Here is a 72,089-nt window from a genome sequence, read left to right on the forward strand (position 1 = left end):
TAGAAATAGATATTCGATTCGAAAAAATGAAATGCAGAAAGAGATAGCAAGTCCTGAATGCACAGCCTAATAGCAGTAGTACTGAACACTAGGAAGATGATGTTAGGATTCGAAAAGAATTCTAACACCTAGCAAAGTGAATAGATCAAGAGCAAGTGATAAGGTCAAACAAATGCTCCTAAGAAATAGATAGCTGTAACAATCAGCAATAGAGTATTTTTGCCCCCTCGGGATCAAAATCGAAATGAGGTAAGAGGAAGTAGAAACTAGCTAGATATGAGAAAATCGAGATATAGCAATGTCTGATATGACATATAAATGATTAGAACCCAAGAATGACTATAAGAAGTTGATAAAATGCCCCAGTTTGACTAGAGTTGACTTTGAAGGATATATCATAAAAATTAGGTCGAAACGAGTAGAAAGGTGATTTTAGACATGAAACAGTGATTGAAGTAGATATGAAGTATGGAAATGATGAAGACATGAAGAAATGAAGATGCCCCAATGATGATTTAGAGATTAGACCTCAAAAGGTTAGCTAACTGCTCAGAAGAAAGTAGAATTTTAAAAGATAATTTTGACCATCAAGATGAACTCAAATTTGGATTTTGATCCAGAAAATGAATCTAGGACATTGAAATTATTTAAGAGGTCAAAAATTTATATAATGTGATGATAAGATAGAAAAGAGATGAAGTGAAAGATTAAGAAGGTGAAAAGACATGAACAAGAAGAAAGTAAAGAAATATATAAAAGGAGTTAGCCGATATTTCTATGAAAAGATGAAGAGAGAGCTCTCCCCATATGCAAGAATGCAAGACTAAGCTAGAAAAGGAACCTAAAATGCAAGCTAATATGCAAAGTGGTTTACCAGCAAGAAGCGCATAACATTTAGACTCTTAATTTCATCATTGAGCATTTATTAGGGACATCATGAGATCATACAACCATCACTAGTATAACTATGAGGATATGAATATGATCGATATCAGATAGGTATGTGGAAATCCAATCTAAGCATTAGAGACATGTAAGTCAAGATAACTACACGATTAGATTCACTAAGTTTAATTTAGCAAGATTACACTTGTATCAAGGCATAAGCACCAAGATAAACCCTGAGTGAGGTCTTGCAAAACAATCAAGGATGATACATTTGTAAGTCAAAATGTTGAATAGGTCAAGCATAAATGCTTACAACACTATAGACAAACAAAGTATACCCACAAGTAGAAATCAAGAAAACATGTCCCATGCCCCGAGTCTTCTAGTCAATGACATCCTTGAAAGACTATTAGGGAGGGAACACATGGCAAAGAAATCATCATAGACAACACACAAAGTAGATAAAGATCAACATAGCTCAGTCATTTAAGTGTTAAAGTGTGTGTGTGCAAGTCACTTGGCCATTTCTTCAAGACTTGATTCTGATAGTGAGAAATATCGCAACATCAGAGACCGTAGGTAAACTATCTATAAAGTGTTAAAAAAAACACTTGATGTCAAAGTGGGAGAAGTGTTGAGAAACACTATTTTGTGAGTTGTCAAAGAAACCCTAATGCACAAGAATACCTCAATAGGCTAAGTAGCTATGCCCTCGAGATGAGGACAAGAAACAATTCCAAGCCAGGAAATGTGTAGCGAAGTGGATGATTGAGATTGATAGACAGAGGTGCAAGGGTCTCAAGTAGCACCTGTTTCCAAATTTTCACCACTTGACAGATTTTTTTAGGACTTTTTTTCAATTTTTTTGTATTTTTGTATTTTTGATTTTTTTGGTGATACATCAAAGAACCTATTGCTAGGTTTTCACTAAGATGATCATTTTTTCAAGACATTTTTTGATTTTTAGAAATTTTCAGCATCATATATGATTTTTTTTCAAATTTTTTAGAAGGTTTTAGATATCACGAGTTCTCAAGCAAGATCACATCATTTTCTCCCAATGTCTAGCAAGGTATAGGATATGATGGAGCAACAAGCCAGTGGATAAGCAAAGATGGATGAAAAAAGAGTATGAAGCAAGTGAAAGTGATCCTCAAGGACTGACTCCTCAAGAGTATCCAAGCTAGGGAAAGAGGTGAAATAGTCATATGAAGCATATTTTGGATAAGCAATGGAAGTAATGAGAAAGATAGCATGTAGGATAAGCAATGAAGCCAACAAGAGAGATAGCACGAAGTGTGTAGTCCAAAAGAGTAGCCATGTCAAGAGACCTATGAGAACCATGTTTCATTTATTATGATCAAGACCAAGGGGTCAAGTAGATAGTATAGCAATGGGATAGAGCAATAAGAATAAAGCTCAAGATAGAGGCTATGAGTGAATGGGAGAGCACAATAGAAAATTTGGTGGATAAGATAGCTAATATTCAAAGATAGCTCAACATTATCAAGATCAAAGAGAGAAGAAGGGATAGATGGATGGTGGAAGAATTATGCATGATGCCTGTTTGCCAAGTTTTCATCATGGTACTTATCTAAGGTGCCACAAGAAGTAGTTTTCACCATAGGATAAATTTATTTCTCTTTACTTTTGCTACCAAGGTGCCACAAGATGTGGTTTTCACTAAGGTACATTTTCATTATTTTTCATTTATTATTATTTATTTTAGAAAGAGCTCAAGCTGTTTGTAGATAGTGCTCCTATAGAAAAGATAAGTCATGATAAGCCGAGACCATAGACTGGTATGCTCAAAGATATTGATAGGGTGATGAAAGAGAAATGGTAGTAGGAAGAGTATATGGAGGATAATAGTTCATGTATAGAAAGTAAGTGTAAGCTTTAGAGGATTTCATGAGGGTAGCTGAAATGTTGGACTAGATCAACATTGACACACACTTTGAAGGGTATTGGAATGATGGAGGAATCATGGATGAAGTAGCTTGAGGTTTAGATGTATGAGGTGGTAGAAGAGATTTGGAAAAAAGTGGAGTGGAAGGCTTTACAATATTTTTAGAAAGATTTTTGGAAGAAGATGGAATGGAAGCCTTTGGAAGCTTGAATGTCAACTTTGAAGTATTTTCAATATTCAAGTCTTCTAAGAGAGACTTGGGAATCCATATAGCTTTAGATTTTCCTTTGGATAATTCAAAACACATTTCTTCTATAATGGGTTTAGGAACCCATATTTTCTTTGATTTAGATCTCTTAATAGTGGACCTTTGCGGTCTCTTTTTTGCATTTTCCTTCTTAGCATTCACATGTCGATTAGATGGGACATAGTGATCTTCATTTTTTAACGGATTCTTATGTTTATTCTCACTTCCAAAGGACTTCGGATTTTTGGATGAATAAGGATGATATGACTGGTTTAGATGTATAGATGGGTGAAAATTCATCAAGGATGAGTGTCTTTGTTGATCTTGAGGTATGATGGGAGAGCTAGGACTAGAAAACGTAGGAGATGAAGGAACATAAGGTCCCAATATGGATGAAAGGTTTGAATGCTTTAGCTTAGATGGATAAGGACCAAGGATAGATTTAGAAGATGCAAAGGGATAGTGGGAAGGCATATCAACATCTTTAGAGTGAGCAACATGGTCAAAGCCATCAATAGACTCAAGAGTACCTTTCATAGGAACAACATTTTTAATAGAAGCACTTGAAGCTTGAGCACAATTTTGAAGTGGATGTGGAGAAGTAGAACATGAGGGGATGCTTTGATCTTGACAAGTAGCTTTGGATAGCATATGAAGAGAAGTTTTCTCATAATTTTCAGTAAGCTCTAGGGAGATAATGGAAGTGGTATCTTCATCATATTTAGGAGGTGGACAAGATTTAGGATATGTAGGAGAAAAATCTTGAAAGAAATGAAAGGGTGCTTGATCTTGATCTTTCTTGAAATTTATAGATTTTTATTTTTCAGAGTCCTCTTGACATGGAACCACTTCTAAGGACAAGTGTGAATGAATATGGAGTGGAGTAGTGCTTTGATTAGGCATAGTAGTGCATGAAGGTTGAGGATGTTTAGGATTAGTAGCATGGAAAAGGTTTGCAGCAAGTGAAAGTTAGCTTGAGTTTCTTTTAGAGGTAGCCCTTGAGGATACATGTAGTCAATGTGGAAAGCATTAGATTCTTTATTTGATGGAGGCATGTTGGAAAGATTTGAAGTGTTGGGAGATGCATGAGTGTTGGAAGAAGTGGAAGATGTAATAGATATGCTACTAGACATAGGTTCATTAATGTAATCTTGCTTAAGAAAAGTACCCTCATCACATGAATCATTAAAGGTATCAATAATTCCATTATCAATAAGATCTTGGATTTTATGTTTTAGCTCAATGCAATCTGAAGTACTATGCTCATTATGTTGATGATAAGCACAATAGATATCCAAGAATGGGTTTCCATATGAGCTAGACTTAGGTAACATGATGATATTATTACCAAGAAGTTTTTGCAAAGTGTCATCATAAGAATCTTCCAAGGGAGCAAAAGTTCTATTAGAAGTATGTCTAGAGTCATTTTGTTGTTTCTCAAGTGAATGGTATGCATCCATGTCTTCATCATTATCTTGGTAAAAGATAGGTCCATCATGAAATTTTAGCATAGGCTCAAAGGAGGTATCACTTGCTTGTTCTCTAAAGAGGTCTTTAGATCTAGAAGATGAAGACATTTGATGTCTTGAAGTAGAGCATGTAGACCTAGAAGAAGAGGATGACCTCAAAGAAGGTGACTCACATGCATGTGAAGACCTTAAAGAAGATTCATGTAATGATACAATCTTCTCCTCTAACCTTTTCTCAAGTTTAGACTTCATTTCTATCATGCGCTTAGAGAGATGAAGGTAAGAAAGATCATTTGTCTCTTCTAGTTCTTTATATTGTGCATATAGATCTTGAAACTCTTTAGTGACATGGAGGATAGCATGATCATCTAGATTTGGTTGAGGTTTGGTAGCACAAGATTTAAATTCCATAGTGATAGATAGATAGTCAAGCATGAAGGAGACTAGAGGAAGCTAATAAGGTGACACAAGATAACTTGATGTCCAAACTAGAGAGGTAGATTATTCACTTGCCAATATAGTAATGATAGAGTAAAGTGACTTGTCAAGAAAGTGTCCAAGTTACTTATGACACTAGTGACTCAAGTCAATAGCTAGGAAAGATGCCCAAATAGCCAAATAGATAGAGCAAGCAAGGTGACAAGTGAACAACTTTTCCAACCCAAGAGTGTAGTCAAGAAATCAAGGTAACCATTTTAGCAAAAGGATAACTAGCAAGCATGCATAGACCATGAAGATAAAAAGACCAAGAGCACTAAGACCAAAGAGCTACTTTAAGCATATTTAAGCACTAGAGACATAGAAAATAAAAATCAAATGATGAGATTCCCCTTAGCAAGCAGCACAAGAAAATGTTTGCATTTGATGTTTTGACTTGGTTGACAAAGTTTGACAATAGTTGATAGCATAGCAAGTTTGATGTTCAAAAGCAATTTATTTCCAAGAAAGATAGTGACACATGGAGTAGTCTTCAAACAATCAAGCAAGGGACAAAGCAACCTTGCATGATATAAGCATATGTGATGTCTTAAAAGAAAGCCATATAACTATCATCATGTTTATGTTTCAAAGATTTCCACAAGTCTAGCACATTCAAGAACACATCAAGCAATATCTACCTAAATGTCATGGTTCATTACTCAACAAATTGGCCCACACTTGATGCTCCTTTTCCGTATACCAAGTGGTTTCCCACAAGAGATATTGGATTTGTCATGGAAGTGCCACAAGCACAACCAAGGAAACACATATGGTGAGTGTAAAATCTTGGGGTGATCCGGGTAGTCCACTAGGATCGATCCTTGCACCAAGAAGTTGAGCGGCTAAAAAAGGTAGTTACTAACTTAGGGTGTTTAGATAGGGCTTCCGTTCATAGTTTTCCTCTTGCTCCCAATTATGGGACACCTCACCTTGCGATGAGTAACCAATCTCGCGACCACAAGAGTACCTTAAGCATTCTTGCCTAGTGATCTCCCTATGGTCGAAATCCCATAAGCGATCACACTAGGAAAAGAAAAACACTACGTCTACCAAAGTTTTGTGTCCTTGATAGCCTTGAGTTTATAGTGGATTGAAAGAGCTGGGTAATCTGCTTGTCCCCACTTGGGTCGTTCCTCTCAGGTTGTCCAAGAGCAGGCCCTCTAAAGGATTCTAACTACACAAAGTGGATCAACTTTTGGAAGTCAAGATTTTTGGTTCACAAAAAGGGTGAAGAGCATACTCTCCTATTCCAATCATTTTCTCCCAAACACGCCAAGAAGATTCAGTTACCCCTTGCTTTTGAAACCAAATGGCAAGTCAAGATTTCTGATTCACCACAAGGGTGAAGAGCATACTCTCCTATTACCAAAAGACTCCAATCACAAGTTTTATGTGCCTATGGAAAATGAAAAATTAGTCAATTCCACACATGAAAACAAAAAAGCAAGAAATTTTAGGTTTTTATGCTTTGGGCAGCCCTGCGAACAATGTTAGTAGCCCTTGCGCATTTGAAGCTTTGACATGTGTTCTTTTTATGCAATGTTTCAATTTTTTTTCATAAGGATGGCAACCTGTAATCACAACTTGTTAGTACCAAAAGTTAGTGTGAAATAACATAAAAATATGAAATAAAAATTGGTGAGTTGCCTCAAAAATCCAATTTATCTTCCAACCAAGTGCATGCAAAGAAAGTGCAAGTTAATCACAAATGCTCTCATTTTTACTTTTTGATTTTGACCTAGTCAACAAGATTGGACTTGTTTGCTATGATTTTGTATCCAAAAATAAAAATGAAAAGAAGAGACTCTTATTAAAAATCAGAGAGCTTTTCAAAAATGCAAGAAATTTTAAAAAATCTCTTCATTTGCACTCTAGAGATCGATTTTGTCAAAACAGGCCAAATTTATCAAATTGAGTTTTTGATCCTTAATACAACTTCAAAATTCAAAACACAAAGAAAGAAACCCCATTATAATTGAAAACCCTTTTTGAAAATATAAGTTTTTCTAAAAAAGATGCTGATGTGCGACTAGAAATAACTTTTTATGAAAAAAAAGAAAATATCATAACTTTCGCAAATCATGTCAAAATTCTCTAAAAATTGGATTGAAACATTTTGGATATATACTAAACCTATAGAAAAAATTTTAGGATCAAAATCCAAGCAGTTTAAAAGATACAATCAAATCTTTAAACCAACTAGATTTTTGGCCTTCAAACCAATCTATTTATGGGTTGGCTTTAAAATCAAAGTGATAATCCTACAAGAGCACTTAATTAGATCCAATATGCTACTATAAAAAATTAGAGATAAAAAATGAAAGGAAATGGAGCTAAAAACTTGAATCAAGCCCCACGGTGGGCGCCAAAAATGTACACTTGATTTGTGTCACACTCTAAACCATTCTATCCAAATGATTCCATGAGTTGGAGTGTTTAGATGCTGGCCTAGAGCTCCCTATCCATGGAGTGCAAGAGAGTGTATTTCAAGTTTAAAGGCTCTCAGATGAGCCTTAGAGATACTCTTCTTGCTAGTAAACCATGCAATGAGAGGTTTCAAAGACAAGATGCAAGAATGCAAATGTCTCAAGGAGTTCCTCAAGAATGCAATGCAAATGAAAATTAAGCTAGAATGAGATGCAAAGTGGAGCTATGCTAAAAAATGTATGAGAGTGTTACAATCCAAATATTAAGTTATGTGAGATAGATTATTGCAAAATAGAAGCTAAACTAACATGCAACATGAATCTAAGCTAAAATGCTATGGTATGAGAGAATGTAGACAAGAAATAGAAGGTCTCCACAAAGCTCCAAAAAAATCTGTTAGAAAACCTGCAGCATAACAATATTCAAAATGAGGATTCATGAGGGGAAAATTTCTCTCCATTTTAAAGATGTATGGATGGTAGAGATCAAGATGAAGATGGTGGATGATCAACGATGGAATTCAAAAAGAGGAGTGATCCATGTGCAGACACAAGTCAACCAATAGAATATAAGTTGACTTTTCATATAAGACAAAAGTCACAAAGCCTTTTCTTTTAATTGCAAAATAGAAAAAGGACTTTATGTGTGCACTTTAAGTGGGTTAGAAGAATGGGGTTTTTTATTTAATTAAAAGGGGACATGTTCTTTTAATCAAATAATGAACTTAGGATAGCATAGTCAAACTATAGGTCATAATCAAATAAATTGATTATTAACAATTTGGCCTAGGTAAATGATTAAATTAATTTAGCCAAAATGCTGAGAAGGGGGCTAATAGTCTAGATGACCATTTTTAGGTGATTACAGAAGTAATATTTTAACAAGTTTCTTAATGACTATTGGAAGAAATGACATTAAGATATATTGGAATCTCCCAAACAAGAGATTAAGTCACCACCGTCGATGCATTTCTTCTCTTTGGGATGAATGACCCAGATGCAATGAGGAAACTCCTACCAAGAAAGTATTAAATCATAGCCATTGATGTAGATCTTCTATTTGAAATGGACAACTAAGATGCAGAGTGGAAATCCTTGAGATATGTCAAATCCAATGACTATCATGCAATTTTGAGCTTCAGATCCTTATAGAGACTTTGTAGAATGAAGAAATACTTGAATAGAAACACACAAAAACATCTCATGTTTTTCCATTTAATACATTGGAAGATGATATTTTAATCTTCTGCATGTATATGTTTGATTGACATAAGCATTAGAGATGGGACTCTCTGCCATGTGAAAGAATTCTAGATTTTGGAGCCTTGAGAAAGCATTGTAGTATGAGGATGCACTAGAATGACAACATGTGGAAGCATCTTGCACTATTCTAGGCTTTGAAGACTCATGGAGACTCCACAGTATGAAGAAATGTGATAATGATGAAATTTGGAAACATCTTGTGCTTTCAAGAAGATGGGAAGATAGCTCACAAAAAAATGAGAGCCATCAGATCTCGTAGCATGAGTCAACCCAATGAAGAACGAACCAAGCCATCTTGGTCAATGAAGAAATCAGGCTGACATGAACTGTTAGCTGCCCCCCTAGTAATGCTAACCCACTACAAAGAACCTAGCCCATAAAATGTTTCTTTGATCAGATATCAGTGATGGGCTAAATGGGGGGGCGGGAATGGCCAACAAGAACATAATAGGAATTTTCTTTACCTGAAAGTTCCACATCATCTACTATCACATTTTATTCAGCCACAACCTCAACATGCTCAACATTAACATTATGCTTGACTCCATGACCATCATGTTCTACATTCTAAAAAAATTGCACATAAAGGTTACACCAATTGCAATTTAGATGTCAAATTTTACTAATAATTACATAATTAACTTTCAATAGAAATTGAATATATAACTCTATCACTATGATGCACATCAAGGCCTTTGCCATGTGTAGGATCTTTCCTAAGAGTAGAAGGGTGCAGTGAAATGTCATGCACATTGTTACCATTGTTCAAAATCAACATCAAATAGATTATTTCTCATGAAGCTATTAATTTGAGTTATTATTCATTAGGCACATTTACCTATGTCTAAACCAAAGCACCAAAACCTTCTAGATTTCTTTGGCCACTGGAATTTGGGTGGTGGTGGGTAACCATTGCTTTATAGCCTTGATTGAAGCCACTTTTTTTGTCCTCTTCTATGGGCACTGGATTGAATTCAAAACCCTACATTTTTGGCATAATATTGTCAATATTAAATGTATTTATTATTTGTAATTTTATATAATAAAATTGATACAAAATTTCATTTACTGCTACTTAAAAGTCATGCATGAAGCTTCATATATCCACTAGATCCAAGATGGTGTTGGCCAACCTTATCTTTTCTAGCTTGTGTATCCTTTGATGTGTCATGTAGCCTATTTATGTAAACTTTGAAATATGTAAGAAATATGTTAGATTATATAAATATAAAGATCACTAATTTGTGCAAAATTGCATTAATACTACCACCTACCTATTTTGGTTGGGTAGTGGTTTAATTCCTATATCTTTTAGTCTTATATCTTTTGCATCTGTAATGATTTCATTCCACTCCATCTTTGGAACCATGGGAAGATGATCATACTTTGGGTTGACCTTTAGAGCCCTTCTATATTGGTCTCTTATGGTCTTTAGATGTTTGTAAGCTTTTTGAAGAATTCTAGCTCTGTTAAAAATATTTTGAACAAAGAGATCCTCTAGAGATTTTATGAGCTGATCTTTTAATTTAGGGCCTTTCTCATTCCACCTTTTAAAGAAAAATAAAATTTTTAAATAAAAAATTAGTTCAAGCTATGTACCCTAAATATATTACAACAAAAGGATGAATAGAAAAATATTCTCCCAATTAAATGAAGTTACACATTTTTTACATAAAGTAGGTCCAAATATCTTCAATGTTAAATCATAAAGAGTTTCATAAAAAAACACCATTTCCTACAAAATCATCATGGGACCATTAGTCAAAAATAAGTTATGAATAAATAAATTTCACTTACACTCTAAATAATTATAATTTTAAAGTACCTGGAAGCTTAGGAAATTTTAAGGGAATCATATCTTACTTGACCATCAATAATGATGCCTCCAATGATCTAGTAGAAGTAACACAGGCTTCTCTAGGAGAGGATGGTAAATTATCACTAGTATCGTTATCTGTTCTATCACAAGAAGGTGCACCTATCACTGCACAAAGTTAATAAATGACATACTATGATCAAAAGAATAATAAAGTACAAAGAAAATCATATTTAACACATAAAAATATAGAAAAACAACAATTGACCAGCTCTAGTTGCAACAGGCATGGATGTTTGCATGCTCCTTGTTGCCAATCCTATAGTCAACAATCTCATAGTGTTGGCCAATCTTGTTGAAGGATGCGTATGTAGATCATCAAGGCCTAAAAAACAATCATATATACAATGTATTTTCTTTTTAAAATATATATTGAAAAAATGTGACAATAATATTATACTTCATGTTTCTTTTAAAACTATCAATAATAGTCATGAAGAAAATAATGGTGCAATTTTGACTATTAATGGACTAAAATAAAGAAGCATGGTATATGGTGATTTTGATGATGTCCTTTTTGATGGTTGAAAATTGAAATCACATATTTATAGGAACTACACTAGTACCCTCATTAGGCCCAACAACTAGGTGAGGTATCAAAAATTTTGTAAGAACACATAAATATTTTGGTTCATGATCCATAAATTAGTGTAAAATATAAATGTTTATTAAACTATTGTACTAGCTAAAGATTCATTGTTGCTTATTTCCAGACAATGTTCTCTTCAACACAATTCATTTCTCATCACTTTTTTCTCTTTGGTTGGATTTGGATCCATCACAAGTGCAAGAATTTGTAGATTGATTCTTTTTAGGATCCTTTTACATATGCTTATTAGGTCAATAGTATATGCAATGTCATAATCAGATAATACTATGGCTTCCATATCAATAATTAATTGCTCTTGTGTAATTCATTCTTTTACCTTTCCCTAAGCAACAAATTGTGACAAAAATATTAGTAAAACAATCAAAACAAGTTCAAAACCTTAAATAAAATAGCATAATAATATTATATTTTGTAAAATTAAAATTACACCAACTTTTATACAAAAGTTTTACCTTCACTAAAGAAGGGGTGGGAGTAACATCCCTGCCTCTGTCATCTAATAGATCAATGCATGCACTTGCAACAAAGAATATGTACAAAAACATTGACATAATGAATGAAATAGTTGACTTAGATAAAAATATATATTAATTAAATAGTATATTATATATTGAAGTTTTAAATTAGACGTAATTAGTTTACATATTATAGATATAGTACTTACAAGTCTCATGATAGTAACTTTCTTTCTATCTATGTGATTCAAATTGTAATCTATTAGTAGTTCTCCCCCTACACTTATTGATTTTATCACACATACAAAAATATGATTTCTCTCATGTGCCTTAAAAATGTAATTGGGTTGCTTATTAGTTGACCCAAGATGCATACTATTTATAAAACCTAGAATGTTCCTCGTTTCTTTTGGCCTTCCATCAATGTACATAATAAGTCTTTTACTTTGATCATTTTCTTTCCATTGTAGATAATTTGCTAATAGTGCATACCTATGTATATTTTTATTATATTGAACTATCCACATCCAATTATTGTAATTGTGACAAGGTCCTACATACTCCATTAATTCAACAAATTTTTTATAATAGACCTTTATGCCATGCATGAAAATAGGCCTAAGCCATCTAATGATGATGGAGCTATGCAATATAACCTCTCGTTAACACAAAAATTAGTGTTAATTGGAGGTAATTCCTTGGGTACCCATTCTTTCTGGAGATGTGTGTACCTTAAGGGAACCTTGGTGTCACCTTTTGTCTCACCTTTTATTGGATTTTATTCTAATCTTTTGACCTCTAGTTCATCCCTATTTCATAGACCTACTACAAGTCTCACTATCCGCTTCTATTCTCACATTCCCTGACTCAAGGAAGAAAAATCTGACAGTTACTTGTTTGGTGGTACTTGTAGCCCATCAAATGAGAGATATAGTTGAAGGAGTGAAATATTTTTCTATAAAATTTTGCTAATATTGATGAACTTGACCTAAAGTTAATGTTTAAGGTAAAGAGAAAGCAAGCATATAATAAACTTATACCTCTTGATCCATGTACTATGTAGGATCCTCATCAAAGGGGTATAGTTTCCTACATATGTAAATTATTTATCTTAAGTTAGTTACAAATTATATGATACTTATGCTTCAAATTATATAGAACATAAAATGAACAATATGCATACATCACAATCATTGTATATATTTTTAATTTGTTATCTCTACAAAAAATATGTTACAAGTAATCAACACCAAGAATTGAGCATCGTAACACATATTTGAGCATCATAATATAGTAATCATAATAACTTATAACAACTTAACAAATTTTCAATGAATATATCAATACCTTGTATATTTTATTGATCATACCTAATACATTTTCATTGATAATGTAATTGATCATCTTGTTCATCCATCTCATCATCATGAACATCATCATTATCACCATCATCACCATGATCATCTCTATGACCATCATCATCATCATGATCATCATTATGACCATCATCACGATCATCATTATGACCATCATTATCATCGCCACCATCATCATCATCATCACCACCACCATCACCCCACCACCACCACCACGACCACTACCACCATCACCACCACCACCATCAACAACATCATCATTATCATCATCATCACCACCACCACCACCACCACCACCATAAATACCATCACCATCATCATGAACATCCTTTCCATCATTATCATCATCGCCTTCTTTATCTCCACCACCATCATCATGTACTTCATCTTTCACTTATTTTGTATCTTATTCCTTAATCACATTATACTATACTAGTCTTCCTCTTGGATCATGTTGAACAAAAAATGACCAACTCAATTTATGTGGAAAGCCAAAGTAAAACACTTGCTCACATTGGCTTGGAAGAAAATAGGGCTTATTTCTAACTAGATCAAATGACCTTGTATTAATAATTGTAAATCCATTATCATCTTCAATAAGATTTCTATCAAGATCATTTTGATTTAGTCACAGCCTATACCATTTGATAATAAATAGAACTAGTTTGAAAGAATTAAAGTCACACTGAATTATATAATCCAAAATGCAATAGTATATATTTTCAAATTGTTGAGGATGCATGTTGTTTCTATATAAAATATTAGTGACCTCAAAGAGTGTAGTTATCCAATAATCACAAGTTTTTTTCGTGTCATCCAAATTTTTTATGAAAAATTTATGACCATTTTAGTATATAGCTTTGTGGTGCTTGACCTATTATTTTTCAAACATGCCAAAATTATTCATCCATCCATGAGTTGATATTAAACCTATGGGTCATGATAAATTAACTTATACACACCTTTCTATCTCTTGAACTATTTGTTAGATCAATTACCATTGGCATAACATTGGAATCTCCATTACAATGAGCTTCTTTAACCAATGAAGCCACACATTCCCATGTTAATGAGTGACCATTTTGTTGAGATTGTTCAATCCATACTATAATCCAATCAAGGTTATTTGCAATATACAAATTAAGTGCATCCCACTCATGAGCAAATGTATAAAATAAATAGACTAGTTAATGATGATAGATAAGAATTAATTAACTATAATTACATCTTATAATTACCTCTCACTTTCCTCAATCTACCTTTACCCATCAAGTACTCCCCTTCTAAATTGTTAATTGAGTTCGGATCCTAAATGCAATTTATATAGATCTTTGCTGCAAATTTGAGAAAATATTTATTAATGTACACCATGGTCTAGAATACTATATATCCCTCCACCATAGAACACTTAGGATGTGCTCTTTGTTGGACCAAACCCTTCAAAAATTCCAAGTGCCTCTCCACCATCTTTATTGACCTATTGGTACATGTCCACATAATTCAATCTCCTCAACTAGATGTATGAGGTACTATTCTAATGCATTGAAAAAAGTTGAAGGTGGACACTTTTGCGTCTCACACAAAAGCTAAGGAATTTTTGTTTTCCAATGTTTTATGTCTTTTTTATCAATTTATTTAGGTGACAACCACCTAGAAGATATTCATCATCCAAAAAAATATTAACAAGACTCTACAAAAAATTATACAAAAAATTATAGAAAAAGAAAAGAAAGACACATAAGTAATATCTATACAACAAATCTAGCAAATAACACTTCCAACCTCATTTCCCAAGATGATATATAACTTGTTTGACACTCATGTTGTCAAAGTTATGTGGAAGAGATAGAGGTAGAACATACTATAACAATAATTAAAAGATCTTTTCAATATATTATAAAATAATACAATGAAAAGTACATGATGTTTTACAAATTTATTGTAAATAGAAAAGAAGATGACTTATCTTGACGAAGGTATGCCAATCATGCATTTTCAACCTTTATGCAAAATTACCTTCTTTGATATGAGACTACTTATGTTTGCAACAAATCCTATGGGAAATTTGGTTTTTTATGGCTTCAAATATGATATCAGCTTTTTGTTACATTAATAACCAAGGAATGACACTTGTATTAATCCATCTTTCATTGCTATTTGATTCAATGCAAAATTTCAATGCATAATTGGATTCATGAATGTCATTACAAATTTTAATTAAATTTTCTTTGTCATGCCTTCCATCCAATATTTTCCATAGTGTGTCTGTTATATTTTTTCCAATAACATAGCATCAAACAAATACACTATTGGGAGATGCTCATAGTACATAAACCTACTAAATTATCTAGGATAGCTTTTTAGTTGTAGTGCCTCCTATGTTTGCATTTTGTACCTTGTTATGTTTTGTTTCAAGACATACTTTGACACTCCTATTTGAGGACATTAGAGATGACCTAATGGTCAGATACTATATTTTGATTTACTAGTATCATAGATGTTAGATGCTATGCTATTCAATTTTATCATATTTTCATGATGATGATTTATTGATGTTGTTGGTTTGATTTTTCACAGTATAGAAAAATTCTAAAAATTTGGGTGAAAAATCATTTAAGTTTTTGAATTAAGCAGATTAGGGTTTTCATTCCTCATATTTTTCAAATTTTAGGTTACCCTAGTCGTGCCTTGTTTCATGTGTTGTCTTTTCCTTTTAAATTCTCAAGGTTTGTCTCTCAGTTCAACCATTAAAATACCCTAAGTGTGAAAAACCCTAGGTCTCTTTTTAAATTTTCAAAAGGATTTGTAGAGCGCTTAAAATTTTCCCTTTACAATCTTACGATGTAGGGTTGAGTGGATGAGTGCAAAGGGTTTGAAAAGGCATTCTCATGCATATGCTTAAGGTGATTTGTGACTAAGCATAAGGGTTTTAAAGGAAGATGTTATATTGCTTTACAAGGATACGAGTAAATAGTTGAACGAAAGGGCAGAGAGGTATTGAGTTATGATTTACGCATATACATTTCAATGGATAGCATAAGGATGTAATACCCTAGCATGGCATAAAGCTTGATCTGAAAGGGTGCATGAAAGGTTTTACGATTCTACGAGTAAAAGGATTCCATAAGAACAAAAGTAAAGTTCAAATATGATTATGTGCATACATTTTTAAGCTCGTAGACAACCGTAAAGCCTTATTTTAGTAGTAAAAGTGTTGAGTGGGACCTGTTGAATTTTCAGATGGGCCCTGGTGCAAGAGAATCAGATGAAGACATGACATCCACATTAGATGGGCCCAAATCACATGACATACAACTTAAGGTATGAATTTTGCATGTGCACAAAATCAATGGCAATGTTATTTTTAATTTTTTGAGATCAAATCTGGGTCGTTTATACTTGAAAAGGGTAGTTTTGTCATTATGGCATTACACTTGCAAGCTAAGTGTGTGAACAAAGAGCCTTTTTATCCTTTCTCTATGGTTACGAGTTGAGTTTTAGCGTATAAGCATAAAAAGGTAGACAAAGGAGATGAAGAGAAGGCTTTACGCTTCTATGAGAAAGGGTAAACATAAGAGTAGGATATCATCTGAGAAGGCTCTTTGAGGTTATGAGGTAAAGGCAACTCGTAAGGGCATAAAGGAGAAATTAAAAGGGCAAAAGGAAAGCCTTAACAAGGGTTTTATGCTCATACGAGGAATAGTTGAATCATGAGATTGAAGGTGTCAGTAAAAAGGCTTTCGATGTTACAGTGTAAAGGGTTGTGTATAGGCATAAAAGGTGAAGAAGGTTAAGATAAGGGTCTTATGCTTGTACGATGAAAGTCTAAATTGTAAAAATATAGTATCAAGTGAAAAGGTTTAAGGTCATACGGGGTAAAGGGCATTGTAATAACGTAAAAGGGATTTTCAATATAGTGCCAAGACATCATTACATTCTTACGATTAGGGTATGCTAAAGCATCTCTGAGTGAATGTAGAGATCCATCAAGGGCTTTTCCAGTGTGACAAAGATTGAAGGTTTGACTCAGCGTAAGAATGGGAGACCATAATTTGAAAGAAAGTAGCTGATGTGTCATGCCAAGTCAGTAGGAAAGACAAAATTTCCATAGCCAAGTAAAATAGAGCTTTGAAAAGTACATCAAAATCAAAGTTTGTGGCTGACATACCTTGATGACAACTTGCATGAATGGTTTTAAAGCTCATGCATGCTAAATTTATTGAAAAAGATGGTAGATGCATGATTAAAACATCAAGGGTTTAATTAACTAACATAATATTTGCCACTTTGAAGAATTCATTTTCTGTTCCATTCTGAAACCTACCAGTTGCAGAGTTTTGTGTATCTTATGTAAAGAGTCACAAGCATACTTATAGAGAAAATGGTAGACAAAGAAGTTGAAGAGATGCATGAAGAAGAACTCAAAGTCAAAGTCAAAGATGAGGGTGACAATGTTGTAGAAGTCACACCTAAAGGAAAAAGGAAAAAATCTATTGCTAAGACTGAGAAGAAGATAAGGATCAGGAAACCAAATAAGCATGCTAAGGATTGGCTGAAAATTCTCCCAGGATCATCGAATGCAATTTTTACAAATGACCATGTTTTTTGAGACCCATATGTTTTTGTTCGAGATGATGAATTCCCTAGAGTGATTGGTTATGATCTTTTTATGTACTTTTATCAAAATAGAAAAGAAAATGTGCCAGTGTGTAACCCATGGAACAGAAACATGGAAAAAATGATATTTCCAGAAGTATTCATTGATGTTGATTTGTTGAAGGCCCTAATGAATTCCTACAATCCAATTACTAGGACATTCCATAGGCATAATGGGAGTGTATTATGCACATTGGACATAACTTCTTTTGTCAAGGCCTTTGGATTAATGGGACAAATGGATGTACCTATTGACATTGTAGATTTGCAGGGAAAGTTTGACAGGAATAAAACCTACTTTTTGAACAATGTTATGTTACCACGTATTCCTTACAAGGTAAAAAAGGCATGGTTACTTCCAAAAAAGGTGGGGGATTTTCTACCTTTGAGTATGTTTAAGAATTATTTCAAAAATACAGTGTATGGGTTGCACAAAGTTATGGGAAGTGATGGTGTAGAGGACTATGTGTATGGTTCTCTTTTTCTAATGGCATGTGATATACAAGACCCTTTCCACCATAAGGAGTATGATTATGTGGCCTTCATCATTGACAGTATGCACATGCAGATTTGTGATGCAAAGAAGGGAGAGATGAAAGACTTCAAGTTTCACCATTATTCACTGCTAATGCACCTTATCCTATATAACAACATTGGATACATCAGCGAGGATTTCATTGATCAAAATTTTGATGAATTTGGTGAGTTACCTGTGCAACTCTAGACTTGTATTTGGCATAAGGATTTCTATTATTAAAATGCCCTTGTGTTATTTACTTTGTTTAGTTCTGTTTTTATGAGGATGCTAGACCATACCTTTTTTAGAGCACCAATTGTTTTAAAACCTTTTCCTAGACCTGCTCTCCTAGATGAGAAAAATAGGATAGATCATAATTGGGGGGACATCTTTTTGTTTAAGGAGTGCACATTGATTAGGGTATATGCATGCCCATAGCCTCCTCATATTTTACCCAAATATTTACCCCCCAAATTGGCCATTATTGAATTCTTTTGATAATTTCTTTTAATGAATAAGGAAATGATCCCTCCTACCCTACACAAGCCTGCATTTGTTTGTAGAACTTTTAAAATAGGGGATTTTGAAATTGGAAAAAATGCATATGAGGAATTGAGTGAGTATTTGAGGCAATATAAATTTGCTACTAGGCCATATAGGATGTATGATCCTGAAAATTATATTACCAATGAGGTCAAGGCCATTAGGGGATATGTCCTGCCTCCAAGAAAACCTGTTCCTATCGAGGATTTAATTCAAAATATAGTAGCAACAGGGGAGGATGATGAGCTACTTGACAAGTATGGTGAAATTAGGAAGGTGAAAGAGGCTTTGAAGAGAACAAATCCTAATTTTAAGGGTTTTTACACAAAAGTGCCCTATCCTAAAAATTTAAAGAAAATGGTGGAGAATTTTGACTACATTATGTCCCAAATGCCACATGAACCAAAAGGAGAAGAGGCCACTATAAATAGGAGTCACCTGAACTAGATGTGCAACTAGAGGTTGAGTTAGAAGAAGAACAACCATTAACCTCAGCATGGGTCCCTAAGGGAAATAAAAGACAAAAGATAATGCATATCCCAAAGAAGGTAGTGAGTAGAGATTTGCAGGTAATCTTAGGAAATGATGAGTATTTTGCTGAAATTAGGCAAAATTATCTATATCAAAGAGCTACTGAAGCAGGAAAAGCTTCTACTAATTTACAAATTGTAGCTTCAAGACTGGATGACAAGCTCATCCAATCTGAAAAATTCATGGAGGATGATGATTTTATTAAATCATTAGAGTTTAAAAGTTTCTTGTATAAAATAAAGAAAAATGAGCTCACTTTGAGCCTTATACTAGGAGAAGGCCCTAAGAAGAATAAAGAATTGGTGGACAAACTGCTTGCATATGACCCTGAGACTAAAATAATGACCCTTGTTGAGGCTAGGGAGTTAGTACTCAGGAGTGGTATGATTTTGATACCTAATTGGGATATCGAGAGAGCTTTTTTCCTTGATTAGATGAGAAGACAGGACAAAGCTATTAGCTATGAGGCTAGTGGTAGTGAGGGATTGAAGAGGGGGTCAAGTTTTAATGTAGATACAAAAACACTAGTAGTTTGGAGTATTGCCCCTGATACAAAGAAGCCAAAAATGATGGATATACAAGAAACTACCCAAGGTAATATGATTGTTTGGACATTGGACAATACTTTTGGAAGAGAAATTTCAAGCCTGGTCAAACATTTTGCACTCATGAATGAAGCCAAAGCTAAGAAAATTGAAGATAGGTTAGCTACTATGTACAATGAATGTATAGATGTTCAGAAGTTGTATGAGGAGGAGCTTAAAATAAAGCATGTACAAAAGCAAAAGATAGAAGAGTTGGAGGGAAGATATAGAATTTAGAAGCAGAAATAGTATCCCTCAAGGAACAACTCAAGGTAGCTTTAGAAATAGAACATGCACCAAGGCAGGAAATAGAAGGAAGGCACACTGTAGAAGTAGAGGCCCAAACAGAGGAGATATCTATAGGGATAATAGTGCCAGTGCTTGTGGTTAGTATGAGACATGAGCTTCCCAGTCTGACAGTGCCACCAAGAAAAATGCTTTGATAAATGTATTAAATCATAGAATAAGCACTTTGAAGAGAATATCTCAAGATGCATATAATGCATTTATCAATCTACAATCTACAGAATAGGTATGCAAGTATGTAATTGGATGGCTTGAGCCTATTTTTCAACAATGGGGGCCATATATGTAATTCTTTGACAAGTTGATACCCTTGTTAACCAAGAAGCTAGATCTCCCAGATAAAGTTATTACTGTAAAGGAAGGTATGGATAAAGTGAAAGACTTATTACAAATTTTCATAGGGAAGCTGAGAGTAATTCAAAGCAAAATGAAAGTGCTGACAAATGGTTTTTATTCTTTAATTCTTTCTGTTACAAATTCTAATGACAAAATGAAGGATTTCAATGAATGGTCTAATTCTTTTGACCATATAGTAGACTTGCCACAGGTGACACCCATTTTTTATAATGATATTGATGAGTATGTTTTTAATGAACTAATTGATAGCCTATTCAAAGTTGAAACTGAAATGAATAGGTTTTCCATAGAAGGAAGGGTAATTACCGATGCCAGGTGGCAGAAAACTATTGATGATCTAACAACAGTTAAGGAATGTGAATGGCCAACCAAAAGAGAAGCATTTTTTTGGGAAGTGATCGTAGAAATCAAAGCTATACCAATAGGGAGCAGTTAAAGAAAAAGATAAAATTAAAGATCTTATGCTCCAACTGTCATCTGCAACTATTTTTTGTTTCTTTTTAAATGAAGGTGTCCATATATTTTTGTAAAAGGTTGATGTACTCATTTTTGTAAAAGGACACCTGTCAATCACATTTTCCCTTTTCTTGTTGCAACTCATGCCTATATAAATGAGTTTTCAAGGCAATGTGAGGGTCCAATTTTTGTATAATTTTTAGTCTTTTGAGAGAGTATAGTAGGTCCAATAAGGTGTAGTTTTTTGAGTTTATTTCCAGTTGTACTTTCTGATGATATATTAAAATGATAGAATCAACAAAGTATTCTGGGCTTTCCATTCTATTGGTCATTGTATTAGTCATCTAAAAGGATAATACAAAAGGGTATTTACACTATATTTATGTCATCAATTTTTTTCTCCATCTTATGATTTTATCTACTTTGAAGTCATTTAAATAAGGTTTAAATTGACTGAATGCAATCTGGATGGGTTGTATGTTGATTTCATTATTGCTTTTAATTCAAAGAATTATAGAAATGCTTCAGTAAATCAGTAGGGTTTATGAATTTATGAGAGGGATACTTCATAAGAATGGGAATGGGTGATTACAATTGATAAATTTATTTACAAGTTATTTGAATTAAATCTCCTGCCAATAGTCAATTTTCTGCCCAATGGATAAGGCACTAGTCACATAAGTCAGAAGTGAACAAGGATGAATTCTGTTGCTACATATCAAACCCATTATAAAATCAAAATTATTTTCATTCCATTTTGTTCAAAGTTATAAATGCTGGTCACTACTCATTTATATCTATTCTCTGAGTCTTAGGTAGCTACTATTTCCAAGAATATTTGTATATCCTAGGAGAATTATGACCATATCTACTAATAAGGGATGCATACAATTTTGAGAAAATTAAAGGAAGTGAAGTAAACTACTCATGTGTTAGTGGGTAATAGATGAGAATCAGAATGAAACTAAAAGAATCTCTACACAATAGTTTGCATTAGAATCATCCCTAGGTATACCCGCCTTGGTTTAGTAGAGCCAAAAGAGTAGGAAACCATCCTTTGATTTTGTTGAAGTTGGGTCATAGTGGTTTATTCATGTAATTTCTATTAGGAATTGGCTAATCCTTAGATTGTATGAGTATTTTCACTATGATATTGAGCATTTCATTGTTTAGTAGTTTGAAACACCAACAGATGTGACATGATGCTTTATGATGATATCTGATTATTTTGTATTTGGACGTATACTTTGTTTATGATTATATGATAGACTTATTGGATTCTAGATAATTTGATTTAATGCTAAAACTATCTACTTTTTTCTTTCTTTGAGATGTTTTAGGAGGTAGTGAGTGATTCAAATAGATTATTTTAATGTGATTTAGTGTATTTTTCACTTTGGCTATATTATTATATGCAAAATTGCACTTGAACATGTTGTTCAGTATGAAGGATTTATATCCTTGATAGTGGCACATGGAGTTAGTGATTCAACTCCTCTTACCTAGCCAATGTTGTTCTTGTCTAGTCAACATATCCTATTTAATTGATTAATTAAACCCTCCAATTATTTAATAATTACAAAAATCATTTACATTATGCAATTAGATCCATGAGCATGTTTGTGCATTTAGAGGTTCATAATTGCTGCAAAAGTTATTAAGGAATTTTTGATTTAATATTTTATTGGAAATTTATATTTGATTTAATTATTTTAAATCCTAACAAATTTTCTATAGTTGAATTCTATTTAATTAGAATTGCCTAATTTTGTCTAGGTTGAAAAAGGGGTTGTTTCAGTGAGTCAATTAATTTCCTAATATTATATTTCACTTTTAAAAATGAATATATATCCCAAAAGGGAGTTATTTCCTCACTTCTCACTTGCAAAATAGGAATTTGGAGAGAAAATTCCAAAATCTTCTCTAAAGGATTTACTATTTTGTTTGTTGTAAGAGCTATGGATGTGGGATCATCATGAGTTTAAGATCACTGGATCTAGCTTGGGGAGACCTTCATTTGCCAAGATTTTTGGCCATGACCATGGGGCAATTATTTTATTACACGCGCCCTTAGTTTAGCCCTTTTGGCTATGAGGTAGGGCACTCCTATTTATTTGTTTTTGCTTCATTTTGGGTTCTACTTTTGGTATTAAAATGTTTGGAGGTTGAGAACTAGTGTTCCCCTCCATTTCTACATGCTAGCTCTACCCAATTGGGAGAGTACAAGAATTTGTCCCTTTTTAGAGAGGGTTTGAGGTTTTGTGCCATTATGCATGCCATTTTTCATACAAACTTTGAACCTAGATTTTATTTGATATTTGTGGATTTTATACCTAGTGACATAATGGGTTTTAATTTCAAGGATTTTTTTATTTTTTATTTTTTCCTTGATTTATGTGCCATCTAGTTTTCTCAAATTTTCTTGTCATGGAAATTGGTCATGGGCCCATATCATTCATAGGGATATCTATCTAACCCTTGATGTATTTTTGTTGTATTGGAATTCATGCAAAATTTGTACTCCTAGATATAGGCTGATTGAGTGATTCTTTTAATTTGCATTTTATATATTTCTTATCTAGCCCTTATTGCTATGATCATCATGTAGTTGGTGTTCCCACACACAAGTACATGAGCATGCACTTATCAGTCTTGTGAGACCTGAGCTCTCAATTTCTTGTCGGTTGAGTTATGTTCATTAAGGTTGGGTTGGGAAATTACATTGCTTATGGGCACTCATCATGTAATAAGCATGGGTATGTAAGGTAGGTCAATGTCGAGGGGTTTCTCTTGTAACCCCAAGTTTTGTTCTTGACAAGGTGTACATGAAGAAGTTTCTAATTAAGTGATAATTAAATAAATTCATGAGTAATTAAATAAGATAAGAAAATACAACATTGTCTGCACAACTCATCTAGGAACACAACAAGTTGGCCTCTTGAGGGGGATGGTCCATAAAAATGTTGAGATTTGGAATCCAAGCAACCTACTCTCCACTAGAGTCCCTACATAGTAGACCCATAGAGTGTCTAACTAGGACATGTTGTATTGCATTATGACATGATCTTGGTTTCAGTCCTCTATATTGTTTGGCGTGAGTGTTAGCCATAGATGGTTGTCTTTATGTGTGTTTGAGGTTGGATCATTATCTCCATCAATGGTAGGAGTAGGCCTATGGGTCCTACATGGTTGGGTGGAATAACTACCTTTACCACTACTAGGGACTAGCATACAAAGTTGGCCTTCCTCCATGTTCAGTTCTGGAGCTGGATCCTCACATGGTTCTCTGTATCTTCTGGAGTGTGTTTCCATGTGATTTATTTTATTTTAGTTTATAGAGATAGTTGATTAATGCTTATGTATGTTCACTATGATGTCACTTTTTTCATGATGACTAGATGTTATGATTTAGATGATTAGCTGGTTGATTCATTCTTTCTATCTTGCTTAGTTATTTTTCTTTCATTTGAGTATTTAAGCCTCGATATTTATGGAGCCAACACTCCTTGGTGTGGAGGAATTATTATATTTTTGCACTTCTTGTTTTTTTGTTCTTCTGCTGATGTTGAGTCACATGTTAAAGAGGGGATTCCTCACATGAGAATACATTTTTTCATGAGAGAAATTGTAATATCCTACTTGAGAAAACCCTTCTCTTGCACATAGCAAAGTGAATGCTCATGTGAGATTGTACTCTCTCGTGCAAGGCTAGGTATTCTCTCACACAATCTCATGGCTTGGATAGCAGAGAAAATGTTGGCCAATTTAGCATTATCTCAGGTGGGAAATGCATTCTCTCATGCATGCAACAAGGTACTTCCTTGTGTGAGGAGGTATTCTCTTGCACAAACTTGTAGGGTTCATCCTCACATGAAAAATAGGAGATACTTTTGCCTACTTTCCAGAAGTGGGTGTCACTATTTTAGATACTTTTTAAGGTTTTACACCTTTCTAATTTTTGTAACTATTGAGCTTTCATCATTAGTTTTGGATGCATTGGTAGGTAGTGACACTTGGAGATTCATTGGAGGTTTAGATTTTTTGGGTAAGTCTTCCATTGTGATCTTTTGATTGATTTCATGTTGACATTTTTTATATCCATTCTTATTATAGAAAAAAATTTATTGGCTTGTATCTATCCTTATTCCAAGGATCTTTGGGTGGGGCATTGCATTAGTATTTTTGGAAGTTTATCATCAATGCCTTGACAACCTTCATGAACATAAATTACATCATTACTAAACAAAAGACAATATCCAAATTTAAATTTCATACAAAATCCTGCATGACATTACCTCGATGATTCATTCTATTGTATTCCAATTTCCATATATGAGGTTCCATTCTTCATTTCTTTGATGTTGTCTCTTCTTTCCCATTGAAAATATTTTATTTTGGTAATTTGATACTTATGATTTTTGTGGAGAAAGTGCCAATGCTCATTGAACACTCACTTTCCTAAACTTTTTCAATTAGGAGATTTTATTTTTGGACCACAAATTGGACATGCAAATTTTTCCTTTGTTTGAAGACATGAAAGATCATGTATAATTGGATGACATGTGTAGAAGATTTATATTTACAATTATCATGCACAACTTAAACATACAACAAAAATGTGTTAGTACTATTACATACTAAAAATATTCATTAATAATTTTACATACCATAAAAATGTGTTAGCCCAGGGGCCTCATATATTGTCCATACAAGCATTAGACAAAATTGAAATTGCCTTTCACCTACTAGTCTAGAGATGTCGTAGATAGTGACCCCATTCCATAACTCCAACAACTCATCAATAAGGGGCTCAATATATAAATTCATATCTTTCAATTGGTACTTACCTAGTTGAATGGAGATAATAAAAATAATTATTATTGCCATATTTATACAGTCTTTATAAATTAATTTAGATGACTATTAAATGAAAAAAATACCTAGTACAATCATTGCCAACATTATGTGCTCCCTCTTTACATACATCCAAGGAGGAATGCTATTGCTAATAACAAAAATAGGCCAAACCAAGTAAACAGATCTCATCTCTCCAAATGGATTGGCATTGTCTCTTACCAATGAAAGATTTAGGTTATGAGGTTCTTCTTTAAATAGTGGCTACCTATCTTCTATGTCCTTAAATGAAAAACCATATGCAGGAATTCACATAATGTCATCTTGACTTCTATTGTGTGCATGGTAATCCATAAATTGTGCCAAGCTAGTGCATGTGAATAATCATTGTAGACATGAAATAATGGAAATGTACCAAAGAACCTTAGGAGATATCTTTTTTGTTATTTGATCACATTAACATATACTAATGTGAAAATTGGGGTATTTTGTTGCAAATTCAAGTTGTTTATGATATATAATATGACCATTAGGACATGCATGTATTATTTGATTCTCCATTCCAATATCTTTCATAATGGTCAATAATTCTTGGTAAAAGTGAGGTAGAATGTTTGATGGTGGTAACAAACACTCACCTACTAAACTATGAATTTTTTTTGTTAATATAAAAAATATTAATGGCACACTAACATATAAGATGAAAAAAATGGCACTATACCTTAGCATACTTAAGATAGCTACATTAGATATACCATTCATAACCTTGATGTTCACCAATAACAATACAAAAGAGAGAAGAATTATTTGGGAACCTTGGTATAGGGGTTTGCATGCCTTTTCACTTATAGGTATATCAAGCTTCTCTTCATCATTGGATGCACCACTATGATCATCTCCATCATCTTGATTAGTTGAGCTAGTAACATCTTCTTCAATCTTATTCTCTGGCACATGATCAACTGCGCCAATACCAACATCTTCAAAAAAATTTCTCTACCTTAGGATCATCTTCTTCCATGGGAGCATTACCTTCTACTTCAATACTCACACCTCCATGTTTCCCCATTTGGGAAACCACATTCATCAAATGACAAAAATCATTTCCCCCTTCAATGTGATCATGTTGCCTATAATGTCTTTGAGATGTTATGATTAGAATTCTTTGATTCTTTAAGTTGTTGCATTTTTTCAAGGAATTTTTTTTCCATTACCTTTTATTTTGAACTAAGACCACAATCTAGCAATTTTCTTCTTATTTTGTTTTGGGTTCATATTGTTAGACATGGACTTTCTTCGGAAGAAAATATTCAGGCTATAAAATTATATCAAATATAAACATGCAAGCATTAGTAGTATCTTGTATATAATAAAAAATAATAAAATAATAAAATATCACTATCTCTTTAGTAAGGGTGGCATCTAAATAAATTAAATGAATTAAAAAATTTAAATATATATAATAATAACAAAATATTTCATTAAAAAAAGATCACTATAGAGTCATAGATCACAAGGGTGCAACAAGAGACAAAATATATATTCATTGTTGAATCCTAAATGAATGAATGCCTATAAAATCTAGGTGGGGGCATAGTTTATAACTCAATAAATTAAAATTTAATAATTTTTAGTTTCCCTTCCATTCCCCCAACTCAACAAAAGATTCCATTGTGTAGCCCCCTAGTTTGTCTTTATCATTGATTTATGTGTATGAAAAGAGGAGATAGTGAAGAGCCTATGGTTAGGACACCACATCAAATTTTAATGACAATTCAAAAATGTCCCTTCCTACAAATTTTTTATGTAAAACCTTTCTCATGTAACAATATATTATGAGATCTTCATTAGTTGGTTGGAGCTTGAATCTAGGAGGCAATTGTGCATCACCCTTATCATGACTTTAACCAAAGTTAAGAGCTACCATTATAGAATTCTCTTCCCATTCAGGCTAAGGAAACCCTACCCAATTTTCCCTTCCATTCTTCCAACTCAAAAAAATATTCCATTGTGTAGCCCCCTAGTTTGTCTTTATCATTAATTTAAATATATGGAAAGAGGAGAGAATGAAGAGCTTATGGTTAGATCACCACATCAAATTCAAATGGCACTTTAAAAATGTCCCTTCCTATAAAAATGTTATGTAGAACCTTTCTCATGAGATAATGTATTATGAGATCTTCATTAGTGGGATGGAGCTTGAATCTAGGAGGCAGTTGTACATCACCCTTATCATGACTGTAACCAAAGTTAAGAGCCTCCATTTTCAAATTCTCTTCCCATATAGGCTAAGGAAACCCTACCAAATTTTCTAGGAGCCCACTTAGTCTTTTGCAAAATTTGATATGTATTGTGAGGAGGTATAGTGTTAACTTCTTGTATGGGTGTTATGAGAGGTGGGAAAATGGGATGGGATCAGATATGTGGAGAGGCACATATCAAAGATGAAGCTGAATCATATTTCCTATCTAAAATGGATTCCTTCAACTTGATGCATACATATGTAAGAAAAGCATCACCATAGACATTCAAATCTAGTATATTTTATACACCTTCAACACTAATGTCCCTTGAGTATGTGAATCACCATGTATAGAACCACCTATCAATACCCATGATGTAGAATATGACAATAATGTAATTGGTGCATGGGATTGATCCCTTCTAGAAGGTGGAATCCTTCTTTTTTATTCTTTTAAGATGTTATATCCTATGTATATAAAGTTTATGTATGTTAATTGCACAAGACATAACAATGACACCTTCCAATCAACATTAGATACTCAGTCAATTTTTTTTCTTTTTTTAAGTTTTAATTGATGTACCATTTGCATTTTTTATATTTAATATAGAAAAATTCAGTTCTTATAAAATGATTACACTTTTCTCTAACACATAATTATTTATTTCATTATTTAATGCTAATTAAGTCTTCTACTTTCATGTCACTAATTTTTGCTCAATCTTACTCAAACTAATTGATCAATTTAGTCAATCCTTATCATGTAGTTAATTAATTCCCAATAACTTGTCTATTTATTTCATCTAACCTATAAATGTCAAGAAACATATTTGCATTTTTATCATCTCATTCAACATAAAATTTTGAAATCAAGTGACCAAACAATTTTACCTTATTATCATCACCATCAAATAGTCTTTTCGAATCTTAACAATCCACTATTTGTAAGAACATTTTAATATGAGCTATCCGTTAAAATCCTAAAATCTATATAATCATCTTGTTGGAAATCTGATTGAAAAGCTCATTATTGAAGATCAAAGAGGGAGATTGTTGTTAATAGAATGTTTTCAATCACTATTTTTTCGTTGATGTCAAACTTGCTATTTGTAGGAATGACATTTTCTTATAAGGTACAAGTACTATCAATTAGTTGATTGATGAAGAGGATTTGATCAACAAGATGTAACAAGAGTACCCAAGGGAAAGGTTGAGTTATGATGTTGTAATGAACTAAAAGGATCAGTTAAGACAATGGTTAAATAATGTATTGATAATATACTCAAAGATATAGAGGTTGGTCACACTTAGAAAAATTAGAATTATAAGTTTCAATAAGGTTGATAGAAAAGCTTAAACTAAGTTCATTAGTGGGTGCCGAGCAAGCTAGTTGAAGCTAAGCAAAAAGAAAATCTGGTGTGTGTCAAGTGATCTTCAGGTGCTGAGTGAAGTTCAAGTATCAAGCAAATTATTAGGTGCCAAGCATTAGAAAATCTTGGTGTCGAGTGAACTTCAGGTGCCAAGCATCAATAAAAATGTAGTAGGTGTCGAGTAACACAATATGTGTCAAGCACTAGTATTTCAATAGTGCCAAACTTTTGCATTATTTTAAATGACAAAGATTTTCCAAATCTGAGTTGACATAGTGGTTACCTTGAACTTTGTGAACTAGTTGGATGATAAGGATGATGAGCAGGTGGCACATAATTTTATGTAAACTATTTTTGGGAAAATTCAAAAGGATTATTCAAGAAGTTTCTAGAGGAAACAAAATATGGGTTAGATACAATGAATCCTACCTAATCCTTACAAATTGAAATTAAAGAATGGAAGAATCAAGTGGGAAAGGAACTCCAAGACTTCTATTTAAGGAGTCATAGACTGAGAATCAAATGCTACTGATGTTGTTGCTACTAAAGTGCCAAATTGAGAAGTGGTTGTAAGGGTGTCAAGGAGAAGGCATCTAGGTGAAGGAAGAGCACATAGGCTCTGCTTCTACAAGTGGTCAAGAAGGGATGATTGCATTGGTATAGTGAGTCAAGGAGACTAAGCTTGAAAGGAGGGCAAGCTATTAAGAGTTGTAGAGATTGAAGGCCAGGTAATGTGAAGAGCTAAAGAAGCGATCTAAAATTTTCAAGTTGAGTTGTATTCTATAATCAGGTCAAATTCCCTAATTATTACTCTCTAGCAATTTAGTTAGGATAGAAGGAAAATCCTATGGACATAGGTTGGCCTAACAGCCATTTGTAAATCCTTTAACATGGTGGCATTCCAAGGGAATTTTCTGAAGTCCTCTAACAAGGCCCACTTCTAATAGGGTGGTTAAATCCTCTAACAAGGTCACATTTAACAATGTGTTGTAGCCTTTAATAGGCATGCCTTTCACATGGCATCACTTCAGAAGAGTGAGAATTGAGTAGCATGTTACTAGTGATTTTTCCCAAATTGGGTTTCCTCATAAATCATTATGTTATGTGTTGATCTTTTATGTGTTATGCTTGCGTGTTAATTTACAATAACTTGCTAAATAAGAATATTAAAGCTTGGATGAATGTATGGTTGAATGGGCTCACTACACTTAGTGAAAAAGTTTGAATTGAACATTAGGACCTTGAATAACTAATTCACACCCCCCTCCCCCCCCCCCCTCTTAGTTATTTCAAAGCATTTCTAACAATTAGTATCAAAGCCATCTACTGATTTATTTTTAAGGTACTAGAAGTAGGAAGATCAAGATGTCCAAGAGAGAAGCTCCCAAGCTCAACAAAGAGAACTTTGCTACATGGTAGAGTCTGATAAAATTGCACCTTGGATCAATAGATGACTATGCTCAAACCTTAATTGGAATAGAACATGCAAATCCATCTGGTAGAGTCTGATGAAATTGCACCTTGGATCAATAGGTGACTATGCACAAACCTCAATTTGAACATAACATGTAAATCTAGCTAGACCTCTTACTGCAGATGATTTGAGCAAATGGAAGGAACACAATTAGGCAATGCTAGAGATTGCCTCTGCACTTAGCTATGCAAAATATGATGACATCAAAGATTGTGACACTGAATTCAAGATGTGGAAATCTCTAATAGATATCTATGGAGGAGATTAGAATGTTCAGAGAGAAAAGAAAGAAAGCCTAAGAGGAAAGTTTGATGACATGAAAATGAAGAAGAAAATGTTGTTCAATATGTTGTTAAAATGAAGGAAGTGGTAAATGCAATAAGAAGTCTAGGTGGTTAGTTGGAAGGAGAAACTATCAACAACAAATACTTGTGAACTCTGCTCCCTATCTATGCTATTAGAGTTTCAGCCATCCAAGAGCTAAGGTGTGTACAAGGAAACACACTAACCTTTGAAAGAATAGTGGAAAGACTTACTGCATTTGAATTGTCCAATTTTGACAACTATAGACTTGAGAACCTTGAATCTACCTTCAAGGCGAAGTTGAAAATAAAAGAAATTGAGGAAGAGACATCAAACAAGAGGAGAAGAAAAGGAAAACATGCATCCAGTGATAACAACACAAATGAGGAAGACGTGGAACAGCTAGAAGCACTACTGGCTAAGAGATTCCATAGAGGCAGAGAAAAATTCAAAGGTAAGCTCCCTATCATATCTTTCAATTGTAATGAAGTAGGTCACATTATTGCAATGTGTACACAAAAGAAGAACTACAAAGAAGGAAAAAAGTACAAGAACAAGAGAGAAGATGATAACAAAGACTACAAAGAAAAAGACAAAAGATGCTACATTGTTGAAGAAGACTCTAATGAGAATGATGATGAAGTAGTCTATATGGCCATGAAGGATGAATCAGATAAAGATGAAGATGAAGCAACAATATTGGTTACCTATGTGAACAAGAATGACAAATGGATCATAGACAGTGGATGCTCACATCACATGATAGGATATAAAAGTAAGTTCATTACCTTTACTCAATATGATGGAAATAGTGTTAGATTTGGTAATGATGCTCCATGTCAAATCAAAGGAAAAGGCTCAATTAAACTTATTGAGAAAATTTCATGTGTTAATGCATACTATGTTGAAGGATTGAATTACAACTTATTGAGTGTATCATAGTTAGGCAATGTAGGTTGCAAAGTAGAGTTTGGAAACAAAACTGCCAAGATCTATGACATTGATGGAAATTTGATAGGAAAAGGTGAACAAACTAGGAGTAATATGTTCTATCTAGCTATGGAAGATGCAACCTATCTTGTTGTTAGACTTGATGATGTGTGGTTGTGGCATAAAAGATTGTGTCGTGTTAAATTTTATAATCTAATTAGCATTAGCAAAAAGAAGAAGGTTAGAGGGTTGCATACACAATGTGCAAACAATGTCAACAAGGGAAGATGACCAAGTCTAGCTTCAAAAGAAAAACATACACTTCCAAAGAAGTACTAGAGTTAGTCCATTCAAACTTATGTGGTCCAATAGAAGTGCAAAGCTACCTAGGAGATAGATACATAATGCTATTTGTAGACGACTATTCAAGGATGATGACTGCTATGTTCTTGAAAAAAAAATTTGATGCATTTCAAATGTTCAAGTTGTATTTGGCCAGAGTTGAGAAGGAAATACGGAAGAATATGAAATGCCTAAGATCAGACAGAAGAGGTGAGTTTGCATCAAAGGAATTTGAAGTATTCTACAATGATAAAGGTATCAAAAGACAAACATCAGCACCAAGAACTCCCCCACAGAATGGAATTGCTAAAAGAAGGAATAGATCAGTGATAGACTATGCTAGAACCTTAATAATGGAGAAAAATGTTGCACTAAAGTACTAGAGAGAAGCTGTAACACTGCTATTTACACCCTGAATAGAGTTCTTCAACACCTTTTGAACTATGGTATGGTCACTCACCTAATGTAAAAAATTTCAGTCTTTGGTTGTAAATTCTATATTCTTAAAGATACTAGAAATGGAAAGTTTGATACAAAAAGTGATGAAGGCATATTCTTTGGATACTCCACTAGAAGCAAAGCATGTAAGTGTTTGAATAATAACACTAACAAAATTATGGAGAGTGCAAATGTAAATTTTGATGAGCATGTAGAAGTTTAGATTGATGGAACTAAGCAATTAGAGGATTATAGATCCTTTGTATACTTCTATGAAGGAATGGTTGTTGAAGACAATGATGCTAATCAAGTTGAGAATCAACAACAAACTTTAGTATCAACCGAGTCACATCCAGTGAATGTCGAGCTACATTCAGAAGTTGAGTTGCAAAATGTAGAAAATGCACATTCTAACTCTAAAATCAATGCACATGAAAGAGATGATGAAATACTAGATGAAGAAGGACAAAATGAGTTTGAAGCTGAAGGATCAAACATGGAAAGAAGGATAGAACCAAGGTTAGCTAAGTATGTAAAAAGACATTACCTTGTAGATTAAATCATTGGTGACAAAGATGCAAGAACAATGACAAAAAATAGACTCAGGAATGAATCATGTCTATTGAGCAAGGTTGAACCTAAAATAGTGAATGATGCACTATAAGATGATGATTGGTACAAAGCTATGGAAGAGGAAATAGATTAGATTGAGAAGAACAAAACCTAGACCCTAGTTCCTAGACCAGCTAATAAGAATGTAATTGGTACCAAATGGGTATTTAGAAATAACTTGATGAGAATGGTGAGATAACTAGAAACAAAGCCAAACTAGTTTGCAAAGGCTATGCACAAGAAGAAGGATTGGATTATGGGAAAACATTTGCCTCTATTGCCAGAATGGAAGGAGTAAGAACACTGCTTGCATATGCTGCATACAAAGGTTTCAAAGTCTACCAAATGGATGTCAAGTCTAATTTTCTAAATTGTGTATTGGAAGAGGAAATATACATAGAACAACCAGAGGGGTTTGTTGATGACAAGAACAAGGATATGGTCTTCAAATTGCACAAGGTACTCTATGGTTTGAAGCAAGCACCTAGAGCATGGTATGAGAGACTGCACAAATATCTTGTGAAGATAGGATTTGAGAGAATAGATGACAAAAATTATTTGTACATCAAAGCTAAAAAAGAGAAAATCATCTGATGGTAGTGAAGAGAATACTGAGGTATTTAAAAGGAATTGATGACTTTGGTTTGTATTACAAGAGAAGTGAAAAGTTTGAGCTAAAAGGCTACACTAATGCAGATTGGGGAGGTAACATTGATGATAGAAAAAGCACCAATGGAAGAGCACTTTTCTTGGGAAAAAGATTGATTACATGGACCAGCAAAAAGTAAAGTTGTACCTCATAGTCCACTGTAGAAGCTAAATATGTTGTAGCTACTATCAATTGCACCAATATTGTATGGATCAAACATTTCCTACAAGGTATGAAGGAAGAGGTAAATGATCTTGTAATACTTAATTGTGATAATAAAAGTGCTATCAACATATCAAAGAACCCTATAATACATGCTAAAACCAAGCATATTGCAATCAAGTATCATTATGTAAGAGAATTGGTGGAAGATAAACAAGTAAAGATGGAATATGTTAGCTCAAAGGAACATATTTATAAAATCTTCACAAAAGCACTACCTAAAGATGCTTTTGAGTATCTTAGAGGTAAGTTAGGGGTGATACCCCTAACCAAGGCTACTTAAGGATAAGCAAGACTACCATGCATCAAATGAGATAATTGTTAAAGATTTTACACATTGATGCAAAGGATGTTTACTTTAGGATTCATGCCTAAAGTAATTGAAGTGTTGAAGTTACAAATCAGTCACAAGCAAGGTGACAGAGGGAGAAATTGAAAGAGCCTACAAATGCTACACTTGCATATTAAGATGTTGAAATAGTATTTCTTTGGCATTGTTTTCAAAGAAGGAGATTATAGCAAAAAACTGATCAATGACATTTGATTGAAAGTATGAGGGAGAAATGTCAAGAAAATGTAGAAATTGATCAAATCCAAAGGAAAAGGGAGATTTTCAAATCAGAGGAAGAAAAAGAGAAGATGAAGAAGTTGATCAGAATAGAGAATAGTAGAAGAAGAACAATGCATATAGAGGAAGAAAATGCAAGAAGGGTAGAAAAGAAAGAAAAAAGGATACAACAGCTAAGAGGTAGATGTGAAAACTAATGGTAACATAATTAATTTTTGGAATTTGACTTACTGTTCTAATCAAGTTAGCATGTGGTTAAATAGTTTATTCTAATGGTTGATCAATTTGGTTTTTCATCAATGCAAAAGAGGGAAATTGTTGAAAATTTGATTGAAAAACTCATTGTTGAAGATCAAAGGGGGCGATTGTTGTTAACAAAATGTTTTCAATCATCATTTTGTCATTGATGTCAAACCTGCTATTTGTAGGAATGAAATTTTCTTATAAGATCCAAGTACTATCACTTGGTTGATTGATTAAGAGGATTTGATCAACAAGATTTAACAAGAGTACCTAAGGGAAAGTTTGAGTTATGATGTTGTAATGAAGTGCAAGGATTAGTTAAGATAATGGTTAAATGGTGTATTGATAACATATTCAAAGACATAGAGGTTGGTCACACTTAGAAACATTAGAAGTATAAGTTGCAATAAGGTTGACTATAAAGCTTAAACTAAATTCATTAGTGGGTGTTGAGCAAGCTAGTTGAAGCCAAGAAAATTCTTAGTTGGAGCCAACCAAAAAAAAAATCTAGTGTGTGTTGAGTGATCTTCAAGTGCTAAGTGAAGTTCAAGTGTTGAGAAAAGTATCAAGTGCCAAGCATTAGAAAATCTTGGTGTCGAGTGAACTTGAAGTGCCGAGCATCAGTAAAAATGTAGTAGATGCTGAGTAACATAGTATGTGCCAAGCACCAGTATTTCAATAGTGTTGAGTTGCTGCATTATTTTAAATGATGAAGATTTGCCAAATCTGAGCCAACATAGTGTTTACTTTAAATTTTGCAAACCAGTTGGAGGATAAGGATGATGAGTTGGTGGCACAAAATTCTATGTAAACTATTTTTGGGCAAATTCAAAAGGATTATTCAAGAAGTTTCTAGAGGAAACAAAATATGAGTTAGATACAATGAATCCTACCTAATCCATACAAATTAAGACTAAAGAATGGAAGAATCAAGTAGGAAAGGAACTCTAAGACTTCTATTTAAGGAGTCATAGACTAAGAAGAAAATGCTACTGATGTTGCTATTACTAGAGTGCCAAATTGAGAAGTGGTTGTAAGGGTGTCAAGGAGAAGGCATCTAGGTGAAGAAAGAGCACAAAGGATTTGCTTCTATAAATGGTCAAGAAGGGATGCTTGCACTGGTAAAGTGAGCATAGAGACTCAAGGAGACTAAGCTTGAAAGGAGGGCAAGCTATCAAGAGTTGCAAAGATTGAAGGCCAACCAATGTGAAGAGATAAAGAAGTGATTTGAAATCTACAAGTTGAGTTGTGTTCTGTAATCAAGTCAAATTCCCTAATTGTTACTCTCTAGCAATTGTATCAGTTAGGATAGAAGGAAAATCCTATGGACTTAGGTTGGCCTAACAACTATTTGTAAATCCTTTAATAGGGTGGAATTCCAAGGGAATTTTCTAAAGTCCTCTAACAAGATCCACTTCTAACAGGGTGGTTAAATTCTCTAACAAGGTCACATTTAACAATGTGTTGTAGCCTTTAACAAGGAAGGTCTTTCATAGGGCATCACTTCAGAAGAGTGAGAATCGAGTAGCATGTTATTGGTGGTTTTTCCCAAATTGTGTTTCCACTTAAATCACTATGTTTTGTGTTATGCTTGAATGTTGATTTACAGTAACTTGCTAAATAGGAATATTGAAGATTGGATGAATGGGCTCACTACACTTAGTGAAAAATTTTGAATTAGACATTAGGACCTTGAATAACTAATTCACACACCTCCCCCACTCCCCCCCCCCCCCCCCCCCCCCAAAGTTATTCCAAAGCATTTCTAACACATCATTGATTTCCCATTTTTTCTAAGCACAATCATTGAAACTTTGTATGATCACACACCAAATTGGTATAATTTATTTTAGATCCAACATTAAAACTTGAATAAGAGAAGGACAATGGAGAGCTATTTTCAATTTAATGCAATTGATTCCATATGATTTATTGATTTCTTTTTATTCTTTATTATTTGAAGGTAGATTTATGCATTGAATTGTATTTTATGGTTTCTCACTTATTTAATGTAGTTTTAACCCTAGTTCATGATATTGATACTACTAAGACCACTATGATTCAATGACTATTCAAATCCTAAAAGACTATACAAAATGTATAATAACTAAGTTAACGATGTTGTCAAAAATTAAAAATGAATATAACTTAAGGTATTTTTGATTTTCTTAACTATATTTGAATTATTCTTCTAGCTACCTAAAATTAGATATTTGTGACTTGAATATAAGTAATCCTCAATAAAGTATAGTAGTCGAATTCAATTACATAGTCATATCCATTTGAGGATTCATTGTAGTCAATTATTTTAACATATTTTAATTTTTTTTCTAAGTACCCTCCTAATATTGGTAGTTTTAAAGTGTAGAAGATGTATATTGGTCTCTTGGTTATTGACCTTTTCTAATTTGAAAACTTAAATGTAGTTTCTTTCACTATATAATAAGTTATATCACTTGGGACAAATATTTTAGGTGAGGATTATTGTATAAAGGAACACCAATACACACATGTTTCATGGGTTATCATAAGGCTTGGGAATCTAGAGTTAACTTGCTGAGATCTAGTTTCATAGATCCACATAATACTCATATCATAACACAAGGTTGAGTGAGATAGATGATAAAATACCAAATTTTAATCCAAATAGATTATCTTCAATTAGTCACTTATGAGGAAACTTGCATCCACACACTCAACTAAAACATTAAGCATGCTTATATGATAAAGCCAAGTACATTATGTAGAAACTAACAATATATTCTCTAAAAGATGATATCATTTATGCATATTATCGAAAAAAAAGGGTTGGATTTTTTTAGTTTGAGTCCATGCTTAAAGAAAATATTGGAAGAATAACCTAGATACACTATCAATGTCCATTTATGCTAGCCACCAATACTCTATTTTAGCTAGAGTAATTGCAGAACATGACAACAAGCATTACAAAAGATAAACATTACACAATGTAGAAAATGAATCAAAATAGAAATAAATTTTTACAATCTACAAAGTGGATAGAAAAAAGAAGTTATACATAGTAAGGGTAATCATGATTTGTATTGTTTTTTGAGTCTTTGGGAATATGTCAAAATTCTAGACACATGTACCATGCAATGTACACATAAAAGTACTTAAAATGAATATATTATATAATAGAAGCATTTTTATATTTAATTTATAGTAAATTAAAATAATTTATAATAAAATCATCCAAAGCATCCATATATCTACTAAGAGAAGCCATGAATTTGATGCATACATTTTCCACCCATATTATTGGCCACACCACTTAGCCCATTACAATGTATAGATGAAACATGATGATGTGAATAATTTGAATTTTAACCCATAATTTGAATTTTAACCCACTAAGGGTAATTCTATTAGAAATTATATAAAGTCTATATTTATAGTATTGTCTTAATCCATTGTTAGGTATCTTCTTCAAGTATTTTTTGGAACCTTTCAATTTACTATTTTCAATTTGAAGAGGGAATGAGAGTCTTGGGTCAAACACTGGGATGAATAGGGTTACATGATCATTTGAACCTTATCTTAGATGATGATAACTAAATTTTTGATATGTTGTAGAGAGAGAGAGAGAGAGAGAGAGAGAGAGAGAGAGAGAGAGAGAGAGAGAGAGAGAGAGAGAGAGAGAGAGAGAGAGAGAGAGAGAGAGAGAGAGAGAGAGAGAGAGAGAGAGAGAGAGAGAGATTGTTGAAGGGTAGGAAATTTAATTTACACAAATATATGATGGTATAGGTAGTACTATAACTACTACTACTACTACTACTATTGATTGACCTACCCTCTTGATGCTCCTATTGGTGCTTAATATGATTGTATGTAAGACACTTGTACTACATTGTGTATACAAGACCCTTTGTTTTCCTTTGCCCTTTCATCCTTGTCATTGAAAAAGATCACTACAGAGACATAGATAACAAGAGCGCAAAAATAGATAAAAATATATATTCACTACTCAATCCTAAATGAATGAATGAATGCAAAATTTAGGTGGGGGAAAATTTTATAACACAACCTACATCATCCTTGGTAAAGAAAATGAATGACAAGAATGGAAGTAGTAGTGGCTGGGATGGTTGTTTGTTCTGGCCTATAGGGGTGATACCCAGGCCCGTGCTCTTGTAACCAGTAATATAGTTTAGCTAAAATCAAAGCTCAATCAAAATTTAATAAATTTTAGTTTCCTTTCCATTCTTCCAACTAAAAGAAAGACTCCATTATGTAGCCCCCAGTTTCTCTTTATCAACCCTTTGACAATTGGGTTTTGTTCCTAGGGCATTGTAGAGGAACATGTACAAAATAATGGGAATAGATATTGTATTCAGAGGTTGCATTTGGAGGGAATATATGTGGAGATTTATGATGATAGTTGCAATTACTTAACAGACAAAGTTGTGATGCAGTCATTGCTTGATCCCTCCTCCCACCCATGAGTGCTTTAGTAATGTGAAAAATGAGTATCACTTTCTTTTTCTTGTTTAAAGAATCCTATAAATAAAAATGAAATTATTATAAAAAATGACAATTAAAAAAATTATATAATATACGTACTAGGATATACAACTAACATCTAAAAAGTTAGACTTCTAAATGATTTCACCATAACAAGAGAATACTTTAATTACTAACTACATGTGATCCATCTACTATGACATCTTCAACTTCTTGATGTGCCTCTTGGATCTCAGCTAGTCAATTTGTTGCCAAGGTCTATAAGAAATAAGAAAACAATTCAACAAAATGAGTTCAGACTTTATCCACAATTGATATCACTATAAATTATATACATAATCTTGTTATCCAATTACCAAAAGAAATGATTTTTGAGGAAAAGACTACATGGAGTATCTAGTTTAGTGGATAAATAAATGCATTGAAGATGGCTCATAGATAACACAATTTGAGTTGGATCTTTATGTTTTAGGTCAAAATATTTGAGTTTCCTAATGTGGACATTATCTCTTTACTAACCCTAGGTGTTTGATCTAGGAGAATCATGGGTCAATGAGAAATATTGCATCAATAAAAAAAAAATGTCTATTTCCTATACTAGTTTTTTGTTCATGGAGTAGCCATTACTTCTCATGTTTTCTAGTTGTGTGCAATTGATAGCATGTTGATGACCTATTTTGGATCCTTAACCTAAGATCACATAAGTTGATGAGCCCTATTCTTTAATTTCTACATCATTTTCTTCGGTCCCTATTTACTATGATTTCATCCTATGTGGTGTGTTGTTTCATCTGGTATAGTTTCTTGTGATAATGTATCATCTTGCACAATTTGGAGCCAAATCCTTGCTCATGTTTTGACCTATCCTTATGTGGATGTGAACAATTGATGCCTATTTATTGGGTTATGGTTTACTTCTCTAAAGCAAGATCTGTATCATAATTAAATACCTGACCTGACAAATTATGGTCTAGCTAGCTATAAATGAACTTGGATTAGATGTAGGAAAAAAATATAGCTTGGTAGATTCAAGGAATTAGAAAGTTGAAAATTTACCACAAGTACCTTGATGGAAAATTTTAAACTTTGAGATTGTAATTCACTAGTGCATGTGGGATGTTTTTTAGTATATTTTATCATGAGAGTTGTGTAATGCATTTACAAATCTATGAAAGAGGTTGTCATTTTTTTGAAATTCTATATTTTCTTCCACATGTATTCTTGGCAAGTTGTTAGGTGATTGGATCTAATCTTTGATTGGGTTCCTTTCCCTAACATACCTCTATCACTAAACCCCCTACCTATGTAGAGTAGAGGTATTAGGAGATGAGGAGGAAATAGAAAATCCTACAAATAGTGTTGTACAAAATTCTAGAGCTTATGATAGTCTAGAACTATAAATAGGAGAACTTATAACATTTAGTGAGTTTCATAAAGGCCAAAATCATGGAGTGAAAAAAAGAGAAAAAGTAAAATCAAACCATGACCTCAAGGATTGAGTAAAAAAAGTTGACATTCAAAACTTTGATGGATCAAGGGAAGTCACAACATATGATTGGTTGTACACTCTAAAAACTTACATTATCCCATTATGGATAAAGATGCACTCTAATTTTCTATCTTACACCTAAGGGGCTATAGGGTAGGAGAATGAAAATAAACCCACCTTACATAAATGAAAAGGGGAAATACCAAGATCTGCCCCTTTTGAGTACGTATGATTGATATAAGGATGAGCATCAATACAAAACCTAAAGGATAAGAGAATGAATGACTTAGTTTTATTTCCCTCTAATCCCCACCTTAAGAGGATTTAGGTAAAGACATATGTAATGAAAGTAATGCTAAAATGAAAAGTATATAAATAGAAGGAAGAAGATGATGCCTTATAGAATAAAAATGTGGAAATATGTTGTCAAATGATGTAGGAAGATTCTATAATTTGGGGTCTAGGCTGAAGTATGTGAGGTAGAAAAAAACACAAAAATATTTTAATGATCTGTCAGGGGTGAATTGGTGCATCATGGGTGAAATGGTGCATCGGAGGTATAGTGTGACCTTGATTCACTATTAGAAACACTAATTCTAATTTTGTAGTTTCTGAGAAAGATGAAAAGGGTATCCAAAAATTACAACCTATTTGTTGATTCAAGATCCCAAACCTACAAAATAAAGAGATTATTTATTTATAGTATTGGGAGAGGGGTTGCCTCAATCAAACCCTAGTTTAGGAATTAACCTTGAATTGAAATAAAATTCTAACAAGTATTAGTGATAGATTTGACATGAAAGAAATTTAAGTAAATGAATATGCTCTTGAATTTGGATTGTAATCAAGTGTGTAGATGTAATAGCTTTGACTCAACTTCAAAAACCTTATAAAGGAAATCAAAGTGAAACCAAAATCTTCTTGAATTATGTTCATGAAATCCATATTTGTAGATCACAAAAGAAGATGCAACAAAGGACCTTGAATGTACAAAGGGATATCTTAAATGTTGAATATGTAATGGGAGATCTATCATAAACTTCTTCAATGGAGGAAACCATAAATACCTTGAATGCTTGAAGAGAAATTGAAAACTTGGATGCTTGAACTCTTGAACTTGTGGGTGCAATTTTTTGTTATGATTGTGGATGAGGAATTAATCAAATGAAGAAATTTATATAGAGATCAAAATTTACTAATTCCTATAGGCTGACTATCATAGAAGTTAACACCCAATTATCTGAAACATAGGAACCAAATGAAACGGGCCAAAATAGGGCCTCATGAGGGGTGTAGTGTGAACCTAACTAACTCATCAAGGGTGTAGTGCACCCATGATGCATCATGGGTGCAATGCATCCCTAATTGTTAGGTGCAGAAACCTTGAGGAAATTCTAGTGACCCCAAAATAAGTCTCCAATCCCAAAAATTATGTTCAAATCTTGAGGAAACCCTATTTTACTTTTTGGAGTAGATTCCAAGTGGAAAGGTGGATGGAAAGGAAGGACCTAGGGGAAATAGATCCTACCTCAAGCTTATCACAATGAAAATAAGAGCTTTAAAGATGATCTATTAGGTCTTACCCTAATTCCACCTAGGAGAAGGGACATAAAAAGGAAGAAGAAATGAAAGAGGGGGAAATTAATGATATTAACTTTAAATAGGTGCTAAAAATTCATTAAATTGGATTTCTTCCAATTTAATATGATTCATTTAGTCCCCACTTTAGTGAAAGTGTTCAACCCACGCTTGTAGTAAAGTAGAGAGAAGAAAAGAAGAAACTAGTGGATCTCAATGAGATAGGAGGTCACTAAGTGAAAGAGAAAAATCCCCCAAGACTAAGGTTCCTAACTCTACATAGATGTACTAGGGTGAAAAGAAGAAAAATAAAAGAAAAGAAAAGGAAAAAAGCATAACAAAGGGGTTAGTACTAAACAAACCCAAATCAACCAGTGTGAAAAATATCAGCTGAAGAAACATCTCTCCCAATAATATCATATTTGAAAAACCATTGAAAAAGTATAAGTAATGACATAAGAAATGCAAGAGAAAACCATCAATCAACATATATTTTGGATCTATCTCTACTAGTATGAAAGAAAAAGAGACAAAAGGAAAAAGAGTGATTATTTCACCCAGTAGTGTACCCACCCTACTGTGAATTGCTAAGAGAGCTTATAAAAATGATGATGTTGAAATACTACAATGGGGTGGCAACCTAATATTAAACCCACCAATGCTCCACCTATAGATCAAATTTCATCATATTACCATTGTATGGTTATGTATAAAAAGATGTATTACCCATGTATGAGACTTAGCATGTTGTGTTTGAATGCTATATATAAGACTTTAGAAAATTATTATGCATAGAAAAAATATATGATTTAGCATGTATGTATGTATCTATATGTGTTACCCATGAATGAAATTTTGCAAGTTTGTATGTATTACCCATTATGAGATTTATCATATGTGTTTGTTTGTCCAAAAGAGGGATCAAATAACAATGCATATATTTTAGAATGATTTAGAAAGCCTACCTAGCATCTAGGTATAAAGTACTCTAAACAATGCTTAGTATCCATATTTTCTATCTCATGCAAGAAAATTAAGTATAAGGAGGGACTATGCATGCCCCTTTCTTATCATGGCTATATCAAATAGGCATGAGAAGGAAGAGAAAGAGGATATCTAATTACACAAGAAGAAGATATCCTTTGAGAAATAATGTAAACTACATTCATACTAAAGAGTCACGACTCTTCAATCTAGGAATATATAGACAATCATGAAAAGGATATATCACTTATAGTAAGAAGGATCCTCAAAAGGAGAAATATTTATAACACAACATCCACCTAAGGAAAGTGTTGGATTAAGATAAAGGTCTTTGATTTGAAGGAAGAAGAACAAGAATGCACCTATTCAATCCACCATATATATAAATGTATGAAGTAGGGATCCTTGTTTGAAGGATAAAAATCTAAAGCAAGGGAAAGTGTGCATAATGGAAATAGATTTACTTGATAAAGAAGAGGTGATGACCTAGCACATGCACCTTCAAAAGAGAGAATTCATAGGCAAGACACAATTCTTCATAAAGAAAAGAACAATGTTGCATAATGAATTAATTCCACATAATCTTGAAGAGAGTAGATCCATTAAAAAAAAAGACAAATAAATTACAAAGAGTCTTGCCCCCCAAGTGTGGGACAAGAAAGGAAAAAAATAGTAGATTATATAACAAAGTATCACCAAAATATAATGCCACACTATGAAAGAGAACAGAGGAATCTATCTTGGATTGTAGCATGAAAAGTGTTAAGATAATAGATATGACATATACTCTATTAAAACAACAAAGAAGACATACCGTAAGCTAAAAATGGCCCATAGAACAATATCAATCTATAAAAAGTTAAATCCATTATACTTCTAGAGACAAATCTCATGGAGATAAGGCATCATAAAAATGTGAGTGGAGAAGAGAGAACAAAATCTTCATCTCACATAAGTGAGAAAGATAAAAGGATCTCAAAAGAAAGAAAGAAAAAGAGAAACCTTGGCCCCCAAATGAAGAAAAAGGGAAATGAACCTATTAGGGGATTCCAAGGAAATGTTATATAGGATAACATGTAATCTACTCCAATAGGCAAGAACAAGGAATAAGTGAAATCATGCAAAAATTGTAACACCTTACGTGTATAAGGAATGCCACCCATTGAAGCCTTTTCCTTATCATACAAATGAAAAATAAAAATAATCAACAATATTATGATTGTCATTATAATGAAAGGGACAAGTATACAAACATAGGAAATATTCAAGAGGTATAGGAGATTTGTTTGGTTGAGCAACAACTATTTGAATAGACACCTTTAAAGATAAATATTGATGAGTATTGGGATAATCAAGATCAAGAGTAGGTATGAGGAGATGAAGAGGAGGTTGACTAAAATATTTGAGCACTATATTAGAAGGAGAATATCCAAAACCATGTTTATTCATCTTAGGAGATACGTGAAGAGGATTTTTAAGACCTAGCTCATTTATACCAAGTCATAATCTATTGTAACCCTATTGAACAACCATGTGATAACCTTTAGGATAGTTATTTATCATATCTTCAACAACATGATATTTTTTACTAGAATCATGTAAAAGGAAATTATAAGAAATGATAGCCAGAGGATGAATTAAAGACACCTTATTTTTTCCACTATTATGAGCAACAAGAGGAGAAATAGGCTCCTCAAGGAAGGCAAAGATATCTTAATTTCATCAACTAGAGTTTGAGTTTGTACATATGTGGAAGAAGTGTTAGGAGATGAAGAAGAAGGAGGAGGATTAGGAGGTGGATAATCCTCAACTAGGTCTCTAACATGATCCAAAGAAGTAATAAGCCATCTGCATATAGAGCTAAGCACTATTTTAAAAGAAGGAAATTTGTATTCATCATTCTCATAATAGCATAATCAAGGAAGGCATGAAGAGTCATAAACATTAGGAAATGTATAAAAATCCCATAAGAATCATAAGTGCTATAAAAAGATGCAAGAAAGAGAATATTGAAAAATATAACCATATACCAAAAGATCATCATGATGAAAAATGTATGAAAACCAAGAGAAGAATATAAATATAATGTACTAACAAGGAGGAAGACACCCAAGAAAGAGAGAAGGATCTAACTCCAAGAAAGAAGACACAAGTTGGTTTCACCAATTAATGTAGGGTAGGAGAATGGAAAAAACCCCACCCTAAATAAATGAGAAGGGAGAATACTAAGATCCAACCCTTTTGAGTAGGATGAGTATCAATACAAAACCTAAAGGATAAGGGAATAAATGGCTTGTTTTTACTTCCCTCTCACCCCCACCTTAAGAGGATTTAGGTAAAGATATATGTAATGAAAATAATGTTGAAATAGAAAGCATGAAAATAAAAAGGAGAAGAAGAATACATTGCAGAATACAAACCTAGAAATATGTTTTTGAATGATGTAGGAATTTTGTATAATCCATGATCTAGGTTGAAGTCTGCAAGGCAGATAAAACCCAAAAATCTTTTGATGATATTTTAGGGGAAAACTAGTGCATCAAGGGTGCAGTACGAACTTGATTGAATATGAGTGATGTTGATTTTTATTTTGAAGTTTTGAAGAAAGCTGAAAAGGGTATCAAAATTTGTAACCTCTTCATTGATTTGAGATCTGAAATATACAAAATAAAGGGATTGTTTGTTTGTTGTTTAGGGGGCTTTTCCTTAGTCAAACCCTAGTTTAGAAATTAATCTTGAATTGAAATGATTGAAATAGAATTCTAACATGTAGTATTGATAGATCTAACATGTAAGAAATGTAAATCTATGAATATTCTCTTGAATTTGGAATTTAATCAAGTGTGTAGATGTAATAGCTTTAACTCAACTTCAAAAACCCTAGAAACAGGATCACATTGAAATGACAACCTTCTTGAATGTATGTGCTTGAAATCCTTCTTGAATGTATGTGCTTGAAATCCATCTTTGTAGATATCAAAAGAAGATGCAACAAAGTGTAATGCCCTACTTAGGAACCCAAGAGAAATAAACCTAACATGTTACAATGTTTATTGAACAACTTTTTTTTTTAAAGTTTAAACAACATCAAAGCAACAATAATGCAGAAGTAATATATACATACACATCAAGAACATGTAATCAATTACAAATACAATTTCAATTCCTCAAGGGTTCCCTCACATTGAGTTAAGTTAAGAATTTTATATTAATTAGTTTAAGTTCAAGTACAACATCTCATGATCATAAAGAAATAACAGATACACAATTGCATAAGCAAATGCATAAGTATAACCAATACAATGAAAGTAATCCAATAAATAACATCGACTAGACATGTTGCAAGGTATGTGAGAATATATATAATACATCAAAATACATGATAACATATATACATCAACTGAAAAGAAGTCTTTGACATAAGAAATAAGAATGATAAAGGTACATCTCCTATAATGAACATTCAAAAATTGGCAATATGAGGGGGACCCAAATGGTAAGAAGACACTACCTCTCGACTGTGTGGTTACCTAATCAAGCTTCCACTCCCACTATGTAGGGAAGATAATAAACAATGCATATACAACTAATCAATCATCAAACATTCCTAGGCAAGGAATTTCTAATAGCCAAAACTACCTCAAAGGTAACACATACTACTCAAGAAGATAAGATAATCTAAAAAGAAAGAACACTCAATTTGATACCAACACCACATAACCAAATATCACAAATGAATGGAATATAAATTGAATACCAAGATCATAAGATAAAGTCAGCAAAAGCTATCAACTTCAAGACAAAAACCACATGTCAAAAGTACATTAACCATAAATCACCAATCACCATCAATGAAAGTAAATAACAACATTAAATACATCCAACAATAAGTACACCACTAATAACAACACTACTAGAGGAAAATACAAAAAAAAACTATGGAAGAGAATTAGGCTACATTCTAGGGAGTGTCATCACATGGTCAAACTACTTGAGTTACCCTAGACTAGTCTCTCAATAGATCTCAAACCCTTAAGCATTCAGTTACCCTAGAATGGTTACTATGAACCCCAGACCTTCAACGTGACACATTCAGAATGAGAAAACCCTCTCAAGAAGATGAGATAAACTAGTCATACTATCATCTCATTCCCATTCTTAGTCTATACAAGCACTCAAGGCATGGATGGGAAAAACATCTCTAACTTATCTTTTTAATGTGTTTCCCCAAAATATCAATTACTAGATTATCACTTATTACATAACTTACAATAGGCTACCCTAGAACTGACCACTTTGGGTCTTGGACCCCTACTGTAAGCCACTCTCAAGAATATGTACCTAGACAACCCCCCAAAAATCACAAACCAAAATAGTGTCCCATACCACAAGAGTAATATTGATCAAATTTGGTTCCTTAATAGGCAACCCAAAAATAACATTGTTTCTCAAAACTCAAGTTCTCATAAATGCTCAATAGCATAAAGCTCATAAAACATAAATCTCAATTCAATCATAAAGTTCATCATGACATCCCATCAAATAATCATAAAAGAAATCTCAAAAATGTCTCTAGTTCACATCCTAACTTGGCCAACTAGACAACCCACAAAGAAAAATCATCATGAAAATAAACATCACAAAACTATAAATAGAATATTAGAAAACACACTTTTTAGCCACATGATTTAATTCCACCAATTTTTCTTTGTTTAGTTTGGGTTATAAGGACATGTTTAGAAATAAAGTAAGAATACACATGTTAATATAAATTGTTATGGTAATATACTTATTAAAAAAAAAATATTTAAATATCTAATATTTTTGTGCATATAAAATATCATGCAATATTATCATATTATTGATTTAAATAATTTTAAATCATAAATGTATATTATTATATTTAAATATTGATATTAATTTTAATTTCTAAAATATTAATATGACTTCTATTTAAGTCTAATATTAATATTTAATTTTCTTTTAATTCATAATGCAACTAGAGATAAAATTATAGATTTAATTTAATTATTTATAATTTCTCTCATAAAGGTAAATAGTTATTAACTAAATGATTACAAAGTGAACTCTATCACATTTATCTTAAAATATAATAAAATTCTAAATATTTATTTATTAACCTCCCTCTTGCATTAATAAATATAAAATCATTTATATGCAACTAAGAGTTTAACTAACTTAAAGAATCACTAATACTCACATTCACTTTAACTAAAGGAATAATATTTATTTAATTTTAAAAATTAATAAATTATTATTTTTAAATAAATAAATGTAAAAATTAAACTACATTTTTATAAAATAAAAATAAACATGCAATTAGTATTTTTGCATGTCTATGATCTATAATGCTCCGCCAAGGGATCCAAAGAATTAACCTAGAATTTCACTAAGTTTTCTAGCATTTTTTTTTTAAAAACATGAAAGTAAATACCACATATAACTTATACACAATAACGGAAGCAATAACAATGTCCATCTAAAAGTAACCATAACATACATAACAGATTACATTCTTTAAGGATCCCTTAATGTTGAATTACATCTAAATCAACTAACATTATTGAATCTATCAAATATAACAACCACATGAAATAATAATGATAAGTCCAATGTTTATACATTACATTTCTAAATGCTAGGTAAAAGCACAAACTTGTGTCACCTTTTATAAAGAAAAGTGATATCAGAATGTGACAGTTCAACATTGATGACAAAAAAAATGGTATTTGCGTTTAAAATATGAAGATGATGTAAACTGATGAAATGTGTAGAATTGTATGAATTTTATGCCTATAATTTTTATTGTTTTTTTGACTAAGAATTTATTCATTTTATTTTATTTTGAAGTCCCTTTTTTAACTGTAAAAAATATAGGATGTAGTTCCCGTCAAACAAGTATGTGCAAATCATCTTTTTTTGTTATGATTTGAAAATATTTTATAGATGACATGTATAGCTAGTGCACAAAAAAAGAAATAATTATTTTTGATGTATATTTTCTTTGTTATAAGTACTCAAGTTTGACCTTGTCAGAATCCAACAATTTTTTCCTCCCATCAAAACTTCCCTATCAAATCTATACCTTCTTGAAAAAAAATTACATATTCATGAAGAGGATTCTCTCCTCTAGTGATAAATATTTTATTTTTATTTTTTTGATATGATTTACTATTTTTTTCATTTTTTGAGAGAGCATCTTCTGAAATGTTGAAATATCGACTTATAATATTTTTAGATTATAGCATATTATAACTAATCAAAACACTCAAAAATTTATATAATGATGATATTGAATCTGAAATCTATAAAAAGGTATTTTTAATTTTTTTTTTTTTAAATTGAGTTTTGATAGAGAAATGAGATTTGACCAAAATAGGTTTTTGTATCACAAACGGTGACACAGATCTATGCTTTTACCTTGCTCAATCATCCATTGTACATGTCACAGGGTATGAAAAGCTTAAAATAATATACATATGTGAAATAAGGTACATCATCCTATTCTAATCCATGATACATCAAAGTAAAGATAATCACATGATACACATGATACATCATCATAGAAGATATAAACATCCATCATAAAGATCAAACATAATAAACTAAGTGCATGGTTCCTCCCAACCGTTAATAGCATCATTAGACCATCGTGGGCCCTAGCCATCCCTCCGTGCATAACATTCCAAATCACCGAAGAGATCATCAGTATTAACATAGTAGGAATGTCACTCCTAACATATACTACATCATATGCGGAAAGTAATCTAACATGCAAATAAAAGAATAAGATAACATCATCTAACATATGCTAATCATCAATGAAAGGATACATATCCACCATCATGAAGGATGCATTAGCCACGATGTCTCAATGAATCTCAAATGATAAGAGTGGAAAAACACTACCACCCAACCGCGTGGTACCTAAGTGGTCCACTCCCACCGTGCTGAGGAGATAATCTCAAGTCCCAAACAAGCTATCCAAAATCACATAGCATAAATCTCTATAAGTCCAGGAATCCTAAAAGTATACTAACTCAAAGATTCCATCACACAAAATCGACATCTAATCCCAGAGGCACACAAAGACATGTAGGAACCTACTATGCAAGTGGGAAAGTGTCATCGCATATATCATGTACAAGTTACCCTAGCAGTTAGCTAAACTCCACGAGTCCATATTGATCCTCATGTGGCCACTAGTATCCTCTCATACTGACAAGGCATACTATGGAATGCAAGGTCACAACCATGCATTCTCTCTACTCCCATCCTTGTCTGTACAAGAACTCGAGGAATGGGCGAGAACAAAACAATTATCTTTTTAGGGTCATTCAGTTAGTATTAGGTGTGAATGTTTTCACTTTTTAACCAACTTACAATGAGTTACCCTAGTAGCCTCTTAGGGCCCCGACCCCCATTGCAAGCCACTTCCCGACACTACATGCAGATATCCTACCCTAAGCTCATGGAATCATAAATCTCAAAATCACAAAAGATATTCCATAATAAAATCATCAAATATGCATAAAAGCATCAAATCTCCATGAGCAAGCATCCATAGAAAACCATGATCACAACAACTCTCTATTGGCAACTGAAGTATCACTAATAATCAAAAGTATCCATTGGTTCTCAATAACCAAAATATATCTCAATCATACTGATCGAAGACTCCAAAATGGCTGAGTCAAAACATGTCACAACATGACATCATCAAGAATAAATCCACATTTTAGTCCCATCATGGCGACTAGAAAATAACCAAGGATAACTGATCGATGAACCAAAAATGGTTAAGTCAAGTGTCTCATACATAAGAATCTCAACTATAACAATCAGTAATTACAAACATTACATAGAGCATTCCATCACATAACCATGGTTGGGTTTATAAAGGTCAAGATTAAAACATCATCATGACATCACAATCACATAACCCCCAAGCCTCTGGTAGACGTCTTATAACTGGTCAACACTAGTCAACCCAAAATCCAAAACAATAGCATAAGAATACATAATGCAAACACATGTTTTGGTTTTGCTAAATTTACATAGTTGAATTAAATGTAGAGGTCTCAATTTACGTTTCCAAGTTGGATAATGAATGGAAGAACATTTTGTATGTTTTTCCCAACCCATGTATTGTATTGACTGATAATGGTTTTCCCCTCTAACTCTTAAAATCAATTTTCTAATGTTCTAAATGTCTTTTATATACACATTTTGATGATAATGACCCCCATCATTTTCAAAATAATAATTGAAATTCTTTTCATATTCATCTTTCCAAATTAAAAAGATTAAATTGAACCTATATTGCTCAACTATAACATTATAAAACAATTTGTTATTTAAGAATTACTCTTTAAATTCCAACCATTTATCAATATATTAATTATTTATTATCAATATATATATATACTTATATATATACACTTATATATATATATATATATATATAATTAATTATCATTTTATAAAAATGAATTATACAAAAAATTGAATTAACAAAACATATGACAACTGCACATTACACATGGCAAGTTTAATAACTGTTGGTCACAATTATATATGCGTCCTGTGGATCACAGGTACACTACGATCGTAGGTACACTGCAGACCGCAAGTACTCTGCGGTACCGTAGTCCACATGGTCATAACTGTCGGCAGGGGTGGGGAAATAAGTCCCTCCCGCCCCATTCCAAATTTTAATATTTTTTCATAACATTTTTTAATAAACGTTATCATGTGTGAATACAAATTGCGATGCGATTTTAATGAGATTTCATTGCAAAAATTCATTTGACTTTTAACTAAATAAATATATATGTATATATACATATGTATGTATATATATACATATAAAGGTATATATGTATATGTGTCTGTGTGTGTATATACATACAGAGTTTTATCAAATATCACAACATATAGACATGTATACATATATATATATATATGATTGTATATATATATGTATATATGTATGCAGATTCAAAAATATAAACATATATATACACAATTTATTTAAAAATTCTAATTTTCAGAATTTTCTTATAAACTTTTGACCTCAAATTTATCCAATAATGCATCTAATGGTTTTGGCTACAATTTAAACCCTAGCCCTGTGTTCTTTTCAGATTTATGCAAATAAGATTCTCAAATAAACTTTAACTACCCATATTGAGAATGCATATAATTTAAATAGAAAAATTCTCAGAAGACATATGGAAGACACGAAGAAGACAAAAAATGCAAGATGTGGAAATAGCATAAATAAAATCACAAGAATCTACCCGGATTCTGATGCTAATTTGCTCTTCCTCAAAAAACTCACAGAGCAAGCTCCTCCCTTCTTCAGAGTTCCCGAGTCCTCCAATGCTCCAAATGCTCTCCAAATGCTATCTCTAAGCTTCTAGGAATGCCTGAATATAAAGAACTCTCAGGAAACACCTAGAATGTCTCTAGAAACAGCTAGAAGGTGTCATCAACTAAGCATGTGTCTTTTCCAACCTTCTAGATGAGTCATAAGTTTGTAGACACGATGTGCTTAATTGATGCACTAACCCCTGTGTTGTTGACATAAGAGAAATAGAAAAGGTGTGTTAACTCCTATGCAAGCTTATAACTCCAATTTACTTTTTATATAATTTCTATTTAAATTTTTATAACTTTCATTCTAATTTTTATAACTTTTATTATTATTATTTATTTATTACTTTATTATTATTTTATAGTTATTATTAATTTTAATTTCTAATTTTCTTTTATTTAATTCTCAATTAATTCTCATTTAATTAATTATAATCAAAATATCAAAGATCATGATATTTTATATTAATTTTCTCAAATAATTAATTTATTAATTAAATCTATTTACTAAGACTTAATTAATAGAAAATTCACCATAGACCTCCAAGATAAAATATGAAAACCCATCATAGAACAATTCACACAAAATCAGTCTAAAGGGTTAAAAATCATGAAATATGTCATTCAACACATTCGGTGGGTAAAATATTTAGATACTTGTCCTACCTCACTAGGACAATTGGTTTAAGGGTTTGGGATTTGGACTTGAGAATTTATCTCCCTTCTCTTATCATTGAGATAGTGTAATAGGGTACGCTCATCCTGGCAATTCAAGAAAGTTGATACCTGGTACCTGCAACCTGCAAAAAAAAATCATGCATGTACATACAATATATATAATGCTAAGCTAAATAGACAATGGCAGGAAGTGGTGCATCGTGTAGATCCTGACTAGCAGGTGACTATGACTCCCTTCCTTAACCATATCAGAAATGCCATACAATATGAGCAAACACGCACACCATACACATGCAAGTATGGGATAAGTATCCATAATAAAACAAATGAGATAGTAAACCATCTAACTAATCATCAAAAATAATTGAAAGCAATGTAATGATCATCATGCATGCATGAAATATAAAGTCTAAATGATCTCATCATATACCAACTGAATTCATAACATAATGTCTGATAGTCTCAAAACAATACTACTAATCCATCAACATAAAACTAGTCTATCATAGTTTGATAATAACAACAACAATATCCAGAAAATATGTAAACGAGGGCAGGCACTACATGATCTCTTAAATCATGCAAGCATAGTAAGTTTTTTATGTTTAGCATTTTTTTTTTTACATTCAACCCTACTATACTTAGCTTTCTATTTTTAGCATATTTATTTTCACATGCATGTAACTATACTATACTTGGTTTTCTATTTTTAGTATATTTATTTTCACATGCATGCATAAGTTTAGCTACAACATGCTTTCCTCTCAATTAATCTTTTTTTTTTTTCCGATACATTTTGCAATTAAATTATTTTAGATGTGAGAAGAATATTCATCTATATTTAGAATATTCATGATAATCCAATGGCTCTAGTGAAGAATATTCATATTATTATTTTTAGTTATCCATAATAAGTTATCTCACTAGAGCCATTGGATTAATAAGCCATTGGATTATTATAAATTAATAAGCATAATACAAGCATCCATGAAGGCATGAAGTAGACAGATCTTTCAATAAAATTCTACAATGGGTTTTCAAACTGAACCTCAAAAATCAAAGCTAAAATTTCAAACAATTTGTGAATGCATGCAAATCCAAACCCTCTGAAACTTTCAACAATTCTTTTGATCCAATTCCAAATTTTGCTCTCCAAAACCTGTGTGTGCAATAATGACCCAAAAACCCTCTAATTACCTTTTTAGGGTTTCTATCTCCACAACTCTAAAATTATAATTACTTTATTTAATTATTTCTTGTATGCACAATTAATTTTTTTTTTAATTAAAATATTAATTTATTATTCCTTTCATGCACACTTAAATCATTTTTATTTTATTAAAATACTCTTTTATTATAATTTATTTATTACTCAACTTTATTATTTAAAGTAATTGTATAAAATGATATTTATTTATTATTTAATTAATAAAGATAACTTAAGTGCATTATTTAAATGTCACTAATTTTAATCCTTTATTAATTAAGTAATAATGCTACACCATAGTCAAAGCTTAATATATATAATATTTAATTTTCAAATCTTTTCAACATAGTTTTCTAAAATTAGGACTTTTAAATTAAATCTTTTAATTTAACTTAAAATATTTTAATTCCAAAAATGATGGATTATCCTATTTTAACATTTTTTTTTTTCATTTTTAAATTAAATAATATTTGATAAATCAATATCAAATGTCAATCCAAGAATAATAAATAACTAGTCTATTAGGCAAATCACCACATCAAACCTCAAGAAATTCATAAAAAAAATCAACCAAAGCAAGAATCAAACCACACACACAAAAAACTTACGGGTTTTAAAAAGGGTAGACAATTTATTATGAGTCCTCCTTGCAGGACAAGTATTTTAAGCTATGGCTAGGATTGGACTTGATCATTATCTTTCCATTCTCACCATTTGAGTATTTGTAATTGAGCACGCTCATCCTAGCAATTTAGAGAAGTTGATGCCCAATACTTGCATCTTGCATAAAAGATGAGCATGTATATGTATATAAAAATATCTAAACTAAACAAACAATGGTGGAGAGTGGTACATCATGTAGATCTCAACTAGCAGGTGACTATGACTCCCTCCCTTAACCACATCAAATACATCAGATAGAAGATAAAATAGACACACACCATACACATGCAAGCATGGGGTAAGTTCCATAATAAATCATGAGTCAAACATCAAATGCTCAATTATAAAAATGCATTATTACTAATATGAAATAGTCATCATTAAAAACATCATCTCTCATCACTATGAAATAAATCTCATTTTTAACTATGAATCATTAAAACATAATTAATGCACTAGTAACCACAATCATTAAACAACACATGAAATATAGTCAACCAAGTAATCATCACTAATATATCACTAATCCAAGTCATGAAATAATATCATAATATTGTAAATCCAATATCTCTAAAACTAATCAATGCATAAAATCAGCCTAAAAGAAGTTGACAATCAGAACATAAAAGTAAACTATAGGTGGGTATTACATCCACCCCCCCTAAAATTAGGCTTACTCCTAGAAGCCCAATATAAAGACACATAAATCAAATAAAAAAGAAACACTCATAACTTAATGTGTGGTTCCTCTTGGACCATTTCCTACTGTAAACTTAGAGGTTCTAGGCCTTTGACTTGATAACTGAGGTGCAAGCTCAAGGCAGTTGGTTGCTTTATGACCATATTGTCCACAAGAGTAGCAATCTCCACTAAAGTGTCCTTGAGCTCCAGGTGCACGCGACTGATGAAAACCACCAACACTAGCATCCTGACTATGACCCTGAGGAGCTTGATCCAACCTATTGTGCATATTACACTTCCAATTATGATAGTTCCCTAATTGTGAACCACCACTGTTACCATGGAAGAACTTTCTTCCTGGCTGCTCTTGATTACCTTTAGAGAATTTAGGAGAATTCTTAGAACTTCCAACACCCTGAGACTAGTTGTCCCTAGATGGTTCTAAATAAGATGATCCTCTAGCCTGAACACCTGGTAGATCACCTTGACTCAAAGTCACACTCACCTCAACCAAAGTAGCTCACAATATTGCATCCTTAAGGGTTTTAGGTTGAAAAACCTTAACACTCCTAATGATGCTAGCATTAAGTCCTCTAATGAAATGTTGGACCATCAATGGTGAGCTATCATTGACTCCTACATAAGATATAAGCTCAAAGAACTTACACTCATACTCCACCATAGTCTTGGTACCCTGTCTCAAGTCACGAAACTCATCTGCCCTTTTTTGTTGCCACTAATCTAATAGAAATTGCTCATGAAAGTGTTCAAGAAACAACTCCCATGTGATATTCAACATATTTATCCCAAGTTTCTTCTCCTCTATATTCCACCAAACCGTTGTGAAGAGCTCTAAGTGGGTGATGACATATACTTGACATTGGAGTCAAAGTATTGCATGGAAAAGAACCTATCCAGTGTGATCAACTAGTTCTTAGCATCATATCTAGTACCTTCTCCATTGAAAGGTTTTATTTTGACTTGTAGTAGGTCCTTGATTTGGATGGATTGGCTAGACTACCTTCTTCTCTCAAGGTTCCTCCCTCTAGGACTCTTGGACCTATCTTTCTCTCCATGCTCTGAATGATGAACCCTATTCTACAAAGGTAGGCATGCTAGGATCTCCTTGACCAAGTCTCTAGTGACTGAACCTTCTGTCTCAATATGTTTTTTAACACTATTGTCCCCTCTAACCTCTTCCTAAATAGGGTCCCCTAAATGGACCAAGGAAAGGCTATGGTGAACATCTCTCCCATGACTTCTACCATGTCCTAAGCTATGGCCCCTAGCAATAGATCTAGAACCAGAAGTCATCTCTCCTACAACACCCAAAAACAAGAACGACATCTAAAAATCCATCATAAATATAAGATCACAACTTACTAACATAAGGAAAGAATCTAGAAAGTGGTATAACTTTCTCGTTCCATGTTTAGAAATTGTATCATTTCAAAGTTTGTTTTTCAACCATTTGGTTTCAATTTTGATGTCAATATAAGTTTGTCATTTCACAAGTTGCCAATTTACTAATTGCTCCAGTGATGGTGCACAATATGCCTAGAGTTCCCAATGTTGAAACTTAGGCTTTGATACCAAATGCAATGCCCCACTCGGGAACCCAAGAGAAATAAACCTAACATGTTACAATGTTTATTGAACAATTAAAAAAAAAAGTTTAAACAACATTAAAGTAACAATAATGTGAAAGCAATATATACATACACATCAAGAATATGTAATCAATTACAGATATAATTTCAATTCCTCAAGGGTTCCTTCACATTGAGTTGCGTAAAGAAGTTTATATTAATTAGTTTAAGTTCAAGTACAATGTCTTGTGATCATAAAGAAATAAAAGATACATAATTGCATAAGCAAATGCATAAGTATAACCAATACAATGAAAGTACATCTAATAAATAACATCTACTGCACATGTCGTAGGGTATGTGAGAATATATATAATACATCAGAATACATGATAACATATATATGTTAATTGAAAAGAAGTCTCTAAGATAAGAAATAAGAATGATAAAGGTACATCTCCTACAATGAACATTCAACAACTAGCAATGTAAGGGGGACCCAAATGGTAAAAACACACTACCTCCTGACTGTGTGGTTACCTAATCAGGATTCCACTCCCACCATGTAGGGAAGATAATGAATGAACCACATATAGCTAATCAATCATCAAACATTCCTAAGAAAGGAATTCCTAATAGCCAAAACTACCTCAAAGGTAACACATACTACTCAAGAAGATAAGATAATCCAAAAAGAAAGAACACTCAATCCAATACAACCACTACATAACCAAACATCATACATGAACCAAGTATAAATTGAATACCAAGATCATAAGATAAAGTCAATGAAAGATATCCACTTCAAAACAAAAGCCACATGTCAAAAGTACATTAACCATAAATCACCAATCACCATCAATGAAAGTAAATAACAACATTAAATACATCCAACAATAAGTACACCACCAATAAAAACACTACTAGAGGCAAATACAAAAATAAAAAACTACGGGGGAGACTCGAGCTATATTCTAGGGAGTGTCATCACATGGTCAAACTACTTGAGTTACCCTGGACTAGTCTCTCAATAGACCCCAAACCCTCAAGCATTGAGTTACCCTAGACTGGTTACTTTGAACCCCAAACCTTCAACGTGACACATGCAAAACCAAAAAACCCTCTCAAGAAGATGAGGGAAACCAATCATATTGTCATCCCATTCCCAACCTTAGTCTATACAAGCACTCAAGGCATGGGTGGGGAAAATATATCTAACATATCTTTTTAATGTGTTTTCCCAAAATATTAATTACTAGATTATCACTTATTACATAACTTCCAATAGTTTACCCTAACACTCACCACTTTGGGTCCCAAACCCCTACTGTAAGCCACTCCCAAGAATATGTACCTAGACAACCCCCCAAAAATCAGAAACAAAAATAGTGTCCCATATCACAAGAGTAGTATTGATCAAATTTGGTTCCTTAATAGAAAACTCAAAAATAACATTGGTTCTCAAAATCCAAGTTTTCATAAATGCTCAATAGCATAAAGCTCATAGAACATAAATCTCAATTCAATCATAAAGTTCATCATGACATCCCATCAAATAACCATAAAAGAAATCTCAAAAATGCCTTTAGTTTACATCCTAACTTGGCCAACTAAAGAACCCACAAAGAAAAACCATCATGAAAATAAACATCACAAGACTATAAATAGAATATTAGAAAATACATAGTTTTTAGCCATATGATTTAATTCCACCAATTTTTCTTGTTTAGTTTGAGTTATAAGGACATTTTTACAAATAAAGTAAGAATATACATGTTAATATAAATTGTTATGGTAATATACTTATTAAAAATATATATTTAAATATCCAATCTTTTTGTGAATATAAAATATCATGCAATATTATCATATTATTAATTTAAATAATTTTAAATCATAAATAATTTAATTAATAACATAAATGTATATTATTATATTTAAATATTGATATTAATTTCAATTTCTAAAATATTAATATGACTTCTATTTAAGTCTAATATTAATATTTAATTTTCCTTTAATTCATAATGCAACTAGAGATAAAGTTATAAATTTAATTTAATTATTTATAATTTCTCTCATAAAGACAAATAGTTATTAACTAAATGATTATAAAGTGAACTCTACCATACTTCTCTTAAAATATAATAAAATTCTAAATATTTATTTATTAACCTCCCTCTTGCATTAATAAATATAAAATCATTTATATGCAACTAAGAGTTTAACTAACTTAAAGAATCACTAATACTCACATTCACTTTAAGTAAAGGAATACTATTTATTTAATTTTAAAAATTAATAAATTATTATTATTTTTAAATAAATAAATTTGAAAATTAAATTATATTTTTATAAAATAAAAATAGACATGCAATTAGTATTTTTGCATGTTTATGATCTCTCAAATCATGCAAGCATACTAAGTTTTCTATTTTTAGCATATTTGTTTTCACATGCAACCCTACTATACTTAGCTTTCTATTTTTAGCATATTTATTTTCACATGCATGTAACTATACTATACTTTTTTTTTCTATTTTTAGAATATTTATTTTCACATGCATGCATAAGTTTAGCTACAACATGTTTTCCTCTCAATTAATCTTTTTTCTTTTTCCAATAAATTTTACAATTAAATTATTTTAGATGTAAGAAGAATATGCATCTATATTTAGAAAATTCATGATAATCCGATGGCTCTAATGACAAATTTAAAGTTGAAATCCTAATTGTTCAATTTATTATTTTCTTCTAAATTTTCATAATCAAATATTCCCTATATTATCTAAAGAGATTTTTAAAAGAATATAATCATAATAATTTTTTACAATTTTTTTTTTGCAGTCAAGTTATCTTGATTAATAAGTTTTTCCTTTTCAAAATCCACAACATGATTAATCTAGAATTAATACAATAAATTAATAAGCATAATACAAGCACCTATGAAGACACAAAGTAGACAGATCTTTCAATAAAATTCTATAATGAGTTTTCAAACCACACCTCAAAAACCATAGCTAAAATCTCAAGCAATCTTTGAATGCATGCAAATCTAAACCCTTTGAAACTTTCAACAATTATTTTGATTCAATTCCAAATTTTGCTCCCCAAAACCTGTGTGTGCAATAATGACTAAAAAACCCTCTAATATAGAGCTCTAATAACCTTTTTAGGGTTTCTGTCTCCATAACTCTAAAATTATAATTACTTTATTTAATTATTTCTTGTATACACAATTAATTTGTTTTTTAAATTAAAATATTAATTTATTATTCCTTTCATGTACACTTAAATCATTTTCTTTTATTATAATTTATTTATTACTGAACTTTATTATTTAAAGTAATTTCATAAAATGATATTTATTTATTATTTAATTAATAAAGATAACTTAAGTGCATTATTTAAATGTCACTAATTTTAAACCTTTATTAATTAAATAATAATGCTACACCATAATCAAAGCTTAATATAGATAATATTTAATTTTCAAATCTTTTTAACATAGTTTTCTAAAATTAGGGCTTTTAAATTAAATCTTTAATTTAACTAAAAAACATTAATTCCAAAAATGTAAGATTATCCTATTTTAACATTTTTAATTTAATTTTTAAAAAAAAAAATTAAATAACATTTGATAAATCAATATCAACTGTCAATCCAAGAATAATAAATAAATAGTCTATCAGATAAATCATCAAGTCAAACCTCAAGAAATGCATAAGGAAAATCAACCAAAGCAAGAATCAAACCACATACGCACAAAAGACTCATGGGTTTTAAAAAGGGTAGACAGTCTATTATGAGTCGTCCTTGCATGACAAGTATTTTAGGCTATAGCTGGGATTGGACCTAATCATTATCTTTCCATTCTTACCATTTGGGTATTTGTAATTGGGAACGCTCATCCTGGCAATTCAGAAAAGTTGAGGCCCAATACCTACATCCTACATAAAAGATGAGCATGTACATGTATATAAGTATATCTAAACTAAATAGGCAATGGTGGGGATTGGTACATCATGTAGATCCCTACTAGAAGGTGACTATGACTCCCTCCCTTAACCACATCAAACACATTAGATGAAAGATAAAATAGACATGCACACTATACAAATGCAAGTATGGCATAAGTGCCATAATAAATCACGAGTCAAACATCAAATGCTCAATTATAACAATGCATCATTACAAATATGAAATAGTCATCATTAAAAACATCATCTGTCATCGCTATGAAATAAATCTCCTTTTTTAACTATGAATTATTAAAGCATCATTAATACACTAGTAACCATAGTCATTAAAAAACACATGAAATATAGTCAACCAAGTAATCATCACTAATATATCACTAATCTAAGTCATGAAATAATATCATAATATTGTAAATCTAGTATCTCTAAAACTAATCAATGCATAAAATTGTCCTAAAAGAATTTGACAATCATAACATAAAATAAAATTATAGGTGGGCATTACACAAAGGACCTTGAATGTACAAAGGGATATCTTGAATTTTGAAAATATAATGTAAGATCTAGCATAAAATCCTTCAATGGTTTGAATGCATAAATCATTGATCTTCAATGGAGGAAACCTTGAATGCCTTGAATAATTGAAGAGAAATTGAAAACTTAGGTGCTTGAATGTTTGAACTTGTGGATGCAATTTCTTTTTATGATTGTTGATGAGAACTGAAGCAAATGGAGGGGTTCACATAGACATTAGAATCAACCAACTCCCACATGATGACTTTCATAGAAGTTAACACTTGATTATTTGAAATATGAGATCCAAAGAAAAAGGACCGAAATAGGGGCTAGATCAGGGGAAAAATACACCCTTTATTGTCTCATTAGGGGTGCAATGTTCCCTTGATTTTCAGGTGCACAAATCCCAAAGTTAATCTTGGGACCCCAAAACAGGTCTTAGATTTTAGAAATCATGTTAAGATCTCAAGGAAACCCTTTTTTTTTGCTAGGAGTAGATTCTAAGTGGAAAGGTGGATAGAAATGAAGTACCTAGGGGAAATATATCCTACCTTGACCTTATCACCATGAACATAGATGCTTTAAATAGGATCTATCAGGTTTTCCCCCAATTCTACCTATGAGAAGGGATATAAAAGGGAAGAAAAATGAAATAGAGGACAAAATTAATAATCTCATATTTAATAGTTGCTAAAACTTCATTAAATTGGAGTGATTCCAATTTAAATCAATATAGGGCATAGCATATGAATGGTGGTACTATGGGACACACAGCTGAGGCCACAAAAATATTATCACCTATAGGGAATTCACACAAAAAACTTAAAAACACTCAATAGGAAAAATCCACAAGAAGAATTTAAAGATTAGCACATAATAAGAAAAAAAGGGACATTTGAAACTTATATTAATTAATTCCAAAGAATTTCATTGGACTGACAAGAATAGATGAAGTTTAACTCACATTTATTCATAGATGGGCTAAATGATCCACTTAAAGGACTAGTAACTACTGTAAAACCACAAAATCTTGAAGATGCTTTTGAATTATACTTGAATTTAGAAACATCATGAAATAGTAAAATGACTAACAAATATACTAAACCATTCTGCAAAAGAGATAAATCCTATGAAAAAGACCATTTTCAAAAAAAGGAAGAAGTACATACACATTTAATTTTAGAAAAAGAAAGGGAAAATCTAAGAAGGTAGAATAGATGCTTCAAATGCAAAGGCCCATGTGAAAAGGGAAATGAATGTAACAAGAAAATTTTTGATCTCTAAGCATTTTTTCCTATTTATGCTTAGTTAGTCTATAGGTAACATTGGTCGGTCATCACTACAACCGAGCCATCTAGAGAAGGTCAAGCCTCATGGACTTGTTTATATATAACTACATGTTGAGAAAGTCAAAGGTTGTCGAGAAACCTAGTAGTGATTGAGTGAGTATACATGCTAAGTAAAAAAATGAAGATCAAGTGATGCAAAGTTAACTCATGCGAAGTGAGTTAGTATATCCCAAGCCTATAGAACTAAGAGATATCATAAATGTTAGTCATGATTGAGTGTCAAAACATTCAATTACTCAGTAAACTAGTTTTGGCATATGTGTTTGTAATGACAAATACTTATGTAAACCATCTTGGCTAACTTTTGTATGAAATTTAAGGAATCTAGAGATAGTCAAGGAGAAAATTATGGATTTTTCCAAAAGGAATTAATCCCAAGAAAGCAAGACTAACCAATCAAAAAACCTAAATGGTTAAACAACAAAAGGATAAATTTTGAATCATTGATTATGATCTAGAACTTTCTACAATTAGCTATTTAATAAGGGATCTAACCCTAAACCATGATGCGAGAGTAATTAGAGTGACATGAAAGCATGAAGGAGTGACCAAGCTAAGGACATAGCAAGGAAGGCTAAGTTTGATAAAGAGACTAGGTAGAGTAACCTAGCAGTGAAGAGAAGAACATAGAAGATTAGATAAGGAGATCCAATTTAGACATTAAAGAGAGAAGATCCATAAAAAAATTTGTGAGAGAAAACCTAACGATCAAGTATTGAGACATTCTAACTTGTGAATCAGGGAAAATCTCTTAACAGAGTGGTTTTAATAGACCTTGTTCAAATCTCATAACAGAGTGCTTACATCATTGTAAGTTTAAATCCTTTAATTAAGGTAGACTTAACAGTCTTATATTTCTTTTAACCAAGAAGACCCCTCATAGGGTAGATCATAAGAAGTGATCAAATTGTACCCCTAATAGACAAAATTTGTTGCTACAGTAGTAAAGATTTGTGGGTTTCGTCCCCACTCTAGTTTTACCTTCACCTTCGGGTGTTTTTGGGTTACTAAATTTTTTGTGTTATGTGTTTCTATTCATTGATGTTATGCTTAGATAAACATCATTTCTGCATTATATTTTATAATTATATAGTATATGATCTAAGATACAAGATGGATTAGGAGTCAATGTAGTTATTCTATTATTTTATTCAAGTAGTGAAAAGTTTTATAGTTCCTGATTGAACTCCCCTCTTGCTATCTTGTTTCCCAATAAGACTTCCAATAATTGGTATCATAGTAGAGTATCTTGAAAGAAGTCTAACAACTTGAGAGTTTAGATCTTAGAGATGGAGGCTTACAAATTGGGAAAGATCATTGAGAATCAAATGGTTGAAATCTAGATCATACTACAACAACTTGAAGCAACAAAAGAAGATTTAAGAAAATCCTTAAATAAAAAGAAGACATGTCATTCAAAAAAATAAACTCTATATAAGGAAGTTGATACCAAATAACTACTTCTTAGTAGGAATTCTAGTAACAATGATGCAATAATAGAATATTTATTAGAGAATAAAAATATTCTAAATGAAAAAGTTAGAGGAGTAAAGAGAGAGAATGGAATTCAATCAGTAAAACTATGTAAAGTGACTGAACAAAAGAAGAAAGCTAAAGAAGATAAGATCATGGCTGAAGAAGACAAAATAAAAATGGCTACCAAACTTGAAGAAAGGTCATTTGATGTGAAAAATATTACAAATAATTAGTTGGACATGATGAACTAGTTGTTACTTGCAAATCAAGAGTTGAATAGAAAGGGCATGAAAATTACAAATTTTAGATCACAGAGTGATTAACTAAGGAATGAGTTGAGATTTGAGAAAGAATGAATAAGCCAATTAAATCTATAAGGTACTTTAAAGAATTGATGAGATCACCAAGGTCATCCAATGAAAATTATCTTCTAGGACATATCAAGCATTCTTCATCGACTAAGGAAGAAGATGTGAGGCCTTACCTCGACCAATCATAGTTTAGTTGATACATTATCATTTTGATGTTGATGACTTGATTTGTCAAGACATTATCAGATTCAGTGGACATTATTATGTTATTTTATGTCTTGTGATATTTTACTTTGAGATGTTTAATTATGTATTTGGCATTTTATGAACATGTATACTGATGATGTAGTATAAGAAGTGAATGCAGAATTAGGATTATGATCAACACTTTGAATAAACAATTTTAATGGTTAAGTATATGAGTAAATGAGATAAACAACTATGTTATATGAAAGATTGATGTTGTAATTTATGTGATTTCCCTGATGAGTTATGTGTGTGTGTGTGTGTGTGTGTGTAATTTTCTAGAGCTATTGATGTGTGAAATAAGTGTGTATGATCTATTATCTGAGGAATCTAATAGGATAATTGTAACTGGACTCTATGTACCATTTGTTGAAATTAGGGTTGAGTCTAGTAAAATATTTAGACCTCATTGTTCATATTTTATTTACATCATGAATTGAATGAATGTATCATTTTGTAATCATTAAGTGTTAATGTTTTGTAATAGTGATTTAATAGTGTCTCTTGACACTCATGATTCATATATGCATTTCAACATGATAGTTAGGGTTAACCAAGTAACCTAAAGATCTGAGTTGGACTAGGTTAGTGACCTAATGCTAATTAGTGGGTAATCAAGGTTAATTACCCTAATTAGGGTTTAGTGATAATTTTGCATTTTTTAGGGTTTTAAGAAGTCCTAGATTTTTGAGCTTTGTAACAAGTCATTTTAAATAGTCCTAGATGAAAAAAATATGAAAACTAAGTACCTAGGGGGTATATGTATGGTTTGGGGGCATTTTCTACCCCTCTAGCCCCTTTCGTTGACTTTGGTGACCACTCAAATATCTCATTTTTGTTTTATTGCAAAAATTGAAGTTCCATCATGAATTTCGAAAGTTAAACTCCACCTTGAGGTTAGCCTTAATGTAGGGATTGTGTTAGAATACTCTAGAAGCCCTTGGTCAAGTGGGGGAGTTATTGTATTTTGAAGGTGGTTGAGTTGGGATCTTATTTAGGGGTAGATTTGAGTTTGGAGGAGTGTTCACCCAACCTCTAGTTTAGAGAAGTAATTTATGATTGAAGGAGAAGAAGGTAAGCTCTTCTCAAATTTTATTTGCCATTACCTTATTGTGAAGGTAGGAACCCTTCAAGCTCATGTGTCCATGTTGCATTCATTCTTAAGTAGTTTTCTTTGCATATGTATGTTCATGTGTTTGATGAACATGTTTGAGAGGGATTGAAATGAATATTCCTTAAATGTGTTTCCTTAGTATTTTACTTTTGATTTTTGAAGGGATTGTATGGGTTGTATTGACATTTCTCACCCTCGAATAGGGAAAAAGTGGCCATGTATGAGAGGAGGTCTTTAGTTAGACTCTAGCAATGTAGAGTCTCCCTATAGGATGAGGAGAGGAGAGAGTAGGGTGTTATGAGCCCCTACTCATCGGTACAAAATATGTTTTGAGTTTTGGAATATGAAAAATGGAAGAATGGAAGTTCTTGTAATTATAGCCTCAAAAGGGTACTTGTTATGGTGTTGTGACCGACATATCCTATTGGAATAATCCACCTTCTCTCTAGTCTAGTTCAATGACACACATATTGTGCAAACTTGGATGGGAGTAAATTTTTGAATTTATCTTCATGTTAAAATTGTTTGTCTTCCAGTCAATTTTGTTCTTTCCATGATTACCTTGATGTGTTGCAAACTTCATAATGGTTTCCCTATTGTGGAGCCAAGCAGGAAATTTATAGTTGTTTTTAAATTCAAATATGTTGGGAGATTTCTCCTCAGGATAGTAATCCTATGTAAAAAAGTTATTATTAAACTTATTGTTGAAATGGCCATGATATAAAGTTTTCTTGTTGGTTCTTTCTTGACAGAGCCTTTGAATTAGGTGGTTCAATAAAATAAATGAGAAGTGGTTGGTCCACATATATTGATAACAAAATTGAGTAGTATCCTTGCATATGATTTTCTAATATTTTAGTTTTTGCATATGTATACTTGAAATTAGACATGATGACATTTCACCCTTCTTGCAACATTCTTATGTTTTGAAATTGTATTCATTAATTAAGGTTAATTAAATAAAATGATGATATATATCAAGTTAAGCAATTTAAATTTGAATTATGTCAAGTAAATTTGAAGTTACATGAATGAAAATCTCATCTCACATTTTTGTATTTGATTGAATGGGGAATTAATCCTACGTTAATGTACCAACAATGCATTTTAATCCTATGTTATAATCCAATGAGAAAGAGAAAAAAAATGTCCCCCTTGGTTAAATAGATATGTTTTGCACAAATCCAACACTTTAAAAAAATAAATTATTCCCCTTAAAAATGAAAATATATTTGGCATTCAAAACCTACACTTAGAAAAAAATGGTTTAGAAAAAAAAAATTCAATCTCCCTAGAGAAAAAAGCTCTCTGGATTTTGCATGGAAAAAAACCTAAATCTATTTGTGGTAACAGGGAATATTCTTAGGACCTTGTTTAAAAAATCATTTGTTTGAATTTGATTAATATCATAAATTTATTTTTAAAAAAATAAAATAAAAAATAAAAATTGTACCTCTACCTTACCCTTTCCTTAGGACTCAACTGCTAAACTTTATCATAACTATTTCCCCCCCCCTTGGTGCAGACATATTTGACTTGGGCATGCGTTTAAATTTGACATGGAAAGGGGGTCTTGATTTAAACATTGATTTGAAAAGGGCCTTTAACCCCTCATTCCCCCCAATGCATACCTGTCCAACAACATATTCTCTAACCTTGGGACCTCGTATAGCTGCCCACTTGGTCATGTGCTTGGGAAGCAACCAAGTTTGGGGAAGTGGAATCCCACTTGGAGGTAGCCTAGGGAGTTAGGTGGGATTTGGGGGAGTAAACGGGTTAGTTTAGACTTTGGGGGTAGTTAGTATCTCTTTTGAAATATGATTTTTTTAAAGTTAGTTAGCAGTTAAGGGTTAGAGGGTAGTGGATGTTAGGTGTTAGGATTAGTTAGTAGGAGATTAGGGGTAGTTAAGTCATAATTGGGTTAGTTAGTGAGCTGTTAGGAGTTTTGAGTTAGTTAAGGGTAGTGTAGTTAATCTAGTACTTTTGTTTTAATTTTGTAGTTAAGTTATAATGTTAGTGATTTTATAATTTAGTATGTTATTTATTTGATTAATATTTACTCTTAATTAAAGTATAGTTAGTCATTGTAAAGTATAAGATCTTAGTTAGTACTTTTAAATAGAGTTTTGTTTTTAGTAAATTTAATTTATAAATGTTAGATGGTAGATAGTGTAAGTAATTTAAATTGTTCTTTTTAAGTATTGTGTATTTAGATTAATTTTGTTTAAATTAATTGTATTTAATAATGTTAGAAGTTAGGATATGTTTTGAAATCTATTGTTAAATTTTAGTGTTAAGAAATGTTAGTATGTCCTAGGTGTAATTGTTAGTGAGTCAAAGTTAGGCCTTTGATAGTTGTTAATTAAATGGTAATTGGTGTTTCATTCTTAAAAGAATTAAGTATTAGTTAAGAAAATAAAAATGGAATACTTAGTGTAGGGAATAATGTAATATATTAAATGTTGAAATAAATTAAACAAAAAATGATTATTCCCACACATGGATTATAAACTGAAATGAAGTATTTAGGCATTGTCGAGAAAACCATATCTATCCTTCAACATTCCTATAGTTTATCTTGTGAATCAAACATATCAAACTTTATCAAATCCCCTTATCAACTTAGTAGTTTTATTAAAAAATAATAATAAAAAAAATTTACATGTGTTTTTGCCTCATATTTTTGGCATGATAGGAGAGTCATCAAAGAGTGGAGTGGAAATAAATGAAAAACCCAAAAGAAAACCTACATGTCATCATTGTGGTAAGCTTGGACACACAATAAACATTTTTAGAAGTAAGAAAGGTATGCAAAATCCTAAACCTATGTTTGATGTGAACTATTTTAATTGCAAGAAACAAGGACATCAAGAACATGAATTTAGGCCAAAGGCAAGTGATACATCTATTGTACCTAGATTTGAAGGACACTGTTACATCTATCAAAAATATGGATATAGAGCTTAAGAATAAAGATCTAAAGAAAAATGCAAGTACACATCTGGGTATGTGCACCAAGTTGTGGTGCCAAAAGGGGGGTATAAGTGGCCACATTTTTTCTGAAATTAACAATTTCTGAACTTTGATAAGAATTTGAAGATAGTTGTGCTAAAAATTTTAAGATATGAAAAAAAAAAAAGTAGTAGTCATTTGAATCTAGTTTCTAAACTACTAATTTTTTTTTCAAAATGGTTTAGTTTTAGGTCCTCAAAAAAGGGGGCCATAGAAAGTGGTACTATTTATTCAAGAAAAATATAACATAATAGAAAGTATGGCCCCCCTAAAAATTTAACTATTTTTTTGAAATTCTTTAATCACTCTAGTCAAAAGTTACCTAATACTATGTAGTTTATCCCATATTTTTTGGGTAATTTTATAATGTGTATTTTTTAACAAATTTTTTAATTGGACACATCTCAAAAATATGAAATATTTGTGTGCTCCCCTAGAAATGATTGAAAACTAATTTAAAATCAAAACTTTTTTTTTCAAAGTGTGTAGAATGGATTCTAGTTTCAAAAAAATTAAGTTGTTGAAATTCAATGAACGAGCTAAAATCTACAACTCAATCAGTACACATTAGTTTTTGACAAAAAATGGACATACATTCAAAATAAATTATAGTTGAACAACTTGAAATAGTTAAAATTTTAAAAAAATTACATAGTTATATAGCTAACATAGAGATCTACAATGTTATGTAACCTAATTTTATAGATGCTCAACCATGAGGAGACTTGAAGGAGAGAACACAAGAAAAATCAATCATTTTTTGTATGTTTGCAACAAAACATGTCTCAGACTAGTTTAGAGACTCCAAATCTTTGGGTTGGATCCCCAAGGCAAAACCAAGCCTTAGGCTTGGTAGAATCCAAAGGTTTAAATAGTGCATGCACACTATAGCACGTACACTCTATTTAAAACATTTTTTATATTTAGGCTTGCATAGCACATATGGGCTTTAGTGTGCAAATAATCTTAAAGCCTAAATTTCAATAGAGAGGGAAGGAGAGAGGGAGAGCAGGTAAAGAATGAGAGAGAGTAGAGGATGGGGATAGAGTAAGAGGTGGGATAGGGAGAGAGGGAGGGAGAAATTGAGAGAGTAGGGGATCAAAAAAGATGGTATAGGGAGAGAGAGATGGAGAGAGAGAGGAGAGAGAGAAAGTAGGGGATGGGAGATGGAAAGAGTGAGAGAGAGGGAGAGTAGGGGATGGGAGAGAGAGAGAGAGAGAGAGAGAGAGAGAGAGAGAGAGAGAGGAATGGGAGCATGTGTGTGAGAGAGAATAGAGGATGGGAGAGACATAGTGTGAGTGAGAGAGAGTAGGGGATGGATGTGAGAGAGAGAGGGAGAGAGAGAAGGGGATGGGAGAGTGAGAGAGAGAGAGTAGGGGATGGGAGAGAGAGAGTAGGGGGTGAGATAGAGAGTAGGGGGGAGAGAGAGAGAGAGAGAGAGAGAGAGAGAGAGAGAGAGAGAGAGAGAGAGAGAGATGATAGTGTGTGTGTGTGTGTGTGTGTGTGTGTGTGAGTAGGGGATAGGAGAGAGGGAGAGAGAGTAGGGTATGGGAGTGTGTGTGTGAGAGAGTAGGGGATGTGAGAGAGAGAGTAGGGGATGGGGGGAGAGAGAGAGAGAAGGGTATGGTAGTGCATGTGTGTATGAGAGAGGGAGAGAGTAGGGGTGGGAGAGAGGGAGAGAGTAGGGGTGGGAGAGGGAGGGAGGGAGAGAGGGAGTAGGGGATGGGAGAGAGAGAAGGGGATGGTAGTGTATGTGTGTGAGAGAGAGAGAGTAGGGGGCGGGAGAGTGGGAGAGATAGAAGGGGATGGTAGTGTATGTGAGAGAGAGAGAGAGTAGGGGGTGGGAGAGTGGGGAAGGCAGAGAGGGAGGGGGAGAGAGAGAGAAGGTGATGACTATCTGTGAGAGAGGGTAGGGAGTGGGAGGGAGAGAGAGAGAGATAGAGATAGAGAGTAGGTGATGGGTGTGTGTGAGAGACAGATAGTATGGGATGGGAGTGTGTAAGTGAGAGAGAGAGAGTAGGGTATGGGGAGAGAGATTAGGGGGTGGGAGAGAGAGAAGGGGATGGTAGTGAGAGAGAGAGAGAGTAGGGGTTGGGAGAGAGGGGAGAGGGAGGGAGAGAGATAGAGAGAGTAGGGGAT

This window comes from Cupressus sempervirens, chromosome 4 (genome assembly GCF_028749045.1).
Source record: "Cupressus sempervirens isolate cs-2001-9-10 chromosome 4, ASM2874904v1, whole genome shotgun sequence".
Lineage (NCBI taxonomy): Eukaryota > Viridiplantae > Streptophyta > Pinopsida > Cupressales > Cupressaceae > Cupressus > Cupressus sempervirens.